The sequence below is a fragment of the Hevea brasiliensis genome, chromosome 14 (genome assembly GCF_030052815.1).
Source record: "Hevea brasiliensis isolate MT/VB/25A 57/8 chromosome 14, ASM3005281v1, whole genome shotgun sequence".
Lineage (NCBI taxonomy): Eukaryota > Viridiplantae > Streptophyta > Magnoliopsida > Malpighiales > Euphorbiaceae > Hevea > Hevea brasiliensis.
In genome coordinates, this window is record NC_079506.1 from 24,316,213 (window position 1) to 24,388,301 (window position 72,089).

The following is a 72,089-nucleotide window of genomic DNA, read 5'->3' on the forward strand; positions in this document are numbered from 1 at the left end:
CTTTCAAGAACTCATTGAATTCAGTGCTTAAGTATTCACCTCCTCGATCTGATCTTAAAGTTTTAATACTTTTTTCTGTTTGTTTCTCTACTTTAAATTTGAATTCTTTGAACTTTTTAAAAGATATATGTTTATATTTCATCAAATACAAGTACCAATACCTTGATTTATTATCAGTAAAGGTAATGAAGTAGTGATAATCGCCTCTTGCTATTTCTTTAAATAGACTACATACATTACTATGTACCAGTTCTGAACTTACTCCAACTTATGAATCTTGCCTTTAAGGCAAAATGACTAGATCTCTCTTTTGTTGGACAAGGGTTAAGGGCTGAAGATATGTTAGTGCCAGATTTTCTATAAAATTTGCGGAACCTCAAATAAAATTTACGGAACCTCAAATAAAATTATGATTTCAATATATGATTTCAATAAATGACTTCAATGAATGATATTTCATGAATTATACTTCATAACTATGAAAGAAATAAATTAGGAAGGATAAAAATGATTGAAATAAAATAGGGTGTTCCGGTACACTGTGTGACATATCTGACATGGTTATACTGTAGACGGGTAAGGGGTGTCACATTTAGTGGTATCAGAGTATGTTTTAGGTGTTTTTGGGCCTAGATTGAGTCCATACCATGCATTACATTTGTAAGAGTCGAGGTGACAATAATGCAGATCTGTTTGTCTTTATTATTTTGAATAGGATATGGACCCTACATCACAAAGGGCAGTTGAGGAGGAAGTGGAGAGTCATGCTCCACCTGCGATGGCGAGGCGGGGGTAGGGGAGAACTGCTCCACCCGGCTCAGTGAGCACCTCAGCCTCCACAGGCCATGTTCTAGCAAATGGCTGAATTCTTCAGAAAAGAAGCTGTATGCTAAGTTGTCCAAGTGTGACTTCTGGTTGAATGAGATTGCATTCCTTGGACACATAGTGTCAGCTGATGGGATTAGAGTGGATCCCAAGAAAATAGAAGCAGTGATGGAATGGAAGCCTCCCAGAAATACAACTGAGGTCAGAAGTTTCTTGGGGCTAGCTGGGTATTACAGAAGATTTGTGAAGGGATTTTCCTTAATAGCTGCTCCAATGACCAAGTTGTTACACAAGAATGTCAGATTTGACTGGAATGACAAGTGTCAGACCAGTTTTGAGAAGTTGAAGGCTATGTTGATAGAGGCACCAGTGTTAACATAGCCAGTGTCGGGAAAGGACTTTGTGGTCTACAGTGATGCCTCTCATAATGGGTTAGGGTGTGTATTGATGCAACAGGGGAAGGTGATTGCCTATGCTTCCAGGCAGCTAAGGCCACATGAACAGAATTGCCCTACCCATGATCTAGAACTTGCAACAATTATCTTCGCACTGAAGATATGGAGGCACTACTTGTATGGTGAAAAGTGCTACATTTACACATATCACAAAAGTCTGAAATACTTGCTAACCCAGAAGGAGCTCAACCTTAGACAGAGGCGATGGGTTGAGTTCCTGAAGGACTATGATTGTGTAATTGACTATCATCCTGGGAAGGCAAATGTAGTTGCTGATGCTTTGAGCAGAAAATCCATCATAAGTGCAATATGACCTTCTGCAATATGACCTTCTCCAACTTTGTAATCCTATCTTCTGCAATATGACCTAATCTTAAGTGCCATAGATGTTTTAGACTTAATTTGGTTTCAATGATTGCATTAAACTCAATTTGATTGCTTGGAGCTGTTTTGTTATTATTATCCAAATAATAAAGACCATCTTATAAATAACCCATGCTAACAATTTTATTTCTAAAATAAATATTGCAAACATCATCTATGAATTAAAATTCATATCCATTACTAGTCAAACTAAATATAGAAATGATGTTTTTAAAAGCATTGGGTACATACAATATATGATCCAAATACAAAACATGTCTATGTAGATACAAAGATTTAGACCTTATGGTTAACGCTGTAACTATTGCTCCATTACCAATTCTTAGTCTAACATCTTGTGCCTCCAAGCACTCTCTGCTTGCTAGTTCCTGCATATCAAAACATATGTGAAAACTTGCACCAGTATCTAAAAACCAAGCTATAGATAAACTATGAATATTATCTGACTTAAATAATAGATATGGACATACCTTCAGAAGGTTTATCCTTCTTGTCTTTCAGAGTTGCCAAATACTCAGGGTAATTCCTTTTTAGTGCTATTCTTTCTGACAGTGGAAACACTTTCCTGTATCTTTAACAACTTCGGTTTTCTTCTTCTTTGATTGGTTCTTGGCTATCCTGCTAAATAGACCAGGAACAGAAGGCTTCTTCTTCTTGTTACTTTTCTTCTTATTAGACTTTCTAGAAGAAGAAGAAGCAACCAAAGCAATCTCCTTTTGTAATGGCCCAGCCCACTAGTGATATTGTCCACTCTGGGCCGAAGTCCTCACGGTTTTAAAATGCGTCGCTAGGGGTTACGAACCGCCAACTTATAAATCCAACATCTCTCCCGTGTTTTGCCGATGTGGAATTTGCCTAGGATATTACAATCCACCCCCCTTATGGGACTCAGTATCCTCACTGAGGTTTGCCCCACCATCGCTAAAGGTTGCACGCGGAGCGGCTCTGATACCATAAATGTAATAGCCCGGCCCACTAGTGATATTGTCCGCTCTGGGCCAAAGCCCTCACGGTTTTAAAACGCGTCATTAGGGGTTACGAACCACCAACTTATAAACCCAGCATCTCTCCCGTGTTTTGCCGATGTGGGATTTGCCTAGGGTGTTACAATCCACCCCCCTTATGGGACTCAGCGTCCTCGCTGAGGTTTGCCTCACCATCGCTCAAGGTTGCACGCGGAGTGGCTCTGATACCACAAATGTAATGGCCAAGCCCACTAGTGATATTGTCTGCTCTGGGCCAAAGCCCTCACGGTTTTAAAACGCGTCGCTAGGGGTTACGAACTGCCAACTTATAAATTCAGCATCTCTCCCGTGTTTTGCCGATGTGGGATTTGCCTAGGGTGTTACACCTTTCCCTTATTGCCGGCCATATTTTTCTGTGCTATGACCAGCAAATTTAACAAACCAGCTAAGGTACACTCCTGTTTAGTCATATGAAAGTTTGTAATGAAAGATCCAAATGACTCAGGAAGGGACTGGAGGATCAAATCCATCTATAATTAAAAGTCAATTATGAAATCAAGAGGCTTAAGTTGCTCTATCAGCTTAATAATCTTATTTACATGGGCTCCCACTTCCATCCCCTCTGTCATCCTCATTCAAAACAGTTGCTTAGATATCTCATATCTAGCATTTTTATTGTATTCACCATACAACTCTTGTAGGTGATTAAGGATCTCTGATGCAGATTACATCTTTTCACGTTACTTCTGTAACTCATTGGTCATAGAAGCCAACATGTAGCACCTAGCCCACATGCCCTGTTCTTTTCATCTATCCAAAGTGTTCTATTCCTCCAATGTGGCCTCTTCTGGTAAAGGACTAGGAACTTTAGAATCTAGAATATATCCAATACATTCCAAATGTAGGACAATCTTCAGATTTCTTAATCAATAAGAGAAATTTGGACCAGTTAACCTGTTGTTATCGAGAATGCTAGCTAAGACATTGGATGGTTGAGTGGTAATTTTATCAGACTAAATTGTAGAAAATAACAAGATTTCAATTATTATATTATATCAAGTATGTTACCAAAATGATTATGGTCTTTTAATCAAATTGGTGCTCCCACTAATTTGATGAATCCTACACTTCCAAAGTAGGAAACGAAAATGCCAGTTAGGTTGGATTTTTAGTGGGTGATTGAATTCTTACAAATTGTTAATCGTCCTCAAGGACATTTATTCTTGGATTCATAACAATTCATAAGTAAGTAACTCTTTACTTATTACATCTTATGTGAGGTTTTATTAATTATTTAGCCCCTAATACTCAAAACCTCAAATACATCCATTCTTAGTTATTTTGCATTAGTTAAGTTGAGCCCACTAAGTTAGCAAGTATGCAAATTTGAACCTTAATGACCATAGGTACATCCATTTTTGGTCACTAAAATATTTACATATAACATCTTATGCTTAACAATTATTTCAAGAAGATCTCTTAAACCAAATACATCATTCCTATGTAACCATAGCCAACAATGTAAGTGTTTAAAACTTTTTAAATAATTGCCTTGGTGGAGGGCCATGATGTAATTTCCAAAATTACACCATTACCAACTCAATCATTTGATTGAAAGATTTCCTTGGTCGACCTAATTACTATTCGGTCTCACTTTGCACATTAACCATTTTCATGCATATCTCATATACATCATGAATATACATATCACATACATATATTCATCAATAGTAATGTAAAAGGCATGATCATGTATGAGAATTCGATCCTAGTCACAAGGATTAGATTTAAAGGCACCCTAGGTTATCATTCATCTATTTAAAGCTTGATCACAAATCTTCAACTCTTGAATCTCTGTGCTCCCACTAATCTCCATCAATGATTAAAGCTCCATATCTTCTTGCAAATTCCACCAAGCCAATTACATCATATATCCTTGGCATACCAAGGTGAAAATTACAAAAGAATTGAGCATGCAAACTCAAAAAAATAAATTTACATCCTAGACTAATCACAACAACTTTATGATACAATCCTTTGTAAATAATAAAAGAACTATTACAATCCCATAGAAATGAATAAGAAATCAATCACATTGGTTTCTCAATCACATTGGTTTCCTAAAGTCCATGATCATCCTTCATGCCAATCCACACATTCAACACTTGAACATGCAATTTAATTCCAAATATCTAATATTCAAAATAAAAACTACTTATGAATCCCATTCATACACATGTTATACTCGTGTTGGGACTTAGATTAAACATTTTAATCACTAAAAAAAAACCATAAAGCTTGATCAAACACATTGTTCATAAACTAGGTCGAATGGTCACACCAACGTGGCCAATTAGTGCTTCAATCAAAATTCATGATTTTCTTAGAGTTTCATGGTTCCATTTTATATCTCATACATATTAACCATCATGAAAACAAGAAAACACATAAAAGAAAAATTAATAAGTCATGATCACATCATGCCACACATGGTCACACCATGGTCGAACCATGTTCAACAATTTTTCCTTTAAATTTTTCTTGTTTTCAAATGCATCTCATGCAATATTTAAATGTCCCAAACATCATATAACATGAATAAATGTTCCTAATGGCAAATAAGGATAGCTCTAATACCAATTGAAAGAAAAATACACCTAAGGGTGCAAAGTTAGCAATTTTAAAATTTTATAACCCTAGGTTTCATGTAATAAATAAACACTTTATACTATTACAAAACACTTAGATTTGGTTATAAAACATGGTTTCTCAATTGCTAACAAGCCTAATTGCCATTAGGAAATAAAAGCCCCAAATTTAAATAAAGTTAGGGCTTAGGAAAACCTTACCCCAAAAGGTGCAGAATCAAATTCTACCATTAATCCAGGGAGTGAAGACCACCAAGAGTTGGCCCTCTAGCTTGTCCACACAAGCACCTTGATCCAACCAAAAACCCTTGATCCTTCTTCTTTGTGATTTGGCCAAAATAGAAGAAGAAGTACCTTAGAGTTTTTCAAGGTTCAAGTGAATGGAAGAGGTGTGAAACATTTTCTCAATACTTAATTCAAGAGTTACAACACTTGATTTCTCTTGAAATTAAGTAAGAAAGGAAGAACAAGTGTTGCTATGGAGAGAGAGAGATGAGTTAGCCAAGTTAGGAAGAAGAAGAAGATGATTTTTGTCTTCTTTTCCTTTCTTTTATATTTTAATTTCTTTAATTAAAATTAATTTAACAAGTGTGCAATTTTCTTTTAACCTTTAAGTGAGTTTTTAGAATTTAATTGGTGCACTTGTCAAGCTTAATTTTAATCAAGAAATTAAATTTGAATTAATTTATTTTCACAAAATTAATTAATTTAATTTTCTCTCCATATTTGACCAAGTCAAATTATTAAATTTTGACCAAGTCAAACTTATCAAGTTTTGACCAAGATTAGTTTGCCAAATTAATCAAGATTAATTTTCTTCCATAATCTTGGTTATTAAAGTTTATATTTAAACACTTTAAATATTAACTTAAATATAAACTTGAACACTTTCATAAATAAAGTTAGTTTCGAGTCATGCTAGAGACTTTGCAATCTAATTGCAAACTAAATTTATTAATTTAATTAATTAATTAAACTATTTAATTAATTAATCATATTAATTTTACTTTAATCATAATGCTCTTATACGTGTGACTTATTAGGTTCATTACTAATTGGCAATAAGAATAATATTAACTCCTTAATATTATTGGAACCATTCTAAAATTAAAATGAAATTTCCTTTTCATTTAAGTTCTCTTAAATCATGGTTGACATCTAGCACAATGTACCATGACTACCCAATCAGTTGTAAATTATTTTCCAATTCATGAACCTTGATCATACATGCCATGCACTAAAATCTATCCATTGCAAAATCCTGATCCCAGCTAGAGTCATGGTTTATGTCAAACTCTTTTGCTTTGAATCATATGTCTTCTTTTAATTCTAATTCTTGATTAATAAGACTTTTCTGTCAGAAACTCTTTTTTGACTAAGTCTATCTGTCCTGGCCAGGAACTTGAATTCATCAAGAATAATTAAACGAACATAGGATTTTATCCCTATTTACTTAGGGTAATGGATCCCATCTTAACTAATACCTATCTCCACATATATGTCAGAACCAACACATGCCCATATAATCATACATAGTACAAGCGTGAAAGCATTATCAAACTCAAATCACTTATATACAAGATAACTATATTATCTCAAGTCAAGATATTATATGCACTATTATGATCTTGATGATTATGTATTGACATGAGTAAACTCCATGTATGAGTAATCTTATATCACTAGTTCGGCCTACTTATCTTATAAATGCCCACCATGTTTGTCATATAGCATGAAACTCACCATTCCATCCCATTAGTATCTCATACTAATCCATGGATGTAAACATAAGTGACAATATTTCCGGATAAATCATGCCCAATAAGGTATCCTAGATTGTGAATCGAAATTTATAATCTTATACTAGAATGTTTTATCACTCATATTCTTAACAGCTTAAAAATAAAACATCTAATAAGATATTAAAGGACATTTTTAAATTTGAATGATTTAAATTTAATTAAAAATGTCCTTTAATATCTTATTAGATGTTTTATTCTTAAGCTGTTAAGAATATGAGTGATAAAACATTCTTTGCCATTCATGGGAAATAAATGTTTACAAGATACAATACAATGATATGCTCTAGGGCATACTACTAACAGCTCCTGTGGTAAAGAATCAACTACTAATAGAAAAGGTAGCCAATTTTTTTTAATTAAATTATTAAAATTTGAAAAGCCCATTTAATCCCTAGTTAAAGAATATGCAACTAGTAAAGAAAACTCCGATTCATTCACTCACATAATCCTTGGTAACCAACCTTCAATTTTCCTCCCCTTCTATCTTTATTTTGTCAATGGAACTTCAATGTATCTCATTTTATTTGGGTTTTTCTTCTTAAGATCTCTATTAATCTTTCAATATGAGAGGCTCTCACTAGCAGATTACATAGCAAAATCAAGTGCACTTAAAGAGATTAATTTTTGTGGCATGGGTATAAGGTGTTTTTAGGGTTGCATGGTAGTGGTTTTGGACTATAGTCGATGCACAAGGAAGTTAAATCTGGAGAGTACTTGTTACTTGGTTTTGCACTCTTGAAAACTTGGCCAAATTTGGGTTATTTTGTGCTTGAGTTTGGTTCTAGGATTTTGTTTTGGTTCAGTCCTTTTATCCTCTGGGTGATGTTGATTTTGGGAATTTCCTGTTTTGGCATTATCCTCGACATCAATTTCTGCTATGTCTTTAATTTCAATATGGCTATGCTCTTTTATCCCTTTGGACTGTAGTGTTTTTCCTTTTGTTTTGCTGCTCCTCTGTTCTTCTGTTGTCTTTGTCTACATTTATCTGCTTTTTGTGTTGTTCCTTGTGTTATGGTGCTAGTTGGCATTCCTCTTGGTGCTCCTGTTTGCGGTCATTGTTGTAGCTTTATTGGTGTCCTTAGTTGGGCTTTAATTGTTTACAGTTGGGTTGTTGTTTAATTGCTTATATCCTAGGTTTTGTTTAATTGCTTGGTTTTTTATTGCTCTGTGTAAACAATTGACATAACAAGACATTATTCTGCTTGTCTATCTACTCATATAGTGATTGCATAATTTAAATTTTAGAAGGTGTAACACTTGTTTCAGTATATTGAATGGATTAATAACATATTGAATTAGTTTACTGGATTAGATGTATATCTAATATTAAATTTTCTATTAGAATAATTTTACATTTAAGTTTAATCAACTCCATTGAATTCATCTATAACCAAACATTCCTTGATAGAAGCTACACAAATCCTTATCTCTTTTGTTTTGTGATTTGGGTTCAGCTGCTAGTGGGTTCCTTGGTTTAAGTATTTCTTGAGGTTGCATTGGCTGCTTCTTGACTTTGTTTTGTCATTAATCATTGAATTTTATTGTTAAGGCTTTTAAGCATTGCTTTCATACTGTTGCTGCTAAATTCTTGTAATTTTATTGAATTCCTAGTTGTCCAGCTAGTTCCAAGGTCATTTTCACCTGCATATTATATTGGCAAGCTCTCTTTGGGATTTGGCTCTTTGTTCTCACCTATTTGCAAGTTTCACTCTCTATTTGTCTCCATATTATATATATGTGTGTGTGTGTGTGTGTTCCTTTAGATGTTGTATTCTTGCAATTTTGGATCTGTTTAGACTTGAACTGATTTTTGATGCTTTACTTCTTGGTTTTGTTGTTTTTGGTTTTGTATTGATGTTGGTGTTCTACTCTTGATTTAGTTGCAATAACTTGCATTTAAAAGTTTTTGGTGCCCCTCTAGTATATCTGATCACATTAACAACTTCACTTAAATATTATTTTGTACCTAAATCTTATGATAAACTCTCCTTATATGTCCATGTGATTGCATCTTTACATCATATATAATGAGTTTCATTTATAATTGCAGGTTGCAAATCTACTGAAATCATGAGTGAGCTTTTGGAGAATGATTTGTATTGCAGGTCTATCTCACTATAAATACAACATACATAGTTATATATTGAATTTTTTTTCTTTCTTATTACTCAAGACCTAATGGGTCAATAGCAATACTTTGAGGTTTATGAATCACTATTCATTCTATATTTCTATCAGTTTTTCTAGATATTAAAAATCCTGCACTTATTTGCAATGAAATTCTGCAATTTTTTTAATTGAATTTCCGCACTTTCATATTTCTATATTAAATTTTCAGCACTTATTTGCAATGAAATTCTGCACTTTCCTATTTTTATATTAAATTTTCTGCACTTGTTTGTAATTAAATTCTGCAATTTTTTAATTAAATTTCTGTACTTTTAAAATTAAATATTGCACTATGTATTAAATTTCTGCAATTTTTTTTTATAGAAGTTCTATGGTTTCAAATTGAAATCATGCACTTTTATTATTGAATTTCTGCAAATTTTGTATTGAACTTTTGCAATTTCAAATTGAAATCCTGCACTTTTAGATTAAATTTCTTTACTTTCAAATTAAAATCTTGCACTCTTATTTTAAATTTTTGTAATTTTTGTATTAAATAATTGCACTTTCAAATTGAAATCTTGCACTTATGTGCTAAATTTCTGCAATCACAACATTAAATTCCTGCACTTTCAAATTGAATAATTACAGTTGTGTTAAATTTCAAATTGAATTATTTATATATCAAATAATTGCACTTTCAAATTGAAATCCTGCACTTAAGTGTTAAATTTCTGCAACCATAGCATTGAATTTCTACATTTTCAAATTGAAATCTTGCACTTATGTGTTAAATTTCTGCAATCACCACATTGGATTCCTGTACTTTCAAATTGAAATCCTGCACTTTTTTTTATCAAACTTCTGCAACTTTTGTATTAAAGTTATTAATTCACAAGTTAAAAAAAAAACAGAGATTTCTTACATTGATTTTCTATAGGCAACAAAAAACAAAGTGCGTGTCACGACCTTATTTCTGGGCCTGATCGGTAATAAGATTTGGGTCAGCATAAGGCCCCTGAAGTAAGCTTAACTATTTCTAATTCATTCATAAAACCCATTAAGGTAGCCCAATTTCAAGCAAACAAACGGATAGAGTCTAGCCATAAATTGGATCATCCAATGGGGAGCATTAACTCACTCAACCTGTAAATAAATAATATCAATAATATAGGGAGCTCAACTAACGCTCACAATCCTCAAATGACTTATATCAACATTTGGTAGCTCAACTCCCTCTATCAACAATAATAAACATCTAATACATTCATGCAATCTCATATAATTAATTTTTATAACTCCAGTATTAAGTTAATACAACCCAAATAAAAATACAACTATTGATCCATGTGGAGTTATAGATTTAAATAAAAGACAATAAAAGCAAATTAAAATATTTTCTATTTTCAACTTGCGAGACAGAAAGTAGGTTAATTACAAGTAAAGCCACATGTCACCTGAGGAAAAATAGTTAAACAGGGGTGAACGTTTGACTCCGAGAGTAAGATATTAATTTTAAATATAATTTCTATAACTATCTAAATCTAATGCATTCCTACATATAAAATGCAACACATTCATATAGTTCAAACAATTCAATTAATATTTGCACAAAAGATAATTGGAGCAGGAGCTAATTTCCTATACAGCTTTCTTAATCTAATAACTGCCAGCGAGGTCAACTCAAGTCGGACTTTTGCTTAATAATCCAAGTGCAGGGGCCAGTGAGATCTACTTAAAGCCGTGCTTACCCCGACTTATCAATATATAAGGATCGAGTCTCAGCGAGTCAAACTCTAGTCGTGACTGCCTGACTTATCCATATCCATATCCGCATCATACTCGCGCCAATACACACACACACAACTCCAAGTTATCTTAAGGTGACATCCATAACAAATTCAATAACATATATAACAAATGAGCGTGTTTAGCATTTAACTAATTATATACGTACAGATAAGTGAATGCATAAACATACCTTGAATATAATTTAATAATATTAAAATTACAAATAAAATCAATATCAACTCACAGATTATCCAAGTGTTATTGGTGCAGTTGAGAAGAAGAGGAAGGTTGACTCGGATTACCCAAACAATTATATTCAAGAAGTTTATCAATAATAAATCAAAACAAAAAAAACTAAAGAGTCTAAGACATTCTAAATTTATGTCGGAAATTTGACAGAGTTTTCCCTCTACCTAATACCTATCCAACCTACAAAGCAACTCAATTAACACTTCTCAATCCAAAAGGCCTCAGGCCCATAACACAATAACAACACATAGAATAATTATTTAAAAATTCGGGATGTTACAGTACGATTGAGGTACAAAGAGCAAAATTGTGACTACTTAAATTTAACACTCTTGTAGCATTTTATCTTGCAGAACTTGAGCATTAGGTTTTTATGATTTCCTTACTCTATTTTAAATTAATCATTCTATTTTATTTATATCTAAATTTCCATTTTAGGATCTTGAAAAAAGTTCGAGTTAGTTTAATGCTCAAATTTTTATTAGTTTCTTAACTTTGATTTGTTTGCCATGACCCAAATTTTCACTCCTATCAATTTTTGTGAAATTTTAAATGGTGATTCATTTGTTATATAATTCTAAGTTTTGATTTTATATATTGTAGTTGCTTTATTTTCATGGATAAGGTGTGGATGATCGCTAAAAGGTGGTTTACTGAATATGTGTAAACAGTTAAGTCCTTTATGCAATAAATAGACGATCATTTTGATAAAGAATGTGAAATTTGATGTCCATGTGTAGATTGTCTTAATTTATTCATCAAAAGCTATAAGGTGGTTTATGATCATTTGCTTATTCAAGGCATGGATAGTAATTACACTCGGTGGATCTTTCATGGTGAATGTGTTGATTTAGCATTTCTAGTGGTGTTCATGAAGAAAATGTTGTTGATGGTGATGGGACACCATTCATTGATGATGAAGAGGATGATAAGTGAATGAGATTTTAGAAGATTTAGGGGTTTTTATAGGAAATTCTTTAGAATTTGTCAATGAAGGTGAAGTCCTAGGGCATATGATGGAAGATTCAATTCTTAGTTTTTCTAAATTATTAAATTAGGCTGAGCGAGAATTTTATCCAGGTTGCAAGTACACAACTTTATCTTTTCTAGTTAAGCTGCTCCATTTAAAAGTGTATAACAAATGGAGCAACAAATCATTTGACATGTTGCTTGGATTATTATAGGAAGTCTTATCTTTAAGTGAAACATTTCCAAAATCTCATTATGAGTCAAAGCACTTGTTGAAGGGTTTAGGTTTGGGACATGTGTCTATTCATGCATGTATGTATGATTGTGTTATATTTCGGAAAGACTTTGAAAATCATCAAGAGTGTCCTAAATGTGGTACTTCAAGGTGGAGGCTCAATGATAGTAGAGGTAAAATGATTCCGCATAAGATATTGCATTACTTTCCTCTTACACCAAGATTGCAAAGATTATTTATTTCCAGAAGAACTGCTGAAGACATGAGATGGCACAACACTAAGCACATTAAAGATGAGTTCTTAAGGCATCCAACTGACTCTTTAACTTAGAAAGATTTTGACAAAGAGTATCCATGGTTTGCAAATGAATCACGTAATGTTAGACTAGGCCTAGCAACTAATGGGTTTAATCCATTTGGTAGTATGAGCAATTTAAATAGCATGTGGCCAGTTATCCTTGTGCCGTATAATTTGCCACCTTGGTTGTTCATGAAGGAGCCTTTTTTAATGTTATCATTACTCATCCCATGTCCAAAAGCACCAGGTAGGGATATTGATGTGTATGTGCAGCCATTGATCTAAGATTTATGGGACAATAGTGTTCGAACATGTGATGCTTTTGCTAAAAAAAGTTTTCAAACGCATGTAGCTATTTTATGGATGATAAATGACTTTCCTGCTTATGTTAATTTATTGAGATGGAGTACTAAAGGACACATGGCATGCTTGATTTGCAACCAACAAACATGTTCTCATAAGTTAAGGAGTAAAATATATTATATGGGACATCATAATTCTTGCCATAAGATCATTGTTAGAGGAGAAGTAAGAAGTTTGATAATAAAGCAGAATATCAATCTAAACCAATTAAATTATTGGGGGATGATGTGTTGCAACAATTGAAGCATGTGAAATATCTTGACTATAAGAAGAACTCAAATAGTAGAAAGAGAAAGTGAACCCCAGAAGAGTTGAATTGGACCAAAAGGAGCATTCTTCTTAACTTGGCATATTGAAGTAAACTAAAACTAAGGCACAATTTAGATGTGATGCATATTGAAAAGAACATGTGTGACAACATCTTAGGAACTTTGTTGAACTTGGATGGCAAAACAAAAGACACTTTAAAGACTAGACATGATTTGGATGACATGAAAATAAGGAAGGATTCACATTTGAAGAGAAGAAGCGATGACTCCTATGTAGTTCCACCAACATGTTACACTTTGTCTAAGGAGGAGAAACAAGAATTTTGCAAATTTCTAAAATTAATGAAATTTCCTGATGGTTATGCTTTTAGTATCTCTAGATGTGTTAATGTCAATGAGGGGAAGGTGTTTGGATTGAAAGTCATGATTGTCATGTATTACTACAAAGGTTGCTCCCTGTTGGCCTTCGTGGATTATTGCCTAAGAAAGTGTCCATTGCATTGTTGGAGCTCGGACATTTTTTTCAACGGTTGTGTTGTAAGGCATTGAAATTAGAAGAACTAAAGTGCATGGAAAAAGAGATTACTTTGATACTTTGTAAGCTTGAGATGATTTACATTCCTCCTTTTTTTGACGTGATGCTTCATTTGGCAATTCATTTACCATGTGAAGCTATACTTGGTGGACCAATACAATTTCGATGGAAGTTTTCTATTAAAAGGTAACATCATACTCACAAATAAAATGATAAATTTTATTAATTGATGTATGATTATTTAGGATTACCATGACCTTAACCCAATATAATTTTTAATAATTTAACTGAAACCTAGGGTCACTTAAACGTATTGTGAGAAATCGAGCTCGTTTTGAAGGTTTGATTGCAAAAACATAGGTTGTCAAAGAGTGTTTTACATTTTTTCAACGTACATTCGTAGAATTGAGACTTGACTTAATAGGGAAGAGAGAAATTGTGATAGTTCAAATAATGGTGGCTCGGCTATTTTCTCACAAAAGGTTAGATCATTTGATTTGGGAAAATATATAGATATATCAAATGATGAGCTTGATATGGCTCTTTCCTATGTCTTAAATAATTGTGAGGAAGCAGCACCATATTTGAAGTAAGTCTAACTTCCTTTGCTTTGTATATAGTTTTACAAAATTGAAAACTAGTTGGCATTTTATGTAATAACAATATGTGTTATATGTGGTGAGCATGTAGAGAAGTTAAGACAATAAAAGGTGTTGGATATAGAAAAAACACATAAAGAGCACTTTCCTATTTGGTTTCGAGAGCATGTAAGTAATGAATTATAAAACATGATTTAGTTGCATAAAAAAACTAACTATAAAATATGTTATTTCTCATAATTTACGAAACTCAATTTTTTTGTTTCTGTTAATTTGTAGATGTCTCACTTATATTGCTATTTGGTTTCGAGAGCACGTAAGTAATGAATTATAAAACATGATTTAGTTGCATAAAAAAACTAACTATAAAATATGTTATTTCTCATAATTTACGAAACTCAATTTTTTTGTTTCTGTTAATTTGTAGATGTCTCACTTATATTGCTCTAATTCATAAGAAGCTTTTGAGGGATTATTCCTTAGCATGTGGTCCTCATGTGTGAGTAAGAAATTATATAGGCTGCATCGTCAATGGAGTACGTTTCCATACCAAAAACTGTGATGAACAATGAAGAATCCAAAATAGTGGAATTGTTTTTAAAGGGAATCATGGAGATGATGTGATTAACTTTTATGGTGTCCTTACTGAAGTTATTGAGTAAGAATATGTTAAAAATAACTGAACTGTGCTTTTCAAATGTGAATGGTTTGATATTGGAAATAAAAATAAGAAATCAGGAATACAAAAGGATGGGAATATAACTAGTATCAATATCTCAAGAAAATGGTACAAAAATGATCCATTTGTATAGCTTCTCAAGTGAAACAAGTTTTTTATTTGAATGACACAAAATTAGGGAAAAATTGGCGAGTTGTGCAACACTTTCAACATAGGCATATATTTGATGCATTGGAGCAGCAACCAACTCAAGATGAGGTGCATCAAGATGATGAGTTACCAAAGAATATTAAAGTTTTTGATGAAGAAATAACCTTGTTACATAGGAATGATGTAGATCCAAATATTATTCAAGCTAATATAGTACAAAGAAACATGAGAAAAAATGAACAAGACAATGAATTTGTTATGGATGATAGTGGTGATTAAGATGATGCATTAGCTAATTACTGTAGTAGTGATGAAAACATTGCACATATTGATGAAGATGATATAGAAGTTTGATTTATAATTATTCATTTAGTAAGTGTTAATTTTTATTAAAATGTTTTTTCTTTATCTTTTGATTTGAATAAATTCAGAGTGTGATAATTTTTTTAATATTATTTTTATTATAGGTATTGATCATGGCTCTTAGTGTGTTTAGATGCACTATATCTACTAGAATTATCCAAGAAAATTTTGGAAGTAACACACCAATGCAGTCTAATAATGCTCGAACATCATTTCCAATAGCCTCACATTCATCCTTGAATGAGAATGCTACGGGTAATAATTTGACTTTTTTTTAATATTTTTTTCGTTGATAAAGTATTCATTCATTTTTATTCATTTATCTTATTAGGTCAAGATTCCTCTCCATCTCCACAAATAAGCAACATAGGTACTTTTTACCCAACTAATACTGATTTCTATTTTTCATGTTATACATGCTAAATTGTTAAATTTATGTAATATGTTTGGCCAACTTTTTAAGGGATATAATTATTTGTTTATGCCTATTTATTTATTTTTTTAATATAGATGTGATTTCCACTAAGAAAGGTCAAGGGCCAACTCGAGGCATAGGGCTCAATAAGCTGAACAAAGCTATTGGAAAGAAATTATCAGTGAAAATTTCTCTTGAACATGGTAGGCCTTTGAATAGAGTTCAATCTGCAAAGTTGTCTAGTCAACTTGGAATGATTGCACGAGAATTTATTCCCATGCGTGTAACTGATTGGAGAAAATGCACATCAACTGATAAGGAAATTGCTTACTCAAAGCTTCAGGTAAATAAAATCTAAGATTCCCTTCGTAGAGTAAATTATTCATCAACTCTTTATAAAATTATTTTATTTATATAGGGAATCAAATGCAGTTTATTTTGTTTAACCCATTAATTAGCAATTGTGTAGAATGAATAATATCTTAAAGTCTACGTTAAAATATATATGTATGTTTGTTATTTAATCTCTTTTTAATTGAATCATCTGTAAATATTGATATTTCTTCGTAGATGTGACTAATATAAGAGATGATGCATCTAAGAGTAAGATTGATGGCATCTTGAAAGGTCGTACTAAGGATACACGATATAGGTGGCATCAACACTTCTTGAAATATGATAATTTTGAGGAAGGTTTGTGCAACAAGCCAAGAAGAGCAACTGATAAATAATGGGAGAATCTTTGCAAGTATTGGGCTGACCCTAAAGTTAAAGTATGAAAACATTTCCAAAATTTCTCTTTTTGATTGTGTTGATTGGATTATTATTGTTAAAATTTCCTTGAATTTACTTAATTTCAAGTTAATATAGGAAAGGTGTGCTATAAATATGAAATATAGATCGATGTTGAAAATCCTTCGCAAGCAAGGTTCAATGGCCTTTGTTGCACTACGACATGAAAAGCCATCTGAATCTGAATTTATAATTATATAACTTCTTTTTTTTTCTAACAATTATGCTACTTATTATGATATTAATTTACATAGGAGCAAAAGGAATTGAATGGTGAAGAGTGTGATAGAATTACCTTTTTTAAGCACACGTATTATAAAGAAGGAAAGAGCTGGACAACTGAGGAGGTTGAGGAAAAATATGTAAGCTATGTTTCCATTGCATTCAAAATTTTAATGCAAATTTCTGTTTTTTCATTATACAATATTCTAAATCTCAATTTTTTTTTTCCACTTTTATTATTGGTCCACATGACTAAATGTAAGACTCAAATGCAAGCATTAATAGAAGAGTCAGATGCAAATGGTACTCCATGAACAGTAGATGACATTTGTGATAAAGTACTTGGTACTCGATCAGGCTACATTAAAGGCTTGGGATATGGTCCAAAACCTAAAAAAGTTATGACTCCCAACTCTAGGATGCAAGAACTTAAAGACTCTCTCAAGGAGTCTCAAGCAGACTTCAATGAATTGAGGGGACTTTATATTGATTTAAAAGCTGAAGTTGAAAGACAATCTGCATTAATTGAAAGTTTAATCGTAGCAGGACTTCGAACTATTACCCTTACAACATAGTATGGTATATATTACATGACTAAATATTATATGCTTACGGGTAATGAAGATATTGATTATATAATTGTTGATTAATTTATGTTCTATTGGCAGGTTTGAAATATTTAATGTGTTTTGCCCATGAATATCTTATTAGTTATGCATCTAATTTAATTAAATTCCTCAATATAGTTTGGATGTCAAAATTCTTTACATTGGCCATTATATTAATTGAACATTTTCTTTTATTTAGTGCCCATGAGTTGCACCTATTGGTGTAAGTGTTGTATTTGTTTTTAGAGCACAGGTTACATTTATAGTGCTTTTGCAAGTCTTCATTATTTGTTTGCTATTTTTGTTGGTTGCAAGTGCATGCTTATTGAGTTCATCATAGAGATGTTAAATGTGTGTTTAAATTTTGTTAGTATGTTAATTGATATACATGCAGTGCTTATATGATTCATTAGAAAGTAGGAAATACAACTAAAGTTGTGTTTTATGATAGTTGAATTGTCACTTCTACTCTTTTCTGCTATGAAACTTTTGGAATGATCAGTTTTATTACAATTGTGGCATTTCATCTATTTTTTGTATTCATGCTTTTGTTTTATCTCTTTACATTGATTCCTTAAAAGTTGTTTGAATTGATTTTTTTTTTTGGCTGTTTGAAATGAAATTGCTTTGATCATTGCAAAATCATGAATGCCAATCTTTAATTAGTCATATTGTAGAACTTACACAATGATGAATAGTTAAATTGATTATTTATTTATTAATTTTAAAATGTGTTGAACTAGTGTTTCTAAGCATGCAAATTTATTTTTATCCCTAATTACTAGCTGCCTGTGTATATTGCACATTGTTTCAAATTATATTTCTATTGTGAATGATTATTTCTAAATAAAAATAGTGCAATGTGGATTTTCTTTTCCTTTGTTTTTGCAGATTGCAGAGTATTTGATTACAATTATACATGGACCTTTTTGCATAGACTTTTTGATATATGTAGGCAAGACAATTAGACATCTTACAGTAGTCTGTTTTGTTGAAGCACAATACTCTGTGCCCTCTTTTTGAATGAGAAAAAAAAAAATACTCTTCAAAGGTGTTTTTTGAATCAACTATGGATATCAAGAGTTGATAGAATTATTGTACCTATCCACAAATATTTTGTATGGACAAACAATTGATGTTTATAGTAATATTTAGAAAGATTTATTAAATTTCTTCTTGTCTTTTTGTGATTTTTATATTAAATTTTCTTTTTTATTAATCATATTGGTTATAAGTACATATGAAATAATGGTTAGCATAACTTCCTATTAATAAAAATTTTAAATTAGAATAATATGAATTACTGTGATGAAACCATATCAAATAATTTGATAAAAATTAAAAATAAATTATTAAAGTTTTAGGGGCAAAAAAAAAAAGTCATTAAAAGTAAATTTTTAGGGACAAACTAATAAATTCATCCCTAATTGAGATATGTTAGGTTGAATAAGAAGGTATATATATTAAAGACAAAACTAAATATTTCATCTCAAAATGTTATTGGCAATAAACTTTTTCATTGTATTAATGTGTATTTCACAACGAAATTGCTGTTAATCTTTAAATATTTTCATCAATCGCGAACGAAAGACAACTTTTAAAGACAAATTTTGAAATATTTTACCACGATTATTTTTCATTGTTCAATATAACTTTTAGGAGATGAATAATGTATAAGTGCTTTTTAGTGATGAATAAAAAAATTTGTCATTATAACCTTTTGCTGTCGGAGCTTGCACGACCCTCTTAGTGATAATTTTATTTCATTGTTATTAACATTTAGCGATGAATATCATCATTTTAGGGACAAAAAGTTATACGACTACAATTCTCACTCTTTTAATTTGTTCCCTCATAAGTACCATCTTAAAACCACCATGATTCATGACATTACTTCAAAATTAAAATTGAATAAAACTAAGATCATGTCAAGTACTATCACAAACCCAAGCCGACTCAATTCTTGAACAACCTACTCTTTAGCTTAGTGATTTCTTGCCTAGATCATAGTCTATGATGGTCGATATATGGTGGATGAAGACAAATATTGCATACATTTAAGTCCACCATGACCCTAGTTCAGGCAAGATTTATCCTTATGCTTCCATAGATTTATCTAATTATATCTTTGGACTTGAGAAAGATTCATCTTTTTCCTCCCATAGGTTTAGTCTAATAATAGTTAATCTTTCAATTAGGTCAGAATTTTAAGTTAAAGTTTTCCTATCTATACATGTTTATGTTTTTCGAGCACTTAGCTATTTAAATTTTAGTAATGTGAACAACTCATGCAATATGATGATTTTCAGAAGACAACAATGGAAAATATGCAAAAAACTATCACTGCAAGAAATATTAGATTTCGTAATAAAAATTTTTACTGTTAAAAGTATAAAATTTGTTATTATAAGTTTATGGTAGCAATATATAAATTGTTGCATGTTATTATTAAAAAATTATAGCCATAGATATTTTATAACAAAATAATGGTTATTGCAAAAAAAAAAGTTATTGATAGCAATAACTATTGTTGCCATATGTTTGTCAATGGTAAAAACAATAGATAAAAATTACTTTCATAACTTTTTTTATGTACCATTAGCAACAATTGCTCATATTGCTACTATATGTTAACTTTATAGCAGCAAAATTAATGTCACTTCAAAATTTTTACTACTAATTTTAGCAGTTGTTAGTGCAACACTATAATTTTTTTTTTTGTTGCTACTAATTTTAATAATTAAAGAAGGAAAAAATTTGGTTGAAGTGCAACAATAATCTAATTAGGGGTAGAAGGAATCCACAAAAGAACAAATATAATGAATTCTTTTTTTTTTTTTTTTTGGCTATGGGGGCAATAAACCCTATTAGCTCGCTAGTTCAACCATTGAATCAAAGAATTTGAAAATGGGATTGTAACAACTTAAACTTTGCACCAAGGTCTTTTGTTAATGTCTCTTTCCCGATAATGTGCACCATTATATATATATATATATATATATATATATATATATATATATATATATATATATATATATATATATATAAGCTAAGCCTTGAAAACGATATTAAAAAAGTGTACCACTTAACTTAATAAGAAACCTTTAAAAATTGTCACTTGACATAATCATTGTTTCATTTTCATTTTTATAGGTTTATATAAACAAATTAGCTTATCATAATAAAAGTGAACTTTTTAGTTAAGTATTTTTTAAATTTCAACTATTAAAATCTTATACTAAAAATAATAATTATCAAGAAAATAATATTTTTATTTAAATTTTCAGTTAGGTTAAAAATTGATGAATTATTTTTTAAAAAATTATATTAAGATATATGTTTTAATAATTATTCACTATAAATTTATTTATGAAATTTAAACCTTTATTTTTTAAAAAATATTTCTTATATTTAAATTTAATAATTTTAATAATAATAATAATTTAAAAGTTGCCACATGCATAATAGATGAATTATCTGAATAGGATTGCTTAACTGTTACAAGAATACAAAAAATTGAACAATCCTTTTTTCATAGCAAAGGTATATATATATATATATATATATATATATATATATATATATATATATATATATATATATATATATATATATATATATATATATATATATATATATTGTTGGTATATGACAATTGTGACACCCCTTACCCGTCTACAGTGTATCCGAGCAAGATATGCCACACAGTATGCTGGAGCACCAATTCACATTTTCATTACAATTTACCCTTTTTAATTCATTAATTTATAATTTTGATTAATCTAAATTTTTTCGCAAATTTAATAGAAAATCCGGCAGAGTGCCGGCTGTAAATTAGAAAAACAGTTCTTCTGAATCTGTTAAAAACACTTCCAATATAATCATAATTTCAATCTCAGCCAACCACCAACATATTTTCAACAATTTCTCAAAACACTTCAGTATCTCAAAATTCAAATCATTTTATATCACATTCAATTCAATGAGAAATGCTCATATTTATTACTGAATATAGTTCATAGATAATTACATCAAAAGCATAATTACATGAGTTTATAATATACATTATAGAAGTTTACAAAATACAAAATACAAAATATCAAAAGTAGCCTAATGTCCTACCAAATGCACTGCAATGTGAGGTGACTCTGGACTCCATGTGCAGATCTGAAAGCTCACCCTGTATGAGGTCTGCTGGACTCTCCAGCTATGTCTCTAGTACCTGCGCGCGGCAAAAGCGACGAGCTAAGCAATTTTGCTTAGTGGTGACAATATAAAATAAAATAACTAAAAGGAAGTAAATATGTAGAATGTATGTTTACATTTTTGGTAGACTTAATTTCTGATATTTGTTGCAGTATTATTCGATTAAAATTTGGTAAGATTTATTATCATTGCCTGAGTAACCCATACTAGTCGACTGGACTGGATAAACGGGTAAACTGGCACTGGGTACTAAGTACCTCAGACCATCACACCATCGGTCACATTGTGTCTGCTAGTGTGCAACATAACAGCTAATAAGCTGTAATAATTATCAGGGATAAAACCTGAATATAACAACTCAATCAACATAGCCAAAGGCTATTATGTCACAGAATGGCATGTGAGGCCATAAAACACAGAATGGCAGGAAGCCATGTGCAGTACTGCTAACAGAACCCTATTGGCATGCCAACCTATTCAAACTAATTTTGCTAGGTATACTAGGGCATATTACACTCTTAATTTATACAATTCTTGAAATTCAAGTTTAGGTGTTACTATTCAATTCATTAGTCAACAAAAATGTTGATTTTTACATGGAAAATAGGTACATTGGTTTTAATATTCCCAACATACCATATTTTGCATTCTAAAATTGTTGGTATTGGTTACCAATACCATTTCGAAGCTTAATGTTAATTGCTCAAAATTTTCAGATTTTAAGCTTTGTGTTTACTATTTCATTAGTCATTTTTGTAGTGGAAATTTGGCAAAGTGGTCAACATGAAAGTTATTCCTTATTTTGTCTAGTTATATATATATATTTTTTTTGAATAACTCCATTTGGAGTTTTGTAGCTCAAGTTATGGCCCAAAAATTACAACTGGCAGGATTACAAATTTTTCAGATTTTCTAGACTGACCAAATCTACAGTATTTTGAGTAGTGAATGCAGGTCACTTTTTGAATATGTTATGGTCATAATTTTGGTTAGGTTTCTTCATGAAAGTTTTAGGTCTATGTCTCAGCTTGTTGCTGGTAAAATTTCAGGTCAATTGGACCTTTCTACACTGAGTTATGGCCAAATGACTAAATACTATTCATTTAGTTATTTTGCCCAGGCAGAATGGAGGTCACCCGGATTAGGGCAATCTTTAGGTTAACTTGGTTTGGTTTTATGGGCATAATTTCTTCACAAAAGTTGTGCCATTATGTGTCTAGTTTCATGTCCAATTGGCCTTGCACCAATTGAACCTTTACAACTCCAGTTATTACTGCCCAAACCTACTGGACTCATGGTCAGTCCTACAGGTTAGCCAAGGCAGCAACACTAACTTCAATTCCCACTACACAAACCACTTCATTTCTCATTCACACATAACTAAATGGTCACTAATTGACCTTTTAAACTTAATTTCACCATTGCATGATCAAAATCTCAATTTCATACCCAAACCCTAACCCATTCCATCTCAAATCATGCATTCAATTACCTTTCACCATCCTAAACAATAGGTTAGTGTTAAGGGCAGCTAGGGCACCATTTTAATTCAAGAAAATCTTCAAAACTCTACCAAGCCCAAGGCTACTGGAATTTTAAGAAAAGCTTACACATGGTATATTTTTAATTTTCATGCAAATTTACATTCCACTCCACTCCTTTAAAATGAATCAAAAGAGAATGAGTGAGTTTAGTCACTAACCTCTAATGGAGTGAAATTTAAACTTTCTAGGGTTCTTCTTTTTCACTTCTTTTTGCTCCCAAAAGATTTACCAAGATGTAAGAGCAAGTTTTTGTGTTGGGAAACTTAGGTTTTAATGGGTGAGAACCAAGGAAATCAAGCTTTGGTTAGCTTGAAAATGGTGGGCATGGGAGAGGAGTGAGACGGCAAGAAGAAGATGCAAGAGCTTTCTGATTTATTTTCCTTTCTTTTCTGCCCATAAAGTCTTTTTAACCAATTTAATATCATGTGTCAACATTGGATTGGGTGGGAGAATTTTAATGACATCATTATGATGTCATAATCCTCATTTTTCTCATTTTTCTATCCTTTTCTTGTCTATTCATTTTTAAATAATTTCTCATCAATATTTGTTTATATTTTATGTCATATAATTCATTTACATAAATGGACAAGTTGGTCAAAAATCATCTCTGAAGATGAAATGACCAAAATGCCCTCTGTTTGGCTTAACAAGCCAAAATTATTTATACCGATTGAAAAATTTTTTTAAGCATTTTCTTGGCATTCTAATGCCATAAGAACCTCAATGACCCGGGTCTAGGATTGCTAACGGCCTTCACCGTTACTTCCCTTTCGGGTTACTCATCCCTGGGGTTTCGGCTCGTTTAACCTTAGTGTATTTCATTCCTATAAATTTTACTTGATTTTTTATGAGCATTATTTAGTTTATTTATAACTCCTCACTCTAGTCTATTTATAATTTCAAACATTCTAGTTGCCCAAACTGACATTGGTCACCTGAACAATAGACTGTACGGACTAGCTAAAGTGAGGATGTTACAACAATTTACTTAAAAAATAGAAATAATTTATTAATCAACTTATTTTAAAATTTAAAATTAAATGATATATTATCAAATACAAATTATATCAATTACTATTAAAAAAATAATGTATTAAAATTTAAAATTAAATCAACTTTTTATTAACTATTTTTCAACTTCAACTACTGAAATCTTTTTTTATACTAAAAAATAATTACCAAAAAATTAATAGTTTTAATTAATTTTTAGTTAAACTAGAAAAAGGGTGAATTACTTTTTAAAAATTATATTAACATATATATTTAAATAACTATTCACTAGAAAATTATTTATAAAATTTAAACATTTATTTCTAAAAATATTTCATATATTTAAAATTTAAAAATTTTAATAATAATAATAATTTAAAATTTTTATATATTTTTTTTTTATTTTTTTTTTACCTTTTGTTGGTGTATAAAATAAAATCAACTAATTTAAAAAATAATATATCAATCAACTTATCTTAAAATTTAAAATTAAATGAAATATTATTAAATATAAAATTATATTGAATACTATTAAAAAAATTTATATATTAATACTTGAAATAAAATTAACTTTTTAATTAAATGTTTTTGAGTTTCAACTGCTAAAATTTTATGCTAAAAATAATAATTATTAAGAAAATAATTTTTTTATTTAAATTTTTAGTTAGATTAAAAAAGGTTGAATTAATTTTTTTTAAAAATTATATTAAGATATATATTTAAATAATTATTCACTAAAAAATTATCTATGAAAATTAAACATTTATTTTTTAAAAACATTTCTTATATAAATTTAATAATTTTAATAATAATAATTTAAAATTGCCACATGATACAACTTACTTAAAGAAAATAAAAAATAATTTATTAATTAACTTATTTTTAAATTTAAAATTAAATGATACAATATCAAATACAAAATTATATCGATTACTATTAAAAATATTATAGATTAATACTTTGACATAAAATTACAATTAATTAAAAATTTTATCATTAATAAAATTTTATAATATGACTATGAATTATAAATATAAAGAAATATATATTAGATCATATTATTAAAATAAAATAATGAATAATCTATGTAAACGTGTAGGTAAAATGACCAGTTTTATAATATTGAGATTGCTACTCATGAATTTTTCAAAGCTCTGGACACAAATGGAGATGGGAAAGATTTATCCTTATGCTTCCATAGATTTATCTAATTGTATTTTGAACTTGGGAAAGATTCATCTTTCTACTCCCACAGGTTTAGTCTAATAATAGTTAAATCTTTCAATTAGGTCAAAATTTCAAGTTAAAGTTTTCGTAAATATCTATACTACATGTTAATGTTTCTCGAGCACCTAGCTATTTAAAATTTTAGTAATGTGAACAACACATGCAATGTGATGATTTTCAGAACACAACAATGGAAAATATGTAAACGGCTATATATATATGTTGGGGCTTACAGCTGCGAGCTTTGCAATTAACCCTGTACCCAGGCTTTGGGAGATGGGAAAACAAGCCCTTGAATCAGTTGATGCAAACACTGCTCTTGATACTATTGATTACTCCTCCAACTCATTGGATTTTCCATGCACTGCTCTTGATGCTGTTCTGTTAGAGTTCAAGTCCAATTAGAATTAGGAAGTATAATTAATTTAGGAAGTATAATTAGTTTAGAAAGTTTAGTAGAATTTAAATTATTAAGTTTAATAATTAGAGTCCTAAAAGGACTAAGTTTTAATAGCCTATATATATGAATACTTGGTTGGCCATTATATAGAAGGTATTGTAGAGAACCCACAAAGTAAAGAGGTGTATTGAATTCCGTGAGTTTTGTTTGACTGATTTTGAGGATGAGAAAAATAATTAGTGGTTGTAATTATTTTTTCTTGATAGTTAATTTGTTGGTGGAGTAGACTTACGCTGAACTACGTTAAATTTTGTGTTCCTTATCTTGTGTGGGTGTGGTTTTCACAACAAGTGGTATCAGAGCTGTGGTTCGAGATGTCAAAGATGGCGATCACAAAATTTGAGGTGGAGCTGTTCGATGGGAAAAATTAATTCAGTTTATGGCAAAGCAACGTGAAAGATGTCTTTGTACAACAAGGATTAATTAAAGTATTGAACGAGAAGAAATCAGCGACCATTAAAGATGTTGATTGGGAGGAGCTTCAACAAAGGGAATAAAATGGAAGTTGAAGGTATTGGAAAAGTGAAGATAAGCTGCATGGTGATCAAGTAAAAGTATTTGATGAAGTGAGATATGTTCCTAAATTTGAAAGAAACTTAATTTTCTTGGGTAAATTAGATTCTTTGGATTATAGGTGTTTGATTCATGGTAGAGTCATGAGAGTTAGCCGAGGTGCCCTTGCAGTCATGAAAGGTGAGAAGATTGATACAAAGAATCTCTACAAATTGGAAGGAAGCACATTGATTAGAAGAATACAAGTGGAAGTAAGAGGCAATATCAACAATCAAGAGTGCAAGGAAGTACCAAAGAGAAAATTGACTTTTGCAGAAATTGTGAAGACTAATTCTATTTGACTTGGAGGTGAAGATTGTTAGAGTCCAAGTCCAATTGGAATTAGGAAGTATAATTAATTTATGAAGCATAATTAGTTTAGGAAGTTTAGTAGAATTTAAATTATTAAGTTTAATAATTAGAGTCCTAAAATGACTAGGTTTTAATGGCCTATATATATGAATAGTTAGTTGACCATTATATAGAAGGTATTGCAGAGAGCCCACAAAGTGAAGAGGTGTATTGAATTCCGTGAGTTTTGTTTGATTAATTTTGAGAGTGAGAAAAATAATTAGTGGTTATAAATATTTTTCCTTGATAGTGAATTTATTGGTGGAATAGGCTTACGCTGAATCATGTTAAATTTTGTGTTCCTTATTTTGTGTGGACGTGGTTTTCACAACATGTTCATTCCTAATTCAATCATGCAAGCAATATCTCTGATGCAAGCACTGCTCTCGATGCTGTTCTTTCCTCATTCAATCATGCTAGCAATATCTTTGATTCTATATCATTTTTATCCCTATGTAATTCATTAGGATTGATTTGCACTTCAAAGTTATGAGCTCAATTGATAAATCTGCAAATAATTGCAAGCGAAAGTTATGAGCTCTAATCAACACTTAAGACTTTTTCCAAACATAAAAATAAACATATTTAGAAGTTTTCTGTAATTTGGTATTCATCAGCAGCCCAAATATAGTTTCTGAGTTCTTATTTATGCTCAATTAAATGAAGTTTATGTTGGTTATCTATATGTTTGTCTTTACACAACAAACTCATATAATCCTTTTTTTTTTTTGTCAATTAAAATTAACTATTATCACAAGAACAAAATGTATAGATTATAACTAGATTATTGACCATATTTTATAATAAATAGTTATGTTGCTTCAAACATTCATTAAATTAGTTGAAGGTAAACTTTTAGATTAAATTTACCTAAGTTAATTCTATAAAATTTAAAATTGTATCAAAATCAAAGTATCTTAAATAAATAGAGAATTTGCAAAATTATTTTCTCAATTGCAAATGCTAAAATTTAAGTATTAAGGTTAGAAGTCCTAAATTGCTATTAACTTTATCTTCTTTTGTATTATTTAGATGTAGATTTTAATTTTAAATGTCTAAAGTATTTAGGTTATAAAACACTAGAGTCTTTTAAAGTTTTATATTTTGAATTTATAATAATATAGGAGCTATAGATGCTAATTCTGAAACAACCTAGAGGCCAAATAATTTATTAACCCTTAAATCAACTATGCCAATAGAAAAAGTTTTTCCCTTGGAGGATGATTTTTAACATTATACCAAAAACTTTTAACACTTATAATTAATTAATTAACCTGTAAGTCAACTATACTCCTCACATTGCCTATCCAGGCTCATCAGGTCAATATAAACTAACTTCGTTCTCAAAGATCTTGTTCGGCAAATTAGCTGTTTTAATAATTTCCAGTTGTTTTACTAACCATTAATTGTTAGATATTAGCAGTTAGTAATTAGTTATTTATACAATGATAGTAGTTAAATATAAAAATAATTATATTATCTTGTTAACCTAGGTCAAAACGCTTGTTCAACCTCTTAAAGTAACTTTTATGAACTATTTACTCAATCTCTAAACACTAGTATAACTTTTCATGTCTTTGGTCAAAATACTAAGTAGTACTTTAAAAGCTGTTGTCGAACAAGGCCAAAATCTAGCTTGAGCGCCTAAATTTCACTATAGTCCAATACTGTCTAAATTTGCTTCATAAATTCCATAAATATTTCCTATAGTCCTTAATTATATTATCTTCAATTTAGTTCATACAATTATACTCATCCAAAAATATTAACTAAGCACCGAGCTAAACTTAGCATGGAGGTTAGAAAACACGGGTGAAGGGGGTATACATACAATCGAGGCTCCGTTTGTTTTCTTATGATTGAACATCAACTTAGAGTTTAAGTTCACCTTTATCCATACTGCTACTTGAAGCGCGTTTGAAGCACTAAAAAAATGTTGGAAACAACTATTATATCAGGCACCTTATATAATGGTCCGTTGCGGGCTCTAGTCCAAGCAAAAATGCAGTCCTAAACACCGGTAAGATATCAAAAATCACACAGTACTTGCATGAAATCCATGAAACTCTAGTTAGCCATGCGTTTTAAGTTTCTCAAAAGAGCAACCGAAAAGGGTGAAAAAAAATCCCCAGGAAAATTTGGTTGTTCATGGCTATCAAAAATTTTTTTAGCAACAAAAATCGTATGGGTTGGTCATAGATCGAATCTGGGTCACAGAAATCCGATGGTGGTCTCAAATCAGATGGGGATACCGAAGCAGCCGGAATTGTCTCAGCCTAGATTTGCGAGCTAAGGCGTTGACGGCAGTTAATATGCGTTCTCACTGGATATCCGAGCAAGTATACCAAGCCCAAAAGCATGGCTGCCGTGGCCGGAAACAATCGAATTGATAGTGAAATTACTTGTAAAAAATAAATAGTATTTATCTTGATATAAAAGAATTTGATTATGTTAATAGAGTATTTAAATTAGTCAATTAATTAAAGATACGCTTCATTCAATCAATGGTGATCTAATATTGTTCCACTTCAAAATCTTTTTTTGAGTCGATGTCTAAGTATCAAATCTTAATGTACTACTACAGAGAAATCATGTACATATTTTCTCCTATCCAAAAAATAACAAAGCACCATACGAACAAGTCTATCATATGAAAAATTAATAACTCAAAATTTATTAATAAAATAATATATTTGTGCAAATAGATTATTTTGAAAGGATATAAATATAAAAATTATTAAAAAATAGAATATAAAATACCAGAAAAAAATATAATAAAGAATAAAAGAGGTATAACGTATGAGAACATGCATCAATAGTCACCAAAAAATGCTCTCAAGAAGTTAGAAGGAAATTTATATATATATCCAATTGAATTTCCTTAGAAAATTTTTTATTATAAAGTCGTCTTTGATATCATATTAAAAATTAAGTTTAATTTTAAAATTTGTGTTAGGTTAGAGGTCTTAAAATGCTATTAAATCTAACCTCTTTTGTATTTTTAAATGTACCAGAATTACACTTTATTTATATTTGTCATATATATTCATAATTTTTATATACAATTTTTTTATTTAATATAATATTGTCATAATATAATATATTATTTTCAATAAACAATTAAATTTAGGCATAATATATAATATTATTTTTCTTATGTTTAAAGTTAGTTTATATATATATATATATATATATATATATATATATATATATATATATATATATATATATATATATATTAACTTTTTTTATAGTTTAGTTTCTTATAATTTTAATTATATGGTAAATTAAATTTAATAATTCTTTGCCATACTATGGATATTTTTATTAAATTCATTATTCCCTCTTAAAGCATGTTGTTGCATGTATCCGTAATTTTTTAATATAATTTTTAATAATTTTTTATATAATATAATATTATCATAATATATTGATTTTCAATAGACAATTAAATTTAAACATAATATATAATAGCAAATTATCATGATTGTGTTCCACTTCTATTTAAAATTAGTTTATATTTTTTAAAATTTTTTATAATTTAGTTTGTTAGAATTTTAATTATATAACAAATTAATTTTAATCATCCATTTTCAAATTATGGATATTTTTATTCATTTCATTATCCCCTTTCACAGACGTTTACTTTATTAATTTACAACTGTTTGATTTTTCTTCAATTAGTATTATATATATAATTAAAATATTATCTTTATTAATGCATGTGGCTATTAATAATTTTAATTTATATTTTTTTAATTTTAATATATTAAAATAATGTAATATTTTAATTTTTTTATTAATTATTTCAAATATATATATATATATATATATAGTTAGCTACTTATTATAGTATTAATAAGGTGATTATTAAATAATTTATAATTTACATATAATAGAAAATATCACGTGGTAATATTATAAAAAAAATGCCATGTATTAGCTACATAACAATGCCATGGAAGAGAATGCCACATGTCACACTGCAAGAAAAGCGTGGATTAGCAACGGATTTTTTCCGTTTCTAATCCCTAAAAATCCGTTACTAAATGATTTAGCAACGAATTTGCAACCGATTTTTGTTTGTTGCAGCGAGGCTCATTGCTAATTCACTTAGCAATGGATTTTAACTTCCATTACAATTAGCAATGGATTTAGCAACAGATAATCTGTTGCTAATAGCAATGGACAATGTTTTTCATTGCTAATTTAATTAATTTTAAAAAATAGAAAAATTCACAAAAAAAACCCGTTACTATTTGCAACCGATTTAGCAACGGAGTTTTGTTGTTAATTGCAATTGATTATAATCCGTTGCAAATTTGACTGTTATTTAATATTATAAATTTTTAATTTTAATATTTATATTTAAATTTAAAATTTAAAATTTTAATATTATAATTAGTTTATAAATTCTAATGGATACACAAATTGTCATTAATATTTATTATAGATACATTATAATGAAAGCAAAATGTATTATTTAATAAAAAATTACGGTGAAATAATGAATTGAGGGAAAATTACATTAATGAAAATGAAAAATAAAAGTAAATAATAAAAATGAAAGAAGTCATAGGAAAAGTGAGAAAATGAGAGAAATGATAGAAGAAAATGATATTAGAAAATGGAAGAAAATGAGAGGAAAAGTAAGAAAATGATGAGAGACTTAGAAAGAAAAGGGAAGAAATTAATAATAGAAAATGAAATAAAAAGGAAGAAACTGAAAGAAAAGGAAGAAGAATAATTAGAGATTAGGGAAGAAAATGAAAGTAGATACAGAAAAATTTGATATATGGGAAAAAAAACAAAATAAAAGAGAAGAAATTGATCATAGAAAAATCAATATAAAGTGAATAGAATGAAAGAAAAAGAAGACAAAAATTATAGAATTGGGAAGAAAATGAAAGAAGAGAAGAAAAAATTGTAATGGAGAGAAAAGAAAAAAAAATAAATGAATGAGTGATATGAAGAAGGGGAATGAAGCGTATGAAGAAATATATGTACGAATTAGCAACGGATTTAGTAACAAATTCATAATCCGTTGCTAAATTTAAACACTGAAAATTATTTTTCTCCCAAAAAATAGTAACAGATTATAAAATTCGTTGCTAATTAGCAGCGGATTTGTAATCCATTACTAATTATAATTACATAAAATTTCAAAATTTTAATGGCAAGATTTTTCCTTCATAAAATAGCAATGGATTAGATACTTCGTTGCTATTAGCAACGGATTTTCAAATCCGTTGCTAAATTTATATTAAAATATTTTTACAAATAATTGTTGACAAAATTTATATAATTATTTTTTTTAATTTCACAAAAATGACAACGAATTAAATGATCTGTTGCTATTAGCAATGGATTTGAAAATCCGTTGTAAAATTTATATTCAAATAATTTTTACAAATAATTGTTGACAAAATTTATATAATTATTTTTTTTTTAATTTCACGAAAATAGCAACGGATTAGATATAATAGCAACGGATTAGATATAATAGCAACGGATTTTCAAATCCATTACTAAATTTATATTTAAATATTTTTGCAATGTCGATTTGCAATAAATTTTAGCAACGAATGTAAATCCGTTTCTAATAGCAACGGATTTAAAAACAAAATGTTGTTTTTGTTGCTAAAGTATTACTCTATATAATTTTATTTCAAAATTGCAACGAAATAAAAAATTGGTTGCAGAATCCATTGCTATTAACAATATATTACAGTTCGTTACAAAAATCCGTTGCTAATTCGCGTTTTTCCTGTAGTGTCAGATTCTTCCACGTATTAACCACGTGACAATATCATGAAAGAGAATGCCATATGGCAGACTCTTGAAAATACTTATATATATATATATATATATATATATATATATATATATATATATATATATATATATATACTTTTTGATATCCTAAATCCTAATTAACTATATTCAGCTATGATTTATCGTCTTTTCTTCTGTTATTGGTAGGATTTTATCACAACAAAAAGATAAAACCAAATATATTATAATTGTTTATGAAAGAAAACACTCAATTACCATCAAGTTGTTAGACAGTGGTATGAAATTGATTTTTAAGTAAATTTTGTCTAAAAAATTAGGGGTTCGAATCTTAGAGTTATCATTGTTCGGAGGGCTTTACCCACCACACATCTTCACTCTTTATTCATATTTTTATATAAATTATAGACAATTCTAACCTCAATTAAAAAATAATATTATCAATCTAGACAATATATACATGAAAAATATAACAATTTTTACAATCCTCTCCTGCTTTTAGACAAAGGACAAAATAAAAATACAAAGAATCAAACTTTCCAAGGGTTAGAAACTATCATCAGTTCAAAAAATACAGCATTTAGTTTCAAGATCCAGCTAAACTATGAGAACAATTTTCAAAGAATTTACCTGAACATTATAATATGACTTTTGTAGCCATTGGAATAATTTCTGATTTAAAGTCATTGGCTGTTAGATAATGCCACCTAAAGAAACAAAAGTATATGAGAAAAAGAGAAACATCATTACTTCATGTCACTCGATTAGAGATCATACAAATCACCAATACATTATTCTTTGATATTTGGGAGGCATTACGTGAAATAGTCAAACCCACCATTTCAATTATAAAAGGTTTCACTTAATTATATGTTCATTCATATTTAAGGCAACTATATGACTAATTTAATTTATCGCATAATATCTTTCTGCTGTAAGCTCATATGAATACCAAAAAAACCATGGATTTCAAATTTTAACCATTGGGCTTCTTAAGAAATTGAATAAAATAAAATAAATAAAATATATTCAACAACACTTCAAATAATATATTTTAATCAAACCGAAGGGAGATTCTCTATAACTACCATTTCTCCATGTAAATTATAAAGTTATTATCACAGTGAACAATTGTCATCCCTATTATCATTGAGCTTAATAACATACTGGGTATGCAAATAAAGTTGTAGCAGTTGATCTCTTAAATTGGCAACAAATAATGCATGAGATCTAAAACCATAATTAAGATTGTGTATTAAAGCTTTTTCATTAAAGTATAAAACACAGTAAAAAATTGAGCTTGTTCAATGCAATTAGATAACAACCAAAAGAGGCATATGTGTTTAACCATAGAACCGGTAACAACTGCAAGGTGCGATCCAGACAATAAAAGGAAGCAGAAACTTGAATGGTAAAGATGCGCAATCATAGGGGAAAGGGAAAGAATATATACTTGAATGGCAAATTGGAATTCGATGGTGACTGGAAAGATGTTGAAAAAACTTAAGGTATGAAAGATATATATTACTGAGTTAAAATTATAAGAATTAGCATTCAATTAGGTTATTATATTTGTGTACATCAAATTTTCTTTATTTTTTAATTTTATGATATTTTTATGTAGTTGACATAATACATAATCTTATTTTGCATTGCAATAAAAAAAATTTTAATTAAGTGGAAGTTAAATACAAGTAGGAATAAAAATTTAATTATATAAAAAAATAATATAATTGTAATAAATATAAAAATTAAGTGTATTTTTGGCAATTCAAATGTTTCCTACCAAATAAATAAATATATATATTAAAATAAATAAAAATATATATATATACATTAAAATTAATATTTAATATTATAAGTTTGTAAATATTTAGAACAATTAAAAAAATTAATTAAGTTAAAATGAGATCCAGTGTTTAAGGTTACTTTATTAATTTTATTATAATAAACTAAATACTTTTTAATAAATTAATAATACTAATAGGATTTACATTATAGGATCATTAAATTAAAAATTATAAAAGGATTTTTGGTATAACTAGAATTCTAATTAAAATGAAACTTTTAATTAAAATTATTTACAGATTTAGTAATGGATAAATTATTGCTAAACGTATTAGCTATAAATTAGTATGAGTAACAATTTTATTGTCTCTAAAATATATTAGCGATGATTTTACATGAACCAGAGATAGATATACTGTCCCTAGTTATATTATTAGTTTCATTATAGTCAATTAAATAATTTTTAATAAATTAATAATACTAATAAGATTTAAATTATACAATTACTAAATTAGAAATTATAGTAGGAGTTTTTGTGTAAATAGAACTACTAACAAATTTAAATTTTAATTTATATTAATTATAATAATATTTAAAATTAAAATTATTTATAAATTTAACGACATAAAAATCATCACTAAAGGTATTAACAACAAATTAGTATGGATAAGCTTATCATTTGCTAAATGTAATAGTGACGGTGTTATTGTCAAAAAAAAGTGATATTTTGTATGAATTAGTGGCAAATATTTTATTATTAATTATATTATTAGTGACAGATTCACATGTTTGTCACTATCAATACGTTTTTATTGGTATTTTTAAATGCCAATGTTTATAAAAACATTACAAAAATATTTTTGTCACATGTTTGTCCCCAATTCTGAAACAACATAGAGGCCAATGTTTTCTTTGGCAAATTTAATGCGATTTCTTTTATAATTAATTAACCCTTAAATAAAATTTATAGGCTAAATTTTTTAATTTTTTGATTTAAATAAAAAATCAAAAAGTTCAATTCTTAATTTTAGGACTAGATTTTTTATTTTAATTTTTTGATTTAAACCCAAAAATCAAAAAACTCAATTTCTTGATTTTCTTGATTTTTAAGTTAAATTGAGTTTAAGACCCTAATTGGTTAAATTTTATGATAAAATTTATTTCATTTGTAAATGAATTCTATGATACTAATCGAATTCATTTACAAATGAATTTCTTTGTTTGATATATTTTATATTAAATATGAAATTCATTTCAAATGAAATGAATTTTGTATTTGAAATAAATAAAATAAAATAATATATAATAATAGGATAATTTTATTATTTGAAACATATATGATTTTAAATTTAAAATTCATTTAGAAATTTTATTAATTTTGATAAAATTTGGTTTAGTTATAATAAATTTCATAGAATTAATTATTAAAAATTTCAAATAAAATTTTATTTAAACCAAACAATAAAATTTTAAATTTACAAATGAATTACACAAAATTTTATGAAATTCATTTATACTAAACACTATCTAATTGAAATTTCTAAATTAAATTAGATAAAAAATTTTCAATAAATTAAATTGAACTTTTCTAATAAATTCAAGGATATAATTGAGCTTTAAGCGATGCTCAAGTGTTATGCCACCTCTTCAGTTGACCATTTCGAGCTGACTTTTGTTATTACACTTCATTTCGTGCATCCATAAACAATCACTAGACTATAAACATCCAAGGAATTTAATTTTCACCCATTTAATTAATGCAAGAATAGTTCAATCAATAGAATAATTCCATTAAATATTTGGCAAATGGGTATGTAATATACACAATAACCAACTACCAATTCATTTGTTTAGGGATTTTTTTTTTTTCTCTTCAGCAAAAATCCTTAAAAAAAATCCCAATTCTTTTATGTAAACAAGTGCTAAAACCATTGTAAAATGTATTTTATTTTTTTCCCCAAAAAAAAGCACAAGTCTTGTTTGTAAATTAAGTTAATAGTTAATTAATGAAAAAAATATATTAAGATATGCTTTTTAAAATTTAGGCGTTAAAGTTAGAGGTGCCAAAATGATAATAAACTTTAATCTTTTTTAAATGTGAAATTTTAATCTCTAATACCTAAAAACACTATAGTCTCTTGAAGTTTTATAAATTTAATCGATAATAATATAAGAGATACAGAAACTAATTCTAAACAACCTCCAGAGGCCAATTTTTTTTAGGCAAATTTTATGAGATTTATTTTGTAATTAATTAACCCTTGAATCATCTATGCCAATAGACAAAAGTTTTCCTTGGAGGATAATTTTAATATTATTAAAAAACTTTTAACACTTACGAATTCATGAAAAATATCAGTATTGTGTACATATTGAATGAAACAATGTAGTTTCTAGTTAGTAAGATCTATGGAAAAGGTCAAAGAGATATACATGGACAATTATAGCAAGTAGGCGAGTTGCTGCAAAATAATAATAAAGAATATTATTGCGTAAACTAGGTTCATCATGAATCTATGATAAGTCTTGAGTCTAAGCAAGAATTTTTCCGATAATAATAATAAGATTTACCTAACCTGATTTGGTTTAGTAGCTAAAATATATCACTCATCGTTCTGAGTCTTTACTCCCCCAAATTCCCTACTAAAAAAAAAAGTTCCAAGCCCCTTTCTCTTCTGCACTATTGGCGTACAAGTTGCCTATAACCACTATAAATAATCACACACATTATACACAAAATCACAAATAAAAGGAAGCAGATAGAAAGATGGAGGAGATACGAGAAGCAGCTTTAGCTTATTATGCAAAATTTACAGATGAACAGAAGCAATCGGCAATTATCGCCTTCGAAGCAATTGATAAAAGCCAGAATGGAAAAATTAGCCTCCATGAATATGCTGAATTCTTCAAGAAGAGCAATATTGCAGAGATTGCTAATCCCGAATTTTTCAAAGCTCTGGACACAAATGGAGATAAGAGCCTGGATTGTTGAGTGGATTGTACTTCAGTTGCACTCAGTGCTTCTATGGTTCTGGTGAAACCTTTGAGCTTTGCTCCACTTGTTATCGCAACAAGGATATGGATCACCATAAGGATGCTGTCTTTCTTGACAACTATGCTCTGCTAAGAAACAAGAAGCAGGTGCAAGGCTCCACAACTGATCAGGACTTTGCAAGTCAGTCTAAGGTATGTAATTATAATTGAAGTGGGACAACAGGAATTATCGTTATGATTAATGCCTACTATTCTTATGATATGCATGTTAGGGTTGTTCATCATTCTGCTTTTCCCGACCAGAGTGATTCAATAATCGAAAATTTTAGTTCCATTCATACTTGGTTTGGTTATTTCTTGTCAATACCTCAATTAAATCAATAAGAGTTAATTTTTTATTATAAAAAAATTATAATAATAATAAAATATTTCATCCCATGCATACATCCTTTTTTAAAAATATACTAGTTTTCTTTAAAAAATTCAACAAAAATCTAAATTATGGCTTATAATTATTGTGCTTACAATAGATATATCTTAATGATTAATAAAAGTGAGATTTATATAAGATTCAACATAATCAATTATTAAAATAAAATCATTGTACATATAATAATTCTATTTTAAAATTTTTAATAGCTTTGAGTCTTTAATTTTTCTCAAATTTGAATCTACGACTGTAATTCTCACTCTTTCGATCGCTCATAAGTACCATCTCAAAAGCATTATGACAATTGAAAAGATTAAAAGTCAGGTCATGTTACAAACCCATAGTTTAGGCTACATTTATCCTTATGCTTCTACAGATTTTCCTGTCTATACACACATGTTTATGTTTTTTGAGCACCTAGCTATTTAAATTTTATTAATGTGAACACGTGCAATATGATGATTTTCAGCACACACCAACAATGGAGAATATGGAAAAAGCTATGTTGGGGATTAAAGCTGCGCTTGATGCTGTTACTTCCTCATCCAACTTGTTGGATCTTACAAGCACTGTGGTTGATGCTGCATCATCCTGTATCATTATGTAATTCATTATGATTGATTTGCGTGATCAGTGTGAGTGCTAAAGTGAGAGATAATAGAAACATATAAGTGAGAGTGTCTTTTGTACAAGTGAGAGCGTCTTGTGTACAAGTGAGAGCATGTGTGAGTGTTTCTTGAAAGTGGTGTGAAGTGTGAGTGCTCTTGTATAGTAAAATTTCAGTTTAGTCCTTATAATAAAAATTTCATTTAAGTCCATCCTTCTCATCCTCAATTTTCAACAAGTGGTATCAGAGTATAAAAATACCTAACAAGTGGCATCAGAATCTGACGGTCTGGGACTGTTTATCGTGATATTGTTCGATGTGCTGCTTGAAGTTTTGCTCGTATCAGAGCAGGTGGTTAGGGACTGGTATTAGAGCCAATGGTCATGGAACGTGAAAATTCAAGTGCTATAAGAGGAGACTCTATTGGACACAACCGAGCAATGGAACGCATTGGTCTGGTATCAAGTCTTCTAAAAGTCGAGAGTCAAGATTGTATCAAGTTGCCAAGGAGTGGCACTGCCAGTCATCGATCTGGGATCAAAGGAGATTCTGCTCGTGGACAGTTTGGTATTGTAGAGCTTGTTGGACAGGGACCAAACTTGGTTAATTAATTAGAGAAAATAACCAAGTCAATTCGGTGGATATGTCAACTCCGGTAAGCACCTTAGAAAAACTTAATAATAATAATAATAATTATTATTATTATTATAGCACTTGGAGTACTCGTATGTAGTTCTATCTGCTTGGTCAAGATTTGTGGGAGATTGTTGGAGGAGCTAAAATGTCACCCTCAACAAATTCCAAAGACCTCAAGAAGTGGAAGGTCAGGGCTCGTAAGTTATGTATGCTTTATCAATCTCAGTGGAGGATGAAGTGTTGCAACGCATCAAAGATGCAAAGACACCCAAAAAGGCATGGAACACTCTTGTTGAGTTATTTGCTTGGACGAATGATGCAAAGTTGCAACAACTCGAGAATGAGCTGTTATGAATCCCACAACAAGACATGAGAGTGAGTGAGTACTTCACTAAAGTTAAATCTTTATGTTAAGAAATTTCAAAATTGGATCCTCAAAATCAAATTACTTAGACTAGAATAAGGAGAATCATAATCCATGGATTGCATCTCGAGTTCAATGCTCTTGTTGTGGCAACCCACGGATGGGCTAAAGAGCCAAATTTGAATGAGTTGGAAAATATTTTAGCTAAAAAGGAGGCTTTAGACAATCAAATGTCTAAAGTCTAAATTAAAGAGAATGAAAAGGCTCTCTCCAGTAAAAATAAGAGCAAGGAGAAGGATCCACAAGTTGCAAGATCAATAACTGGGGAAAGATCAAAACAAGAAGGATGCTAAAGACCTCAACCAGGAAGGAGTTGACAACAAGGGAGAGCTCACCACTACCAACACAACCATAATTAGACAGAGGACAAGACAAATCATCACAAGAATAATCAGTGTTATGTTTGTGGTAAAATAGGCCTTTATGCTCAAAATTGTTGGCATAAAAGAGTAGAAGAGAATGTTGTGACTATCTCATATGTAGACCAAAGTTGAAATTGAAAAAAAAAATAGAATTTTCAAGCTACTTGTACCATTGCAGAGGTAGATGATATTGACGAGTCCACTTAGTCAGAAGATTCTATAGAATTCAATCATATGGAACTGCAGGGAGAGATTGCAGTTACTACTACGGAAGAAGGTTGGTTCAACAAGAATTCAGTACAAATGAAAGTGTGGTTAGCACATGTGTAAGAGAGAGATTCTCAAGTGTGAGTGTAGGAGTGTCCTAATGTCTAAGTGATCAGTGTGAGTGCTAAAGTGAGAGAATAGAAACATAAAAGTGAGAAAGATTATGTGTGAGTGTCTCTTGAAAGTGGTGTGCACGTGAGTGAGAGGTGTGTGGGTGTCTCTTCGTCTTACTTGCTAGGCTCTAATAAATTGATGAAAAATGGAAAAACAGAAAACTCTGAGAGGAGATTCTCATTTTCAACTTTATTTTGCAGGATGGACGCCTAGTGCATGTGATTGAAAGAGATTTAACTCAACCTGTCAGAATTGTTGGTGAACTTATATAACCAGGAGGCTATCTAAAATGTTGAGACTAGAAGGTAAGCAAAAATATTTCTAAAATGATTTCCTTGTAATTTCTTTCTTCCAATTTCAGGTTTTAATTAAATCTTTTGACATTTGTCAGAATGTTGATTTTGTTACTGCAGATTGTGTGAATGGGATTGATGCCCAGCAAGTTTTCTGATATTCTCTTTGTAAGGATGGGAAGGGTACTACTCTTTCTTATCCACTGGAGAAATTCCACTCAGATGTGGCAGGGAGAAGTTTTCACAATGGTCGTTTCATACAAAGGATGCGTGAAAAAGCTGCATCTCCTTCCAAGTATTTTTCATTTCCACTGAAATCTCTTCTTTTAATCTTTATTTCTTTATCAGGTTCTAGTATTTTGAAGACCACTTATCTGGGTCCTCTTTTGCGAATGCAAATCCTCGGTAGTGTGAGATTGGAACAAGGAATAGTAACCTCACTCATTGAAGAAAAAGGGACTATCAAAGGGGTGCAGTACAAAACTAAGACAGGCCAAGAGCTCTAAGCACATGCTTCCCTTGCAATAGTTCGTGATGATTGCTTCTCAAATTTGCCTCGAACACTCTGCAAATCCAAAGTAGTGTACATCTTTCCACAGAAACGATTCATTTAATTCAATTCTCAAAGTGTTTAGCCTCCAATGTAGATGAATTAAACTTGGATCAATGTTACTTTTGCATGTTGCCGTCCCATCTTGCTTTCTTGGCTTGATTCTGGAGAACTGTGAGCTTCCATATTCAAATCATGGACACGTTATTCTTGGAGATCCTTCTCCTATATTATTCTACCCAGTCAGTACCAATGAAATTCATTGTTTTGTTGATGTTCCTGGCCAAAAGATACCTTCCATTGCTAATGGTGAAATGTCACAATATTTGAAAACTGTTGTGGCTCCTCAGGTATCCATAACTTGCTTCCCATGATTTTAGAATTTAGCTCTGAAGTAGTATTATACTATTTCAACTCCTCGGACTAATCAACAAACTTGTTTGCTTTTCAGTCTGAACTGCGTGCAGCTTTTATATGTGCAGTTGACAAAGGAAGTATAAGAACAATGACAAATAGAAGCATGCCTGCCTCTCCCTCTCCTACCTCAGTTGCACTTCTATTAGGGGATGCATTCAACGTGCAACATCCTTTAACTAGAGGAGGAATGATTGTGACACTCTGATATTTTTGTGCTACGAGATTTTCTTAGACCTCTACAAGATATAAATGATGCAAACTCCCTTTGCAAATATCTTGAACCGTTTCCATTCTGCGAAAGGTAAGATCTTATACTTGTCTAAAGCTTTTGTCATTACCTTGTGAAGAACTTCAATTTATCAATTATTGCATGTTTATGTTTGTAACATGTGGCATCCACCATAAATACATTGGCAGGTGCCTTGTACAACGAGCTTAGTGCATCACCTGATCCATCGACGCAAGAAATGCGTCAAGCATATTTCGACTATTTGACATTTGGTGACAATTTCTCAAATGGACCAATAGGTTTTATTTTCAGGTCTAAAGCCTAGTGTTGAACGCTCATTACTTCCATTTCCTTCACCTAAACGCATGTGTAGTTGGGCCAGATTAATTTTGGTGTGCCTTCTTTACTCCTTTCATTTTTTGACCTCATTTTTTAAGTTACCTTCCCCCCTGAATTCTGCATTTGGATGAAAATTGTATATAACATGGTGTTTTTACTTGCGTTCTTTTCAGGGTGCTTCAGGCATAATTTTTCCTATCATAAAAGCAGAGGGATTCAGACAAATGTTTTTTTCCTTGTAACAATGCCAGCTTATTTTAGAGTTCTCCCTGTGAATTGAGAATGTGGGGATAAGAACATTTTGCAGAATTAGGAATGGGCAACTGTTTGAAACTGACCAAGCTATTCTTTGTAACAGTAGTATTTCCCTTCCTAGCAAATTCTAGTTCATTTATACTCAGAGTAGAAAAAAGCAGCCCAATACAAACTGTTGGGATGGTCACGACTGCTGCTTCATTTTCTCTTTTTTTTCTTTCTGTTTTCTAATACTGAGAGAACAGAGTTCAACTGTAACATATGAGGCAGCAATTTATCGGCAGCATAATTTAAATTCATATTTATGTTAGAACTTATTTTAAATTATGAGTTAGCATACTGTAAACTTTGACATAGTTATACCAAAAAGTACATTGTGTTGCACTGTCTCACCAGTGTCTAATGCCTCTTTCACATCTCCATATTGTGAAGCAACCAATCCTTACAATGTCCAAGTGGTACCATCTCCACCATAGGAATTCTGTAATATGCAATAAGCTTAATCCCTTTAAAATTTGATCACGTCACCTTTTGATAATTACTTTGTAGAAAAGAAAGGGCATCTGGTGAAAGAAACATATGGTTCTACATCTATTATTCAAAGTCAATGGGGGAAATTACCTAAAGAATGCAATTTAAAAACTAAATTACCAAAAGGGAGTGAGGGAAAAAATATTTACCAAAAGGGATATTTTTTATGACGTGAAGGAGAGAGACAGGCAGACTCAACTATGAGTAGCGACTAAGGACTAACTTGTAATAATAAACTTTCTTTTGGACTGCAATGTAAAAAAAAAAAATTAAAATGACAGTTGCAGCTGGGTGGAGTCTAGCTGACGATAACAGTACATATTCTCTCGTTTTGCAAAAATAGCAGCTAGGTGCTACCCATAGTAGCACCCAGCTGTTGTGAACAGTCCAGAATTTGCACAAAGCAGCAGGGTGCTACCATTGGTAGCGCCTAACTGCTGAGTGCTACCAATGGTAGCGCCTAGCTTCAATCAAACGCCACCAATGGTAGCGTCCAGTCGGCTTTCTCTCTCTGTATAGTGTATATATTTATGTGTTTTTTTTTATAATATGTAATAATAAATTTCATATTAAAGAAAATAATTGATGTATTAGTAAAATATTTTTAAAATTTTGTAGGGAAATTAAATATTATGTGATTATATAATTGTGTAGTTAATAATTTGTATTAGTTAAAATAAAAAAATATTAGTAATAAAATTTAAATATTATGTTGTAAAATTTAAATTTGAAAAATTATTAGGTTTAGAGCATGATTTTATGTCTAAAGAAGGTAATAAAATAATAAAAAAAGGAAAAAAATAATTTTATTATTTTGAATATTATTCATAAATTTTATGAGAGAAAAAAATTAGGGGAAAATAATGTAAAATGTAATTGAAAAGTTGTAAATAATGAAAAAAATAATGAAATGTAAAAAAAAAATTAAAATGACAGTTGCAGCTGGGTGGAGTCTAGCTGACGACAACAGTACATATTCTCTCGTTTTGCGAAAATAACAGCTAGGTGCTACCCATAGTAGCACCCAGCTGTTGTGAACAGTCAGAATTTGCACAAAGCAGCAGGTTGCTAGCATTGGTAGCGCCTAACTGCTGAGTACTACCAATGGTAGCGCCTAGCTTCAATCAGACGCCACCAATGGTAGTGTCCAGCCGGCTCTCTCTCTCTGTATAGTGTATATATTTATGTGTTTTTTTTATAATATGTAATAATAAATTTCATGTTAAAGAAAATAATTGATGTATTAGTAAAATATTTTTAAAATTTTGTAGTGAAATTAAATATTATATGATTATATAATTGTGTAGTTAATAATTTGTATTAGTTAAAATAAAAAATTATTAATAATAAAATTTAAATATTATGTTGTAAAATTTAAATTTGAAAAATTATTAGGTTTAGAACATGATTTTATGTCTAAAGAAGGTAATAAAATAATAAAAAAAAGGAAAAAAATAATTTTATTATTTTGAATATTATTCATAAATTTTATGAGAGAAAAAAAATTAGGGGAAAATAATGTAAAATGTAATTGAAAAGTTTTAAATAATGAAAAAATATTAAAAGTATAAAAACTAAAAAAATGTTGAGGTATTTTTTTTTAATGTGTATTATATTTTTTGATAAAATTAATTAGGTAAAATATTGATAATATATTACGTATTTTTTTAAGAAAAATTTTATAGAGTACTTAAAACAAATATGAGGTAAATTTATATTATTAGAAAAATTTTATTATGTAGTATAAATGCCAATATATTATTAGATTTAAGAAAATAGAATAAAATCTACATATGTATTATTTTTAATGTCTAATAAATTTAGTAGTGTGGTACAAAAACTTTGTATTAATAAAAATATAACAAGAAAAATTATTATTAGTGAAATTTATATGTTATGTTGTAAAATTGAAATTAGGAAAATAATTGTTTAAAGTATAATAATTTAAAAGAAATAGATTAAAATGATTAAAATGATTTAATATGTCTTGTAATTAAAATATTAAATTTTTATTATTATGAAAAAAATAGAATTCTATAACTTATTTGTGAATAAGTTATTTGTGAATACGCCTCTGACGCCTCATGAGTTTTGATGCTGCAGGCGGGACAAGAGCTGACGCGCAGCTGGGCGCTACGTTTGATAGCGACTAGCTGTCGCGTCTGGCGACGTGACAGCTAGATGCTACCATAGGTAGCACCAGCTGCCCAGGACCTTTTTTTTTTTTTGCATTGTTTTTAGTGTTTTTTCACTTTCGTAAAACGAGATTTTTTTTCATAAAAAGAGAGAATATGTGATAGCTAGACTCTATTATGGATAGCACCCAGCTGTCATTTTCATAAAACGAGAGACTTTTTTCACAAAACAAGAGAATATGTACTATTGTCGTCAGCTAGACTCTACTATGGGTAACACCCAGCTGCAACTCTCATTTTAATTTTTTTTTTTTTTACATTTCAGTTCAAAAGAAAATTTATTATTACAAGTTAGTCCTTAGCCGCTACTCATAGTTGAGTCTGCCTATCTCTCTCCTCCACGTCATCAAAAATACCTCCTTTTGGTAAATATTTTTTCCCCTACCCCTTTTGGTAATTTAATTTTTAAATTGCATCCTTTAGGTAATTTCCCCAAGTCAATGGACTATAATGGGTGAAGACAATTGTATATGAGATCAAACAATGAAGAACACAGTAACTCCAACCCCATATCTAGAAAATTCCCTAAAATTCATGGATTAGAGGAAGTGTTAAATAAGGGTAATTGTTGTTTACACTAATGCTTCCTGATTTTTAAATAGAGATGATTTATCATTAATCATATGATTTGTTACTAATTAACATCTCACTCAGGTTTTTATTCGTAAGTCATAATAATAAAATGTGGAATAAAGGAGATCAAAAAACATGATGATGTAACCTCTTTAGCCTCGACTCATCTGAATGGCAAGTTTTTCAACCATAATCCATTGGACACTTTATTTCACACTATTATACTAGTATGATGCAACCATATAAGTGTTGGTGTTGATAACACATTCCATGATCATAAGTGTCTGGATTGCAGCATGATGACTAGGGGAACATGACATCATGGTCAGTTTGTGCACCATCCTCATCAATTGTGAACCAATGCACTCTGCAGTCGCGAGCTTCTTCAAGGAGTGGAGATGTTGCAATGCAATTTGAAGAAAAATTGACAATTCTCCTTGCTTCTGAAAATGCAAAATTGATTCTAAATGTCTATCCCAAGAGTTAATTCAAGTTATCAACATCCTACCAGTCCTGCATATAGTACAGAGCCTAACTTGTTGACTCTGGAAGATAGAGTGAAAACAGAACAAATAAGGCACTTGATTTACTTACCAGATGGAGAGAAATATATCTCATAGAAACAGCTGATGATCCTTTTCATCTGAAATTAACCTTAGCTCAGTTACTACAGTATACAGACACATTGAAATGAATTAAGCAAATAAATCAACTTTTGAATTTGAAACTGAAAGAGAGTTACAATTTAAAGTAGTTCTAGCAAGAGTTAAATTTTCATACCTTTTTAATACTGGAAAAAGGAGATATGCTCAAGATAAGCTTCAAGTTCAAAATTGCTTCATTCCTGTACACAGTTTAAAAAGAAAATAAATTACAGCAAAATTTTTCTCAAAATATCAGATCACAAATATATTTCTCAAAAATAAGTAAACCTGAGAGATAAGAACCTGCATCCTAGCGGACGTGTAGTTCCTATTGAAGTCAATTACAACTTCCAGATATCAATTGTCCAGAACAAACATCATTTGCTTCTATTCCCTATAGACAGAAGTTCAGACTTTGAAGAATTATGACATTTGGAGTTGTATCATCATTCAAAATGATAAGCCATTCATAATTAATTAGTGTGAAACAACTGAAATACCACCACAAAAAGTAAATTTAAATATGAAACAATTTGGAAAAATTCAAAAAGATCCCCAATAGAATTGTAGTTTAAGGTACCAACCATCCAATTTAACTATAGATATTTGACAATAAAATATTCTCTGGATATTCGAGTGCAGCAAGAGGCTGAAACGGGTGAGAATTTAAAGTTCTTAAACAGGGATTTTCTGATAGAAAAACATATTATTTCATTTGAAGTTTTGATATCCATCTATCATCATAAGAACATGGAGGTGAAAAAAAGGTAGAAAATGATGTTAAACCTTTCTATAATCCAATGGTAGAAAAAGGTTTGCTGTGTAAAAGAGCAACATATAATTCCAGCATTGGAGCTGGCAAAATGTTCTATCATCCAATGGATAGTCAAAGCTTAGTAGAATCATCATTCTACATTTGCACGTCTGCGCATAGAATCAGAACAAAAGTTGTTAACTTTGAAAGATAAAATTAAGACAGAACAGAGTAAGCAGTGGATCAACTTTCCAGATAGAGAGAAGCATATATTGTAGAAGCAGATGACTTTTTTTTTTTGGTATGACAACATTTTAGCTAGCTCTGCCGTTAAAATTAACAGACAATACTGGTAGAATATAAAGATGCACATATAGTTTGCTAGTAATACATTTACATTATAAAAATGAACATTTTCCCAAAAAAATGACAGATGTTAAAATTATATTATAAGCACAAAAAAGGGGAAAAGCTTATACATGTGTTGGAGGAAAAAAGCAAGCCAACCAAGCTGCCCTTTCATTTCAAGACAAAATTATCTATGACCATTTCTTCATTATACGTTCAGATAACCTGCATTCTTCCTCCTTGGAAACATGTGGATCAAGCTCATGAAGGCTGCTAACAAACATGCTTGCATCAGCCCGACGATTATGTTTACAGTAACCATCTACAATTGAGTTGTATGTATTCTGGTTTCGCTTACAGCCATTCTTGATCATGTATTTAACAACATCAATAGCCTCCTCAAACATAGAATCAGCTGCATAACTTGCAACAAATGTATTATATGTAATGACGTCTGGAACAAGCCCAGAATCCTTCATTTCTGAGAATATCCGTGAAGCCTCTTTCATCCGACCATTTCGACAATATGCAAAAATAACAGTATTGAATGATATTATATCAGGCTTTAATCCTTTGGCAATGATGTCCTTTAAAATTTCTTCTGATTTCTGAAAATTTTCTGAGCGGCTGTGCATATACATCAAACTATTATAAGTTGCCAAGCTTGGACTGAATCCACTCTCATTCATTAAGTTCAAAATTTCATTGGCTTTGGCAACCATCTGCCTCCTGCCATATATTGCAATCATGGCATTAAGAGTACTTAAGTCAGGTGAGCCTTTTTTCCTCAATTCCATGAACGCATGCTCTGTTTCCATTAGGAGGTCACATTTACTATTAACTAAAACAAGGGTCTTCAACAGAACAGCAACAGGTTCAGTTACACCAGAGTATATCTCTTTAGCAAGAGCACGCATTCGCTCAATCTCCTTGCCATTGGCATAAGCATGAAGCAAAGAACAGTATGTGAGCTCATTAGGCTTGCAACAAACATCCTTCATTTCGGTAAATATTTTCTCAGACTGTTCCCAAAGTCCTCCTCGAGCCAATGCAGCCAAAACAGCATTATAGGAAGAAAGATCTGGAGCAACCCCAGCTTCCAGCATTCTTCTATATACAGCCATGGCTTGTTCAAAAGAACCACATCGGCTGTATGCACTGATTAGTGTATTGAAAGTGTCCCTCTCAGGCACAAACCCAGCCCTCTTCATCTCTTTGAACACCCCAGACACTTCTGAGTCCATCCCATTTTGTCCAAACACAGCCAAAAGTGTATTCCATGTAACAATATCTGGCACACAATTGCACATTTTAATCTCCTCAAAAACCTTCATCATTTCAGCAAACTTTCCCCTGTTACCATGCATCTTGATTAAAGCATTGAAAGTACATATATTAGGCTTACAACCAGCAGCTCTCATTTCCTCAAAAACCCTCATTGCAGATTCATCCTTCCCAGCCTTCTCAAATCCTGATAAGAGCGTAGTATATGTGAAAACATCTGGCTCAATCCCTTTTTCCACCATTTGGGCTTTAAGCTCCATTGCTTCCCTCAATAGACAGTCTCTCACATAAGCTGATATTAGTGAATTGTAAGTCACAATACTAGGAGAGAATCCATTACTTTCCATTTCCCTTAACACCTCCATAGCCTCCTTAGGCCGCCTAGACTTCCCATAAACATCCAATAAAGCATTATATGTGACCTTATCAGGTGAAAAACCTGCCAATTTCATCTCCTCAAAAACCTGAGCAGCTTCTTCATACAAAGACCCTCGTCTGCAACAACTTATAAGAGTGTTAAATGTGTAGTCATCTAGAGCAATCCCAGCACTCTTCATTCCCTCAACAAGACCAGAAATCTTACTCCAGGGCATACCCATTTTTCCATACACATTCAAAATTACATTATAAGTTATCAAAGTCGGTTTGCACCCCTCTTCCTCCATCTTCCGAAACACCAAAACAGCATCCCTGTACCTTCCATTACTAGCATAAGCAGTTATCAACGAAGTATAAGCATAAACATCAAGATCGAGCCCATCTATACGCAGATTATTTAACAAAGAAGCCGCTGCTGAAACTTTACCCTGTTTACCCAGCATACTAATGATCACAGCTACAACAGAACAATTCAAAACCAATTCACAATCCTTTCTATTCCGAACCCACTCAAACACACTCATTGCCAAATCACATTTCTTGTAAAACCCTAAACCCTTAATTATACCTAAAATATCCATAGACAAACTATCAACATTACCACTACTAGAGCTTGATTCTTCCTGATAGTACTCAAATAAGTGACCCAAAATTTTATCTAACTCGGCGCTTTCAAAAGAGGGGTCAATTAAAGAGTTAAGAACTTGCTGACCTAGAGGAGAAAGACGGTGGTGAGACCAGGGCTTGCCACGGTTGGGGTCACGGGCCTTGCCTATGCGGGTTCGGGGTCTAGGTGAATGATTAGATGGGGTCCTTGGATTAATGGGTTTTGGAGAATTTGAGGGTTGGTTGTTAAGGAGCAAGTTCTGAAGAAGAGGAGTTATAGGTGGGGGTGGAGAAGCTGGTATCATAGGCAGATGGTGGATGTGGGTTTGGATAGGAAATTGGGGTTTTGCTGGAGGTGGGTTTGAGAGAAGAAGCGAGGGAGCTACTTTCTCTGCCATGGAGAGCAGGGCGAGTAAGAAAGTAAGGATTGAGGATTTTCAGTGAGTTTGGCTTTTCCTTGGAAGATCTTTCTGGCCGCAAGAAGAGCTTCCAAGTCTCCAAATGAAAACCAAATATTTCCATTAAATATTACTCCCTATTATTTTTTATTTAATAAAAATTCATTAATATTTTAAAGTTGATTTCAAAAATTTATATTAAAAGATTAACAATATTAAATTAAAATCATTAATTTTAAATTCATCAAATACTAATATATTGATTATTTAAAGAAATAATAAAATATAATTAAAATAACTTTTTTATTATAGCTTTTTATGTATAAAAAGTTTTACTTAAGGTATGATTGGAACGCACATTTTTTATATATTTATTGAAAATGTATTGGAAGATTTTTCAATCTAAAATTGCCATTGTATTTATTATTATATATTCGTTACAACAAATATTAAATTTTAAAATAATAATAGTAAAATATATATGCATACACTTAAGATATGATTATAAAAATTCAAAGTCATATGAGTATTAATTTAATAATTATTAAATTAAATATTTATATTTAAATTAGTGTATTTATTATATATATTTTAATTATTTTTACATAAATTTTGACATAAATATTTAATTTTATAATTATTAAATCTATTTTTATAATATATTGAGTTTATATTAAATGCACCCTACAATTAAATGTTTATATTAGTAGACATTAAATTGACAAAGTTTAAATATCTTATTAGAATGATTATATATATATATATATATATATATATATATATACCTTTTTGTGTAATTTATCTATATAAAATCATTAATTTACAATTTCTTTATAGTGCCATTGATGGTCATTAGCCCAGTCATCTATTTTGTAAAAAAAAATTGCCATGACTTAAACCTTTATAACTATATCGCTTTTAAAAATTTATGAAGTATAAAAAATAAAAATAAAAATAAAAATAAATGCGCTCTAAACAAAAAACCTGTGCGTTGTTCTTAATCCTGTAGATGGAAAATAAAATAATATAATAATTTTGAATTACTTATAAAATGTATATTTTGATAGCGTTCATAATAATATATTTTTTTATAATTTTTAAAATATTAAATTTTGTTGAGTCTAATTATTTATTATATTTTTATTTTTTTAATATTTTTTTATTATTTATTTTTATATGTTGATCCATAAAAAAATTTTTAGAATTAAAACTTTCACATATACTTCTACTTAATATCATGATAATATTTGTGTTTTTTGACGTGATCATTTATAATATTTTACATATTATTTATAATTTTAATATTAATTTTTTATCATAATAAACTATTAATAATAATAATAATTTATTAAATATAAAATAAAAGTAAAAGAGCATATGAAATATTTTAAATAGGAGATGTGGCATATTATTTGGAATACATATAGATCTGCTTGGAGTCAAATGAATAAATTTTTATTTAGCGAAATTGTATGTATATAATAATTTAATTATAATCATTATAATGAGATTCACATAAAATCTACTACGATTAATAATTAAAATGGTTACATACATCTGTCAGTATATAATTTTTCCAAAGAGACAAAATCATAACTGATACAATTACAAGCACAATATTTTTTTTTTTTTTTTTGGAAAGAATTACAACCACAAACTTAGCGTCAGCAGCAAATGCAAATTTTCAACTTTTGCATTATCTGATTTAATTTTTTATTTTAAATTTAAGAGTATTGATAAAATGTTCAGCAAAGTTGGTCCAACTAAATGTTTTCTACATATAATCAATGATTTGAAGATGGGGCCAGGCATTGAAGTTGAAACCCCAATCTATACATGAGACAAAAAATCTTCATATGGTTGTTCACTGACTTTACTTAGGAGCCCATTTGGATCCTGTTTCTTTGACAAAAACTAGCAAAATACAAATGGGTACACAGAGCAAGGCCTCTCCAGACTCCATGGTTATTGATATGGGAGATTCTATTATCAATTCAAACTTCAATGAAGAAAACTGGATAAGCAAGATCAAGGGCATACTCAACAAGGAGCAACTTGGGCATGAGATTGACAATCCTACAAATTGTATTTTCCAAGTGCCCAAATCTGTAAGTTCCATCAAACCAGAAGCTTTTATTCCTCAGAGAATTGCTTTAGGACCTTATCATCATTTCAGGCCTAAGTTTTATAAGATGCAGAAGTGCAAGCTTCATGAGGTTCAGATTGTTCATCAGCGACTAAAACTTCCTGAATTTCAGCTTCTCTTTGATCAACTTAAGAGAAAAGTTAAAGATGTTCGAGGGTATTACCATGAGCACTTGGATATCCATGATGATACCTTGTCATGGATAATGGTAATTGATGGTCTGTTCTTGCTGCAATTGATCTGCGATGAACAGCCTTTGGAGTTTGTTGACTCATCAGGAAGAAAGTTTCCCATGGAAGCCATCCTCAGAGATGTGGTGTTGCTTGAGAACCAGATCCCATTCTTTGTGTTAGAGCATCTTCTTGCCAGGTCCAATCCTGCAACCAAAATCCAATCTTTGCTTTCTATGACCATCAAGTTTTGTCCAAGAATTTCTCCAGTAGCATTGCAGGGGTATTTCCCCAAAAAGAGTTTTGAGTGCCCTTTGCATTTGTTGGATCTACTTTACAACTTAGTTTGGTTTGGAGGGTTCCCAGTACGCAGGGATATTGCAGTAGCAGTAGGACGACAGGGAAGTTTCAATGTTTGGAGTGCTCTCTGGGATATGATTTCCTATCTAAATGTTGGCTTCTTAGTCATCCCTAAAAAAATCATAGATTTAATTCTAAAAATCTTACAAGTTTTGGGAATTTCCATCTCTTTACAATTTACAGAGGAGAAGGCTTTGACTCCCACAGCATCACAGTTGTCCAGTGTCAAGGTTAAGTTCTGTCACACTGGTCTTGGCATCAGTTTCATCTGTTTTACCAAGGAGGACACCGCTCTTCACCTTCCAGTCCTTACTTTAAACGTTAATACAGAGGTCATAATCAGAAATTTACTGGCATATGAAGCTGTGATCAAGCCTGAGACTCCGAATTTCGCACGTTACATTGAACTGATGGCAGCAATGATTCATACTACTGAGGATGTAGACCTGCTCAAAAATAACAAAATTGTGATGCACAAAGGAGACAATGGTGAGGTTGTGAAGCTCTTTAATGGGTTGAGAAATTCTCTAGTTTCTGAAGGTGAGTCAGAATTAGATCATTGTATCAAAGAAGTTAATGAGTATTACAATAGTAGCTGGAAGATAAAGTTCAAAAACCTTATAAAGAAGAATGTTTATTCCTCGTGGAAGATGCTCACAATTATTGCCACCATCTTGCTCTTGCTGCTGATGGCTCTACAGACTTTCTGCTCAATCTACAGTTGCCCTGGAATATTTAAGACAAGCAAGAAACACTTGAGCTTGACTTCAAGCTTCTAGCTTTGCATGTCTTTCAACAGGTCATCATAATTTTCCAGACTAGATGTTGCCTGGGATTTGTTCTGTTCTTTCTAGCACTGCATGTATTCATGTAAGTTTGAAGTACCAATTGCAGAAGACATGCCCGTCTGCTCATGTAAATGCTCATCGTTTCTTTTTTTTTTTTTCTTTTTTTTTTTTTTTAATTTGTTTCTACATAGCAGCCTACATGAGACTACTTAATCAGCACATAACAAAAAATCCAGTACGAGTCAACAAGGCCTCCGTTCATCTAATGATTAATCATTACCGGTCATTTGATAATTTCATTTCAAATGGGGGGGAAGTGTTGTTGTTCCTGAAGAAAAATCATAAACACTAATTAATCAAAAAGCCTATAGACAGCAACTTTAACCCAGCATGACAGAAGAAAGCATACCGTCAAATATACGTAGCCATTTTGCCCCAACTTCAAAAATATATTTTTATATTATCATTTTAGTTTATATAAATATATTAAAAAAAAACTTGGTTACTGTTAAAAATATATAATTCTTTCTACTATGAGAATTTTAATTAATATAGAAATACAATAAAAAAATGATTTAACAACTTTGTATTAAAAAAAAAAAGTAATACAAAATAAACCACCCTTCCCGCTCATGCACATTCTTTTACAACCCACATTCTTATGGAGAGGTGATGCCAGTGACATTCCCACCTCATCAATTACCATCCCCAAAAACACCCAAATCAGCTGCAATTAACATTTAAAGAGCAGCCACAACAAAGTACTCTTGCATAGAGTTGCAGGTACTTAGTTTGTGCAGGAAGCCACAAATGTACAGAAAGAACACAAACTCGCCAGAATTAAACTTGTATACGTAATTCAACCAAAGTTAAAAGATGTCTAACAAAGCATAAACTGGAAATTCCTAATAATATCCTAAATAAAAACCTATAGATTCAAGGAATCTACAAGGAAAACTCATAACAAAGCTGGCTCTATAGCCAAGCAATAATAAAACTCAAAACACTGCTATTGCAGAAAGCAACAGGCGTAATTTTCACTATTGTTGTCGCCCAAAAAGATAGCCACTGCACATAGAACTTGATCCATGAAATTCAAACCGAACATTCTAAATTTATTTGAGAAAGTGAGGACTAATCAATCCTGCGACTTCGAGAAATCCAACTCGGTCCCTACCACCAAATATCTTCTTCAGCTTCTCATCACAAATTATGATCTTCTTGTTATCAGGGTCCTAAAAATGTCAAGAAAACACAGTTAGTTCTAATAATAGCAAATGATATAGGCAAGCCCAAATTATCATGCAGTTCATCTCAATGATAATATGTTGATATGGAACATGTAGAAGAAAAAAAAATACCAAATTTCTAAATCGTAAAGGGAATTTAACTTTCATCCTTGTAGATCAAGCATAAGAGAATTAAGCCACTTAATTAAATGCCAATTCATATTCACATCTTTGGCACATCACTCAACTAGAAGTTTAACCCTAACAGTGATAGGCAACATCAGCCGGCAAAATGAATTGTCACCAGCAAGCCTCCATGTGTCCCACAAATTAATCTACTTGGAATTCACACATTTGCAAAATTTAATAACTACTGATTAAAAAACATTGGTTGCAACCAATTGTTCAGAATGAGCTACTCAATTTCTTTTTTTAATGTTTATTTAACAAAACAAAAGGGCATAAATTCAAGATTAGGATAGAGAATATTATCAATCGATCAAAAGGCATACAAGTAGAAATAACATACCACATGACCATTAGACAATTTGCTCAAGTTTTTTTTTTCCAAAACAGCTTTTCAAGATAAGAAATGTAAACGCACAAAACAGAACTGCAAAGTCCAATCCAGCGTGAAAGAAATCCTATTACCCAGTATGAACCTTCACCTAAGCTATGCTCTGCATACACTGCAACACTTTGCCTCCTTATCTTCAACTTCTCACTAACTTCTTTATCTTTCCATTGTCAGGTTTCATACAATAATCATATTTCATCATGTCATTTGAAGCGACACAAATCAAACAAATAACAATCTTGACAGACATTTGTCTAAATAGCATATAGCATGACAAATACAACTGCAAAATAGGCAAACTGGTAACCGAAACACAAAAGAAATAAATACAATGCCCTTCACATGTATTAATCCATATCAGGCCACCTGTGGATCTAACAGGATAATCTCAACTCAAAACTTGATTAAACACAGATTCATTTAGTAAAGAATTTTCACCCAACATTTCTTAAAAAAAAAAAAAAAAAAAAAGAATTTTCACCAAACATAAAAGAGCCAAATTTGACATTGGCAGTAATATGAAGAAGAAATCATCAAAAGAAATTAAGCAGCATTTTGTTGAATCAATTGACCCTTTTGAAACAAAAATACTAGTCTACGCCCGAGTTTATGCAATCACAAAAAAACAGAACACATGTAGCATATAAAAAATGCACATACAATTTGCTAGTAATACATATACCTTATGAAAACGAACATTGTAACACGACCAGTTAAATAAAATAAATACGAAACCCAAAATTCATATCTTCCCATATAAGGTAACACAATTCAAAATTGTCAATATAACATCAACACCCATTCCAATAAGTTCACCTCTAGAGGAAGGGGAAAAAACAAAAGACAATTTCTCTTTATGAAGTCCTCAATGTTATTCTAAAAAGCAGACGCCTTTCCGCATGCTTATGTAAAACAAACCATCTTAAGAACACCCAAAAAAAAAATCCAACTCTATTTATCTGTAACATAAACCCTCGGATATACTCTGTGCCAGATATTTACTAATACCCAAATTTATAAAAAAAAAAAAAAGGCCCAAAATAAGGAATGCATAAGTTTTAAGAAAATGTGGCCTTATAATCCAAAGAAAAAAAGAGACCTGCAGATTGTGCTCCTTGATATAGGCCCAAATGAGCTTAAGCGTTTGGGTGCGAGAGATCTCCGATGCACCAACAAACTCAGCCATTTCCGGAGTAACGCGACGAGGCTTCATAATGCCTCGGGGACGCCGCTCCTTCTGCTGCTGTGACGATACAGTAGCACAGGTGACAGTGCGCATCACTCGCAGGGTAACAGGACAAGGAGACAGACTGGGAGAAGAGTTGAGAAACGACACCGTTTTAGAGGAGAAGAAAGTGGTGAAAATCCCAGACGAAATAGCCATTGAAGTTGAAAAATTTTCAGTAGGTAGAGGGTTTTGCGTTATCCTGATATTTTATGGGTAAATGAGAATTGAGAGAAGGAAAGGAAGAGATAGGGTTTTTTTTTTTTTTTTTTTGGATTTGTCTGGGAGTGAGAATTGCCTGAGCCCGCCTTAATTCTCACATACTTTTTTTAACTTTTTGAGCGTTTTAAATGACGACAATGCCCCTATTTTGGACAGTTAAGATTTCGTTCGAGTTATTTCCTTTCCTGTGAGAGAAAAAAATAAAAGTTATTTCCTAAAAAATTTTAACTAGATTTGGGTTCTTTCCTTAAAAAAAAAATAAATAAATAAAAATTCCTAGATTTGGGCTCAGTGAATTGGGCTTAATTCATTAATCCTTGGCATTTGTCAGGTCTTCCAACAAATATAAAGTAGAATAAAATAATGATAAAAAAAGGGTTGCATACAATATATATATACTATTGACTTAAAATTAGTACTTTAATTAATAAATTTTAAATAAAAATTTATTAATAAACCAGTGAGAATATGAATTTTTCGATTGGACTTTAATATCTGAATTATTATTTTATAAAACATGTTGATCAATCAACAATTTATATTTTTTATTGGTAAAATGTTTAATTAAATTCATATATTCATGAAGAAAATTTAATTTATTTCATTTTAGTTTTTTATTTAATTTAGTTTAAAAATTTTAATTTTAACTCAATTTAATCTAAGAATTAAAATTTATAAGTTAAATTTTTTAATTTTTTGACTTAAATAAAAAATTAAAAAAAATTAATTTCTTAATTTGGAAACTAAATTTCTTCATTTTTTAAATTAAGTCAAAAATTAAAAAGTTTAATTTCTTAATTTTATTAATTTTTAAGTTAAATTGAGTTTAAATTAAAATTTTAAATTAAATTGAATAAAAGATTAATAATAAATTAAATTAAATTTTCTCAATAAATATAAAAATGAGGTTTAAGCCATTTTTTATTGATGATAGTATGTGAATTAAAAGCATTAATTTTAAAACAGTAGGATCAAAGTATTTTTATTGATAAACCTCGTGAATTTTTGTAATTAACCATTAAAGTTGCATATAATCTTTTGTTTTTGCACGAGTTGAGAAATAAAGTGTTCTGGTCTTTTTTTTTTTTTTATTGATATAAGAAGACAAGCATACCACGTGATTAAATTTGCAATTGCAATCTTATCATTTAAAAGAGTAGAAGTCGTCTATTATCATACGGGCCTGGCTAGACCTTCAAAAGTGTTTAGTCTTGGCTCCACGCTCTTGCAACTTGCACGTTACGATTATGACCAAATGAGAGAACCCTGCAAGCCCCTTTAAGCGCTTTATGCTCTTTTAATGAGTATTTTGGTGTCCCTATTAAAAGCATTGTGCGCTCCAAGTTACCTTAAACCGATTAAAGATGTTAAACAGCCGATTGAGCACGTTAAATATCAAAAACCTTAAGGAACTCATGCTCAAATAATAGAACTGATATAGTTACTAAAACAATACCTTAACGCCAAAATAACTGTGATTAACACCTCCAAAACATAGTAGTGACAATCACTGTCGCAAGGAATTTGTGGTCGCCTGGACGAGTTCTCATCGAAGTGGGAAAAGTGAGGAGTACCACTTTAATTTTGAGGAAAATTAAAGAAAATCATTTTTTTTTATTAAAATCTACTTTAGAAACATAGATTCTAGGCTCGGGGTCCTTATACGGGTAAGAAAGGTGTTAGGCACCCCACCTCATCCCTCAACGAGGGTAAGCAAATTTACTGTTATGCTCTTTATAAATTAAAATTAATGATTAGGGGGTTGGAATGATGATGTTAATCTTTGGACGGATAAAAGGAATATTTGATATTTTACTATTTTGGGTTACCCAAGAACATGAGTACATGAGATAACCCTTAGTAAGTAGGTGTTGTATAATAGATTTTTGTTAGGGGTTAATTTGAATATTGAGGTTGTGATTTTTTTTAGTTTTGATTTAAGCTAAGAAAATTCGGGTAAGAACTCACTCCCGATCTCTTGATGTATTTTGTTAAGAATTTAAGCTGGAGATTTCGGATAAGAACTCTCCTCCGATCTCCACCTATTTTATTAAGATGTTGGTCGAGAATTCTGGTAAGAACTATCTCCCGACCTCTTAGTGTATTTGGTTTAAAATTTAAGTGGGAGATTTCGGATAAGAACTCTCCTCCGATCTCCACATATTTTACTAAGATTTTGGCCGAGAATTCGGGTAAGAACTCTCCCCTGATCTTCTTGGCGCATTAAGAATTTTAATTGAGAACTCGGGTAAGAACTCTCCCCCGATCTCTTAGTTTTAAGATTTAGTTGAGAACTCGGATAAGAACTCTCACCCGATCTCTTAGTGCATTTCGTTAAAGATTAGACTGAGTTCGAATAAGAACTCTCCCCCAAACTCTTAGTATGTTATGTTAAAGATTAGGCTGAGTTCGGGTAAGAACTCTTCCTCGAACTCTTAATGTGTTTACGTTAAAAATTAAACTGGGTTCAGGTAAGAACTCTCTACCGAACTCATAATGTGTTTATTAGAATGGCATTTGGTAAGAACTTGGAACTAAGGATTTTGGTAAAGGGTCCTTCTTGACCCCCCTTTGAGGGAATGAAATATCGAGGACACAAGAGACCCGTGCAAAGCTTTTCCTAGCCTACGGGAACTTATAACTAGATGGTGGATGCAAGACCGAACTACTTACCGATCTTCTACGTGATTGCACTATCAGAATTCTTTGATCCTATCTCTTTTGCTGCTCTCCCAGGATCCGAACTTATTTTAATTCCTGATCTATTATCTTATCGACTAGGTTCGTTCCGAGGCCCGATCTCATAACTTGTTTATTTGATCTATTCTTGTTTCCAATCTATTCAACCTTTGTTACATCTATTTTTCTTTATTTTTTTTATTTGTTCCAACCCAAAACTTTCATGTTAAAATACCACTGTTTATATGCTTTAGAGTATTTACAAGTTGCCTATGACTTAAATGTATACTCTCGAAAGGAATGAAAACTAAGTCACGATAAATGGAATGAAACAAAGGAAGAAGCAGGAAATAACTATTGGTCTAGATAATCTATTTTGAGATTTAGTACGACTGGATGTAAAAGAAAATTGGAGAAAACGAAACAAGGATATTCGACAAAATAACAGTTCAGACGCTTACCTGTGGGAAGTTAAGGAGACAGATAAGCTGACTCCGGTATCCACAAATTTTACAGAGGTGAAAGCTGATGGCTGAAGGACTCGAACTTACCTGAAGTAATGGGAATAGATTAGAACGAAGTTGAACGCTGAAGATAATGCACAGATATTAGAGCGATGGGAATGAAGCGGAATGAAGATGGTTTCAGAGGGTGATGTACAGGCACTGGAAATGAAAATCTCAGGGTTCAGAGCTCCTTTTAGTGAAACACTTCAGAAATTTGGTTTCTAAAATTTCTCAATACTTCAAAAGCTCAAAATGGCAAGACTGAATCAAAATCCAGATTCTTTCCACGTTAATCACCACCACTTTTTTCATCCATCCCCTCTACAGTGTTGCATACAGGTATTTATAGAGAACGAGTGCCCAAAATGAAGGGTCACGATCTTGCCAGGGGGAGACGGAGGGCTTAGATTCAAAAGGACATAATCTGATGTCTGAAAATTAAAGAGAATCAAAATGGAGGGTCGGGATTTTATTCAGAATATCAGTCCTTTCTCTTTTTAATCCAACGGTCTAGGGTCCTGCCTTACAAAATAAATCCAAAGGCGGGGAATAAAAGGCGCCAAATCTGTCATCTACTTTTGATCCAAGGGCTCCAGATTCATCCTTACAATAGTAATCAACGGTGTAGATCGAGATGTACAGGACTGCTCTAACTGTTTTGGCGTCTAGCGGCTAGGAGGGCGTCTTTGCAGATGAGATGTGTGGTGAGGATCTTATCACACTTGCAATGTATTAACTAACTCAGATCTGATGATGAAGAGAGTTAATTGAAAGTTCTGACTGGAAGTTATTTAACCCCTCTGCACTCTCCGATCTCTATAGGTCGCCTCTTGTTTCTTTCGATCTTCCCATTATGACCATCCCCTTTTAGGGTCATTATTCCGATCTTTATCTCTTACATCGGATCTTCTCTTATTTCCCGATCTCTCTCATTCTTGATCCTTCCTCTCAATCTAATTTGCGTTGGTCAAAGCAATAAATTCTTCAGTTACCGATGCATCCGCTTCAGGCTCTGTAGGCAATTAATGTCAGGGCCTATATATATGCAGCGATAGGAGATCACCTTCACACTTCATTCCTCCTTTTTCAGTTTATTTTCAATGCCCCATTTCTCCAATTCTAGCTTCTCCAGTGACAATTCTGATTATGATGGTCATTTTGAACTTTTTCCGACTGTTTCCTTTGCCCCTCGCCTGAAAATTTATGACCCCGGCGATCGGAGAGCTATGAGGACGTCACCTAATGACAGTGAGGGAACCGGACTAATTTACTGATCAAGATCGAAAGTGACGGCCATGCCGATCTCAAATCGGTCCATCGGTACAATCGGTAGACTGATCTTGGACAAGAGAACTGCTAATTTCAATCTTAATGTCGGTGACCGCCTCCTGAAGTTCATTTGGCTTCAGACCATATCCGGCGTCTCGAATGCAGCTCGATTCTGGTCAATGACATCGGCGATGACTTCGCTCAATATCATGAGAGTCATAGTCACCCTATCTGAGCTGCACATCTATCCAATGTTTGTAGTTGGCTTTCTGATCAACATCTTTTGATTCAGCCACAAGACTAGGCTTTGACATAGGCCAGCATTCTGGGCCTCGGATTAGTCTTAAGCTAGGTAGAATGTAGTGCTAATTTTAAGAAATCTCCCAAATGATATATAATCTAATCTTTTAAGATCGCCCAAATGATGTAATCCGATCTTTTGGAAATGAAATGAAATATTATTTGAATGTTTTTATTTTGTTATTGCATTAGTTATTTTTCCGATCTCTAATAAGTGTATCCGATCTGACCCCTAAATGACTCGCCATTCACCGATCCGTGGGTTTGAAAATTTATTTAATCTAATGACCTTAGTTGACCGATCTCATTCATCCGATTTTTATTATGTTTCTGGAACCTTCTTGCGACGTGTCAAAGAGGTGGCCCGGTTCCACTAACCGATGCGTCACTTGGGACTTCGTTAGCATTTAATGCTCAGATGGGTATAAATAGGGGAAGGGTGAGTCATTTATTTCCTTATGTCATTTTCAGACCTTCCCCTAGCAATCTCAACACTTCCTCTCGTTTTCTAAAGTTTTCAGGCACCAATTTATACTCCGGTAAGAGTTTCGATCTTTTCTCGATTAATTTCTTTTTGTTTTTCTGAAAATGAGTGGTACCGACAGTTAGAGAGCTGCTAGTCCTTCCTCCGTTCATATTTCATGGACGTCGGACGAAGTTGAGGTGGTCAGGCCGGGGGGGCAACCTGGACCTTCTACAACCTCTGTCTCAGCCTACGGTCGGGCTGCCCAATCAAAACAGGCATCTTCTTCAGGGAAGAAAACCTACCCATGAATGAGTTGCCATCGGTCCTCCAGGAAACCAATCTGCAGTCCATTAGTCAAGAGTACAACCTTCGAACTAACTCTTTCAAGCTTATCAGATGTCATGGCGATCTCTGAGCTGATCATTTCTTTGAAGAAAATGACGTGATGATGGTGTATGAAGAACAATTGAAGGTCGAGCTTCGTTTTCCCCTAGACGACTTCTTTAAGGCCGTTCTGAAGTTTCACCATGTATGCGTAGCCCAAGTGCACCTGAACTCATAGTGGATTCTGGTGGCTTTCAGAGGCTTATACCGAGCCAAAAAGCTCGAGCCTACAGCAAAGGTTTTTGCTGAGTTGCATAGGCTCACTCATTGAAAGGACGACGAGTACTGGTTCTTCCAAGCCAAGTCGCACTGTAGGCTTTTTATCGATCTCCCTTCTTCATTGAAGAATTGGAAGAACCGATTCTTTATATTGAGGAGCAAGATTCCGAACGGCTTCGAGGGTATCCCACGGAGTTGGCAGTACCTGATCTCTTCTGCTATAAAGAAGATCGCCCTAAATAGAGACGAGGACGCCATGGTAAAGGAATTGAAGGATCAGGCGGCCACTCACAAGTATTCATGCTTAGACGTTGTTATGGCCAAACTGAAGTGGTGGCTAATGCAGATGATCGCTAATGAAGATTATGAGCTGTAGCTCTCTGACCTTAGACCCGGGATCAGTATAACTTAAATCTTAAGCCTCCCGACTTAGGTGATCTCACTAACTTATTTTCCATGCAGAAATGGCTGGAGGTGAGGGCGCAAAGGAGAGCCGCAAGCGAAAAAGAGAGGTCGACCGGAAGGTGCGAGAAATGAAGATTGTTGCGGTATCTCAAATGCCAGGGCAAGACTCGATAGAAGTGCCAGGCTCTTCGTCTCGACCTTCGGGACAGCCGATCCTAGAGGTAGAGATCGCTCCTCCCCCTTCCTAGATAAGATGAACCACCACCTCTGCCGGTTTCTTCAAGTGTGAGGGAGGGTCTTCCCAACCTGCTGTGAGGACCCTTTCTCTTGGTGCCTAGGTCCTCATTCACTCATTAGAGAAGAACTACTCAGTTCGAGGGAATCCTAGCTGGCCAAAGTTTTGGGTGCCACCATCTGCTTCCAGGACAACTGGAATAGGCTGACTCCGAATAGCATTGACGATCTCCTGGCTCAGACGATGAACTTGAGTGTAGAGAGCCTTGTGAATCAACATATAATAAGAGAAAAGGCTCATCTCTTGAGACAGGAGATTCTGAAGGTGGTACAGGACGCTGCTTCAGCCAGATCCCAACTTTCGTTGACTTAAGACTACATTACCAAGATTGAGGGTTGGACAAAATCTTATGAGGACAGGATAGCCGAACTGGAGCGGGAACTCGAAGAAGCTCGGGCCTGCTAAACTGCCGATGTCACTCGCCTTACTGAAGAGATCAGAGTGAAAGAAGAGGAGGCCGTGATAAGGGAAGCTGGTGCTTATGTGAATGCGTATAGCAATCTACTATTCGAGCTTTTAAAGCGCTATCCTGAGGAAGACTTCTCCTGGATGGTGGATCTTGTCCTTAGGGGTGAGGAGGAGAGTGAGGAGGAGCCCGAGACAGAGAGAGAGAGGATGAGAGAAATGATAATGTACCCGGGGAGCAAGTTGGGGGAGACCCTCCTGCTGAATGACTTGTATATTTTTATTTTGAAATGAATTGAAGTCCTTTTTGTTCAATTTCTTAATGAGATTGGAAAGCATCCAAACCAAATTGTCTGAGTATTTAATTGATTGAATGTAGTTGAACATTAAACTTGAAAGCGACTACTAATCAGAAGATAAGAGATCTGAAAAACATTATATGTGAACATAAGATCGAACTAAGTCATGACCAAATATCGGATGAAACTTTAAAATATTAGAATTACAGAGATTTGACATTGACTTGAACTTTTAAGATCGGAACCATTATTAGACCGGATAAAAACCTTAATTTTATTTTAAGGAATATATGGGGCATTCGAGCTAGAAGCCCGATCACAACATTAGTCAAGTGAAGCTCTGCGATATTTGTACACAGAGAGATCGAAAAACATTGGTAGGTAAGATTGGATGATCTGGAGACTCAATATTGTTTCGAACTCATCTGACAAAGACCAAGAGATTGGAAAATAATCTAACTTTAGCGTGAGATCGATTCATTTAAGGACGAGCAATCGGTAAGTTCAGAAAAGCTACCTAGTGATCGGGACATCGGTCGAGAATGGATAATAAAGTTTTAATTTAAAAAGGTCCTTGCGTTTGAAGGTCGGCAAAAATATGGTGTCTACAGCTGCCCCTCTTTACATAATTTCTATTAAAGAGAATGAAATTCTCTCGTATAGTAATTGTATAAAGATTTAGAACCATATTTTAGGCAGCTGGGATATTAGAATCAACGATCAACAAGAAATTAAAATGATGAGAATCAAAATCAACTTGGGTATTGAACCCAGAGGTTGATGATGAAAAATTAAATGCTGAAAATTAAAATCAACTCGGATCTTGAACCCAGAGGTTGATAACAAAAAATTAAAATGCTGAAAATTAAAATCAACTTGGATTTAGAAAACTAGAGGTTGAAGGCAGGAAATTAAATGCTGAAAATTAAAATCAACTTGGATCAAGGAACCAGAGGTTGAAGGCAGGAAATTAAATGCTGAACATTAAAATCAACTTGGATCTAGGAACCAGAGGTTGATGGTAGGAAACTAAATGCTGAAAATTAAAATCAACTTGGATCTAGGAACCAGAGGTTGATGGCAGAAAACTAAATGCTGAAAATTAAAATCAACTTAAATCTAGGAACCAAAGGTTGAAGACAGGAAATTAAATGCTGAAAATTAAAATCAACTTGGATCTAGGAACCAAAGGTTGAAGGTAGGAAATTAAATGCTGAAAATTAAAATCAACTTAGATCTAGGAACCAGAGGTTGATGACAGGAAATTAAATGCTGAAAATTAAAATCAACTTGGATCTAGGAACCAGAGGTTGAAGGTAGGAAATTAAATGCTGAAAATTAAAATCAACTTGGATAAAGGAACCAGAGGTTGAAGGCAGGAATTAAATGCTGAAAATTAAAATCAACTTGGATCAAGGAACCAGAGGTTGATGGTAGGAAATTATATGCTGAAAATTAAAATCAACTTGGATCTAGGAACCAAAGGTTGATGGCATGAAATTAAATACTGAAAATTAAAATCAACTTGGATCTAGGAACCAGAGGTTGAAGGCAGGAAATTAAATGCTGAAAATTAAAATCAACTTAGATCTAGGAACCAGAGGTTGATGACAGGAAATTAAACACTGAAAATTAAAATCAACTTGGATCTAGGAACCAGAGGTTGAAGGCAAGAAATTAAATGCTGAAAATTAAAATCAACTTGGATCAAGGAACCAGAAGTTGATGGCAGAAAATTAAATGCTAAAAATTAAAATCAACTTGGATCTAGGAACCAGAAGTTGATGGCAGAAAATTAAATGCTAAAAATTAAAATCAACTTGGATCTAGGAACCAGAGTTTGATGGCAGGAAATTAAATACTGAAAATTAAAATCAACTTGGATCAAGGAACCAAAGGTTGATGGCAGGAAATTAAATGCTGAAAATTAAAATCAACTTGGATCTAGGAACCAGAGGTTTATGGCAGGAAATTAAATGCTGAAAATTAAAATTAACTTGGATCTAGGAACCAGAGGTTGATGGCAGGAAATTAAATGCTAAAGCAAAGCAAACTTGACACAAGATGTTCTTCCAATCGAAGTGTACTTAACAAGATTCAGAAGATAAATGATTAATGGAGAACGAGTCCCAAGGCTTGGCCTACAATTTCCTCCTCTTACTCACTTTTCAGGGTGCCCTTTTTCGGTTTTCACTCTTTTCTTATTTTGCAGAAAGCGCCCTTGCGGATTTTCACCCTCTTTGACACCTTTTGCTAGGAGCACCCCTTCGAGTTTTCACTCCAACACTTTTTTTTTTTTACCAATTGCCCGACTATCGTTCATCCCCTGCAAATCTCATAGCAAAGTACATGAGGTTATCAATATTCAAATTCTGATCTTATAATAAAGTTTTAACGAATTAATAGCACATAAAAGGTATATAAGAAAACTAAATTAGAATGAAGGAACATTTTATTATGGCTTAAAAACAAAGGTACAATTTCAAAGAAAATGGGTACAAGAATAGATCTCACAAATTCCTTGTAGCTAACTATTTCAAGTAATCTTTCGACGAACGTTCATGCTGTGGAGACTCATTACCTCTTCTGATCTTGGGTTCCCTCCCTTATTTCTCCGTTTTCTGGTTCTAAGAGTGCCCTTTTGGGTTTTCACCCCTGGAGGTTTTTTTTTTTTTTTTTTTTAACTCTCTTTTTCAGGATGCCTTTTTAGGTTTTCATACCTTACTCATTTTGCAGAAAGCGCCCTTACGATTTTTCACCATCTTTCACACATTTTGCTAGAAGCGCCCTTTGAAGTTTTCACTCCTACATTTTTTTTTATGCATAATATCTTTTGACAGCGTATGCATTCACGGGCCTTGGGAATTCTTCGCCGTCCATATGAGTCAAGATCAGTGCACTGCCAGAAAATGACTTTTTAACTACGTAGGGTCCGTCGTAAGTTGGGGACCATTTGCCCCAAGGATCATTTTGATGTGGAAGGATCTTTTTCAAAACCAGATCACCCGATTGGAATTCGCGTTAGCGAACGTCTTTATTAAATGCTCTAGCCATTCTCCTTTGGTATAATTGCCCATGACACATCGCTGCTAATCTTTTCTCGTCTATTAGATTCAGCTGATCTAACCTCGATTGAATCCATTTTGACTCGTCGATTTTTGACTCTTTTAGAATTCTCAGGGAGGGAATTTCCTCCTCTATAGGTAAAACAACTTCAATTCCGTAGACCAATGAGTATGGAGTTGCCCCAGTTGATCTCCTTACGGTGGTCCGATAAGCATGAAGGGCGAAGGGAAGCATATCATGCCAATATCTATAAGTGACAATCATTTTCCTGATTATCCTCTTGAGGTTTTTACTAGCAGCTTCCACCGCTCCATTTATTTGGGGACGATATGGTGAAGAATTGAGATGTCGAATTTTGTACTGGTCACATAAATTTCAGATCTTTGGGCCATTCAAATTCTTAGCATTGTCGGTGAAAATTTCGCTAGGAAGGCTATGTCGCTAGATAACATTATTCTTGAAAAACTTGAGGAATGTATTTTGCATGATATGAGCATATGACTTTGCCTCAACCCATTTGGAAAAGTAATCAATAGCCACCAAGATGAACCTGTACCCATTGGATGCTTTGGGATTAATAGGACCGATTACGTTAATGCCCCACATTGCAAAAGGTCATGGTGAGACAAGATTGAAAAGTTGATGAGGCGGGACATTTATCGGATCAGCGTATATTTGACATTTATGACACTTACGAAAGTACTCAATGCAGTCTTTTTCCAAAGTAGTCCAGAAGTATCCCCGTATCATGATTTGCTTGACCATCATATGCCTATTGGCATGAGTAGCGCAATTCCCTTCATGAGTCCCAAAAAGGATCCTCCTTGCTTCTTTTACATCTACGCACCTCAACAATTCGCCATTGAAGCTCCTTTTGTGCAAGATTTCACCACTGGAGAAGTATCCCAGTGCTAATCTCCTGATCATTCTCCTTTCATTTCTGCTTGCCCCGGGAGGGTATTCCTCGGTTTTGATGTAGACTTGGATGTCATGATACCAGGGTTTACCATCTGCTTCTTCTTCGATCATGAAGCAGTACGCCAGCTCACTCTTTGCTTTGATTTGTAGCACCTGTGTTGTTTGTCCCTCTTCCATCTGAGCCATGACAGCTAGAGTGGCTAAGGCATCGACAAATTAGTTCTTGTCATGGTTGAGGTGAGTGAAGGAAATCTCTTCGAATTTCTTAATCAATTCTAGGAGATACTTTTGATACGGGATCAGTTTCGGGTCTTTAGTTTGCCATTCCCCTTTGACTTGGTAAATGATCAAGGCTGAATCTCCATACACCTCTAATTTCTTGATCTTCATTTCGATGGCAGCCTGTAAACCTATCACACAGGCTTCATACTCTGTAACGTTGTTGGTGCAGTCCAACCTTAGCTTGATGGCTATAGGAAAGTGTTTTCCATATGGGGATATCAAAACTGCTCTAATCCTATTACCGGACAAATTGACTGCTCTATCAAAATACATTTCCCATACGTCATTCGGTTCTTTGTCATCGCCACTGACTTCATTAACATACTCATCGAGGAATTTGAAATCCAGGTCTTCATAATCCTAGATCGGGTTTTTTGCTAAGAGATCAGCAATTACGTTTCCTTTCACCGCCTTTCTGGTCATGTAGACAATGTCATATTGAGAAAGTATGACTTGCCATTTTGCTATCCTCCCAGGCATGAACAAGCTTTCAAATACATACTTGATTGGATCCATTCTAGAGATGAGCCAAGTTTTACGATTCAACATGTAGTGCTTGAGTCGATTTGCCATCCATGCCAATACACAACAAGTTTTCTCTAGGAATGGGTATCTCGACTCGCAATCATTGAAATTCTCTCGCAATCATTGAAATTCTTAATTAAATAGTAAATGGCTCTTTCCTTTCTTCTCGTATAATCGTGCTGTCCCTAAACACAACCCATCAAGAACTGTTGAACTGTCATATACATAATCAATGGCCTTCCCGCCACTGGAGGAATCAATATTGGCGGATTTGACAGGTACTGTTTAATCTTTTCAAAAGCCTCTTGACAAACTTGATCCCACTGAGCGGTGTTATTCTTCTTGAGCAGTTTAAAAATGGGCTCAGCTTTAGCAATGAGATTGGAGATGAATCTCGAAATGTAGTTCAATTTTCCCAGGACACTGCGCACCTCCCTTTCTGTCTTTGGGGATGGCATTTCTTGAATGGCTTGAACTTTATCTGGATCCACTTCTATTCCCTTCTCGCTTACTATGAATCCCAATAGCTTACCAGACCTAGCCCCAAACACACACTTAGCCGGGTTCAGTTTCAGTCGATACTTCCTGAGCCTTTCGAACACCTTTCTCAACACCTGTATGTGAATTTCTGCCCCTCCGTATTTGATAATCATATTATCCACATACACCTCCACTTCCTTGTGCATCATGTCGTGGAATAATGTGGCCATGGCACGTTGATAGGTAGCTCCAGTGTTCTTTAATCCAAAAGGCATGACCCGATAGCAAAATACCCCCCACTGGGTGATAAAAGTAGTTTTGTCTTTGTCCTCTTCATCCATGGGAATTTGGTTATACCCTGATGCTCTGTCGATACATGAACACCTTTCCAGCCTTGCAGCATTGTCTACCAGTACATTTATGTGTGGGAGGGGAAAATCATCCTTCAATCTTGCTTTATTGAGATCCTTGTAATCAACACACACCCTTACTCTTCCATCCTTCTTCATCATCGGGACGACATTAGCTATCCACTGAGGGTATTTGACCACTTCCAGGAACCCAGCATCGTACTGCTTTTTGACTTCATCCCTAACTTTAAGTAGCGTGTCGGGGTTCATTCTTTTCAACTTCTATTTCACTGGAATCGTTTGGGGAATCAAAGGGATTTTATGCGTTACTATCTGAGGATCCAATCCGGGCATGTCATCATAGCTCTACGAGAATACATCAATGAATTCCTTGAGCAAACTGACCATACTTTCTAATTCTCCATTATTCATGACCCTAAGTTCCCTCTTTATTTTCTCAGTCCCTAGATTTATAGTGTGCATTTCATCCCACAAGGCACCAGAGAAGGCTCATCTCTTTCACCCCATTCTTCTACAGGTTCTTCTTCAAAATCACTTGAACCAATGACAGTTATGGGAGTTTCAAAGTTAACATATGGAATTTCAGAGTCAATTGAATTATTAGGTCTGGATTGGTCAATGTCCTGAAGAAATGAAAGTGGAGTATATTAAAAAAAATGGATTTTAATGGCGAAAGGAAAAGAGAATTGGGCATAAAATGCGCTATTAATTCATTAATACATTTATCATAAAGAAGGTCCATTTACATCATTACACTTGTCACCGTGGATAGAATGATCAAGTGTTGATAACAAAATGCACTTTACTCGAGATTAAGCACGGGGATATCTTCTGCTTCCCAATTATCAAGCTCTTGCCCCTTAGTGATTGGTGAGATCAGTGCCTCAGACAGGGAGTCTAATTGTATGACATCAATGGATGGTTCTTCAGGAGACTCTTCACTTTTTTCTGGATTCTCGATGACTGGTTTGGTGAAAACATCGGTGATTTTTGGGAAAACTTTCACTTTCCCTACTATTTTATCAAACCTTTGGTCCCTAAGCATATTCCTCGTCCAGAATCTCCCATCCACCAGAGCATCTTCCTCATATCCCAAACTGATGCGACCGATCTTTTGAATATCCGGTACAGGTTCGACAATCCCCTGTAACGCGATGTCCAATCCCTTGCCCTTTTCATAGCCGCTTTTCATCATCACCTTTGCAACCATAACCACGGCTCCTTCATCTCCAGTGCTTGGAAAGAGCTTTCCAATGATCTTTCAGTTATTTCTACATAAGGATCCGATTGAGGCTTAGTGACAAGCATGGCTTCCTCCCCCCTTACAGTGATGATTTTACCGCTCATGATATACTTAATCCTCTGATGCAAAGTTGAAGGTACCGCATTTGCAGAATGGATCCAGGGTCTCCCCAACAACATGGTTTATGCAGGCTCAATATCCATCACTTGGAATGTGACGCTAAAAGTAAATGCCCCGATCTAAAGCAGCAAATTGATATTCCCTAGTACCTCTCTCTTTGTTCCGTCAAAGGCTCTTACCACTATGGCACTTTGGTATATGGTTGATGGGTCAACAGGTAGTCTTGCCAAGGTGGCATTAGGTAAGACATTGAGGGCAGATCCATTGTCAATCAGGACTTTAGCAACTATGCACCTCTTGCACTTGACTGTCACATGCAAAGCTTTGATGTGCTTCAAGCCAGCTGGGTCTACTTCATCTTCCGAAAAAGTGACAAAATTGGATGCCCGAATTTGCCCAACTATTTTCTCAAATTGCCCCGGTGTGATATCGAGGGCCACAAAGGCCTGGTCCAAAACTTTTTGCAAGGCATGGTGATGCACCTTCGAGCTTAAAATCAGTGACAGCAAGGAGATTCGAGCAGGTGTCTTTCTCAATTGCTCGATGACGTCATACTCACTTTACTTCATCATCTGTAGCAGCAGTTCCTCCCCCTTTTTCTTTTTAGCAGCTTCCCCTTTTTCAACTCTCACAGCCCTTTCCTCTATATTTTCTTATGGTTTTCCCATTTTTACTTTCCCCTTCTTCTTTTCAGTCTCATCATTTCCATAACATCTCCCACTTCTGGTTATGAATTCTACTTCTTGATCTTGTGGGAGGGAATTACTGGTTGTGACAGGTTTCAGGTTAGGTTGGGGAGTAGCGTTGTTGGAGGGTATTGTGTAGGTCATTTTAAAATGCTTGTGAGGAGCGAAGTAGGGCTTAGGAGGGGTG

General features: G+C 32.2%; 4 protein-coding genes across 12 annotated transcripts; 2 read left to right on the forward strand and 2 right to left on the reverse strand.

Annotated features, from left to right (window-relative positions):
• The first annotated feature begins 41,128 nt into the window (after positions 1 to 41,128).
• Positions 41,129 to 42,028, forward strand: LOC110650135 (squalene epoxidase 1-like). The gene is made up of 2 exons (XM_058135488.1): positions 41,129 to 41,666; positions 41,768 to 42,028. Exons 1-2 carry the CDS (start codon positions 41,433 to 41,435, stop codon positions 41,936 to 41,938), a joined length of 405 nt encoding a protein of 134 aa, XP_057991471.1. The 5' UTR covers positions 41,129 to 41,432; the 3' UTR covers positions 41,939 to 42,028.
• Positions 42,029 to 45,994: 3,966 nt separating this feature from the next.
• LOC110650133 (pentatricopeptide repeat-containing protein At5g02860) lies at positions 45,995 to 50,373 on the reverse strand. Of its 9 annotated transcripts, none has more exons than XM_021804956.2 (6): positions 47,733 to 50,373; positions 47,286 to 47,423; positions 46,803 to 46,893; positions 46,636 to 46,699; positions 46,450 to 46,498; positions 45,995 to 46,368 (listed from the first exon to the last, which is right to left on the reverse strand). In XM_021804956.2, the coding sequence occupies exon 1, from the start codon at positions 50,265 to 50,267 to the stop codon at positions 47,793 to 47,795; it is 2,475 nt and encodes an 824-aa protein (XP_021660648.2). In that variant the 5' UTR covers positions 50,268 to 50,373; the 3' UTR covers positions 45,995 to 46,368; positions 46,450 to 46,498; positions 46,636 to 46,699; positions 46,803 to 46,893; positions 47,286 to 47,423; positions 47,733 to 47,792. The 9 variants fall into 9 exon arrangements, with proteins under 9 accessions (XP_021660648.2, XP_021660652.2, XP_021660650.2 ...); XM_021804960.2 differs by having other exon boundaries at positions 46,788 to 46,893; XM_021804958.2 differs by lacking the exon at positions 47,286 to 47,423 and having other exon boundaries at positions 45,995 to 46,298.
• Positions 50,374 to 52,053: 1,680 nt separating this feature from the next.
• On the forward strand, positions 52,054 to 53,884 carry LOC110650132 (putative UPF0481 protein At3g02645). The gene has a single exon (XM_021804954.2). It carries the CDS (start codon positions 52,196 to 52,198, stop codon positions 53,720 to 53,722), a length of 1,527 nt encoding a protein of 508 aa, XP_021660646.2. The 5' UTR covers positions 52,054 to 52,195; the 3' UTR covers positions 53,723 to 53,884.
• Positions 53,885 to 54,562: 678 nt separating this feature from the next.
• On the reverse strand, positions 54,563 to 57,053 carry LOC110650136 (upstream activation factor subunit UAF30). The gene is made up of 2 exons (XM_021804963.2): positions 56,637 to 57,053; positions 54,563 to 54,966 (listed from the first exon to the last, which is right to left on the reverse strand). Exons 1-2 carry the CDS (start codon positions 56,919 to 56,921, stop codon positions 54,847 to 54,849), a joined length of 405 nt encoding a protein of 134 aa, XP_021660655.2. The 5' UTR covers positions 56,922 to 57,053; the 3' UTR covers positions 54,563 to 54,846.
• Between the last annotated feature and the right edge of the window lie 15,036 nt (positions 57,054 to 72,089).

Coding starts and splice junctions, on each gene's coding strand:
- LOC110650135 (XM_058135488.1), top strand. CDS start 41,433: ATGTTACTTTTGCATGTTGCCGTCCCATCTTGCTTTCTTGGCTTGATT. Junction 41,667..41,767: donor AAACTGTTGTGGCTCCTCAG/GTATCCATAACT, acceptor TTTGCTTTTCAG/TCTGAACTGCGTGCAGCTTT.
- LOC110650133 (XM_021804958.2), bottom strand. CDS start 50,267: ATGGCAGAGAAAGTAGCTCCCTCGCTTCTTCTCTCAAACCCACCTCCA.
- LOC110650132 (XM_021804954.2), top strand. CDS start 52,196: ATGGGTACACAGAGCAAGGCCTCTCCAGACTCCATGGTTATTGATATG.
- LOC110650136 (XM_021804963.2), bottom strand. CDS start 56,921: ATGGCTATTTCGTCTGGGATTTTCACCACTTTCTTCTCCTCTAAAACG. Junction 54,967..56,636: donor TCAAGGAGCACAATCTGCAG/GTCTCTTTTTTT, acceptor TGACATTTTTAG/GACCCTGATAACAAGAAGAT.